Consider the following 72,089-nt stretch of genomic DNA (forward strand, 5'->3'; position numbering starts at 1 on the left):
CTGAAGGATGGCGGTGCTCGGTGTTCGCAAGTGGCAGTCTCCAGGTATGGAAAGCCGACAAGCACAGACGGAAAGCAATTACACGCTTTATGCAGTCGTGCGACTGCGAGGTCAACATCGTAACACTCCACGGACTGTTAGCAGGTTTTATCTCCACACAAGAATATTTGCTAGATGGACAGGAACAAAATTGGCTCCATGAAAAAATTGCGTGTAGATCACAAAACTGATACCATGTAAGTGCAATAATCATATAAATTTATAGAACCCTAGACCGAGTGCGGCAAAACATACGTGATTTAAAGAGCTGCCTTGATTGCGTGAAAGAGGTCCTTCTGGAGGACATCTCAAAGTAGCATTTGCACTTCAATGAGTTCAGGTTCGTGCTTCGATTTACACATGATATGGCATAAGCGAGGTAGATAATGGTGACAACGCCTCCTCTGGAAACACAAATTAGCCTATTAGAGCGTTTTGAAATGGCGGAAATAAAAAAAGTCGAGTTATGTTAACCTACATATATCAACAGTTTTATAATCAGGTCAGTAATTAGTCATGAGGCATGGCGTCTTGTCAGGTCACCCAATCACACTCCTATGTCCCTATAGCTCTTTGAGATAAGTAAAAAAGCGAATAAAATATTAGAACCAAATATCGTAAGCTCTCAGTGTTCTTCTTCGACCATATCATTGTAAAGCCTGTTCGCTAACGCTTCATTGCAACATGTATAGGGACCCCGTAGAAATACACTCCTGGAAATTGAAATAAGAACACCGTGAATTTATTGTCCCAGGAAGGGGAAACTTTATTGACACCTTCCTGGGGTCAGATACATCACATGATCACACTGACAGAACCACAGGCACATAGACACAGGCAACAGAGCATGCACAATGTCGGCACTAGTACAGTGTATATCCACCTTTCGCATCAATGCAGGCTGCTATTCTCCCATGGAGACGATCGTAGAGATGCTGGATGTAGTCCTGTGGAACGGCTTGCCATGCCATTTCCACCTGGCGCCTCAGTTGGACCAGCGTTCGTGCTGGACGTGCAGACCGCGTGAGACGACGCTTCATCCAGTCCCAAACATGCTCAATGGGGGACAGATCCGGAGATCTTGCTGGCCAGGGTAGTTGACTTACACCTTCTAGAGCTCGTTGGGTGGCACGGGATACATGCGGACGTGCATTGTCCTGTTGGAACAGCAAGTTCCCTTGCCGGTCTAGGAATGGTAGAACGATGGGTTCGATGACGGTTTGGATGTACCGTGCACTATTCAGTGTCCCCTCGACGATTACCAGTGGTGTACGGCCAGTGTAGGAGATCGCTCCCCACACCATGACGCCGGGTGTTGGCCCTGTGTGCCTCGGTCGTATGCAGTCCCGATTGTGGCGCTCACCTGCACGGCGCCAAACACGCATACGACCATCATTGGCACCAAGGCAGAAGCGACTCTCATCGCTGAAGACGACACGTCTCCATTCGTCCCTCCATTCACGCCTGTCGCGACACCACTGGAGGCGGGCTGCACGATGTTGGGGCGTGAGCGGAAGACGGCCTAACGGTGTTCGGGACCGTAGCCCAGCTTCATGGAGACGGTTGCGAATGGTCCTCGCCGATACCCCAGGAGCAACAGTGTCCCTAATTTGCTGGGAAGTGGCGGTGCGGTCCCCTACGGCACTGCGTAGGATCCTACGGTCTTGGCGTGCATCCATGCGTCGCTGCGGTCCGGTCCCAGGTCGACGGGCACGTGCACCTTCCGCCGACCACTAGCGACAACATCGATGTACTGTGGAGACCTCACGCCCCACGTGTTGAGCAATTCGTCGGTACGTCCACCCGGCCTCCCGCATGCCCACTATATGCCCTCGCTTAAAGTCCGTCAACTGCACATACGGTTCACGTCCACGCTGTCGCGGCATGCTACCAGTGTTAAAGACTGCGATGGAGCTCCGTATGCCACGGCAAACTGGCTGACACTGACGGCGGCGGTGCACAAATGCTGCGCAGCTAGCTCCATTCGACGGCCAACACCGCGGTTCCTGGTGTGTCCGCTGTGCCGTGCGTGTGATCATTGCTTGTACAGCCCTCTCGCAGTGTCCGGAACAAGTATGGTGGGTCTGACACACCGGTGTCAATGTGTTCTTTTTTCCATTTCCAGGAGTGTATTTGAGGATAACGTGACATCCTACTTTCGGAATAATATCATCCATACCATGTCGAAGATAGATAGGATGGATAACATAACGTCTCCAAATTTGGACATTAAAGACTGTGTGATTTTTGTAACTTATTACTAAAATGTCTGAAGTGTACAGTAATTATTTTTCATCAGAGACACAATCGAACAATATAGCTACTATTCCTGACAATTGCAATTATAGACAATAATAACTTTTCTTGTTCTATAAAGGAAGCGGACGTAACAGCCGCTACGTCTTCCCTCTGTCTTACTTTTGTTTTCGCTGTTCTTGGATTAGTGTTTTAGGGCGCAACTGTTGTTGCAGAAAGAGTAATTTACGTTGAGGATGTGTATGTGTTATAATTGTTAATATATGTATCAAATGTTAGCCTTGTTATTATTGCAAGTTATCTTCCGATCCTTCATGTTCATTGTTGAACATTTAAACAATTTATAGCTGCTCCGCCGCCAAGAAACAGAACATCGCTGGTGCAATGCAAGCAGCTGCCATTACGCGGCAGTTCCAAATATTACAAAATAATTAATTTCTTTTTCCACAGGAGCGGCCTCAAATAAGTTTAAAACATTTCATTTAATAATAGCTTGCACAGCAGATAGATTATTTTATTATAGTGTCAGTATTTATAATATTTTGGATCCAAGTTAGATACAGCAACTTTGGCCTTGACTACGAACGAAAGAATCTTAAAATATAAACACTATTAGGCACCTTGTATGATAAACGTGAAGCCACCAACAAGAAGTAAATGCAAAACCAGCATTTTATTCTCTTTACATATTCTTATACCATTGGCTCGCCTTCGAAAGTCGAGGCCAGTATGGCGATGATGAATACACGCTTCAAAATGGCTCTGAGCACTATGGGACTCAACTGCTGAGGTTATTAGTCCCCTAGAACTTAGAACTAGTTAAACCTAACTAACCTAAGGACATCACAAACATCCATGCCCGAGGCAGGATTCGAACCTGCGACCGTAGCGGTCTTGCGGTTCCAGACTGCAGCGCCTTTAACCGCACGGCCACTTCGGCCGGCAATACACGCTTCCAATGTGCGTTCACCGCGATGTTGCTAAACACGGATGCGGCCACCATGATGCTGTAAACTGAACCTGGAATCGTCCGAAAAAATGACTGTTTGCCATTCGTGCACCCAGGTTCGTCGTTGAGTACACCATCGCAGGCGCTCCTGTCTGCGATGCAGCGTCATGCAGCCATGGTCTCCGAGCTGATAGTCCATGCTGCTGCAAACGTCGTCGAACTGTTCGTGCAGATGGTTGCTGTCTTGCAAAAGTCCCCATCTGTTGACTCAGGGATCGAGACGTGGCTGCACGATCCGTTACAGCCATGCGGATAAGATGCACTGCTAGTTATACGAGGCCGTTGGGATCCAGCACGTCGTTCCGTATTACCCTCATGAACCCACCGATTCCATATTCTGCTAACAGTCATTGGATCTCGACCATCACGAGCAGCAATGTCGCGATACGATAAACCGCAATCGCGATAGGCTACAATCCGACCTTTATCAAAGCCGAAAACGTGATGGTACGCATTTCTCCTCCTTACACGAGGCATCACAACAACGTTTCACCAGACAACGCCGGTCAACTGCTGTTTGTGTATGAGAAATCGGTTGGAAACTTTCCTCATGTCAGCACGCTGTAGGTGTCGCCACCGGCGCCTATCATGTGTGAATGCTCTGAAAAGCTAATCATTTGCATATCACAACATCTTCTTCCTGTCGGTTAAATTTCACGTCTGTAGCACATCATCTTCGTGGTGTAGCAATTTTAATGGCCAGTAGTGTATTAGAACAAAAATTATCAGAGAGTGTAAAAGAAAGAGCCGAAAGAGGCAAGGAGCGGGAGGAAGAGAGAGAACGGACCAAGCTTCAGTCGTTTGTGATCCAAAGGAAAAGTTTATTTAATTGTGGCTTGGCGCTAAGAAAACACCGTGATGGTCGAAGAAACCGGACTCTGAGACAAGAAACTATGCGGAAGTAAACAAACGCGCGCTCGCTCGCAAGCAGCACAACAAGCGAGACGCAAACGAGGCTTGGACCCCACATCACTGCCGAAGGCAGACTGTTGCCCAGCGTCGGTCCAAACCTCCACATGACACCCATTCACAATCCAAATGCAAGCATATTCGTTGGTTGGTTGATTCGGAGGAAGGGACCAAACAGCGAGGTCATCGGTCCTATCTGATTAGGGAACTATGGGACGTAACATCTGAGGTCATCAGTCCCCTAGAACTTAGAACTACTTAACCTAAGGACATCACACACATCCATGCCCGAGGCAGGATTCGAACCTGCGACCGTAACGTTCGCGCGGTTCCAGACTGAAGCGCCTAGAACCGCTCGGCCACACCGGCCAGCTATCTGATTAGGGAAGGAAGGCGGCTGTGCCCTTTCAAAGGAACCATCCCGGCATTTGCCCAAATCGATTTAGGGAAATCATGGAAAACTTAAATCAGGATGGCTGGACGCGGGTTTGAACCACCGTCCTCCCGAATGCGAGTCCAGTGTGCTAACCACTTCGCCACCTCGATCGGTCGCATGTGCGCGAAACTAAGCATAGGAAAGGCAAATGTTATTACTTTGTATCGTCTGTTTAACACCACCAGGGGTAATTTTATCATTCATGCTGACAGTGTGTGTATGTTGATGCAGTTATTTAAATAACTTACGGGAACGTAGCTAGGTGATGTCGTCAATGACCGCCGATATTTCGACAGGTGGACACCTCGTCATTTCCAAGGCAAAACTGTAGCAAGTAAGCGCTATGAAAAAGCCATGTGCAAGAGCATTTAAAATCTCGGTTTTCAGAGAAACTCTGCAAAGAGAACACACACACACACACACACACACACACACACAAATCCTGTCACACACACAAATCCTGTAAACTCTAGTGACATCACAAACCAAAGATAAGCACCTCAACTTGTAAGGTTACTTGCTAATTTAATTTCAACAGCTTCCTTAGTAGCACTATCCCACTATCCCAATAGTTGAAAATGCATGCTAGAATCTCCTTGTTGTTATATTCCATAGGATTACCGGTGCCAAGACAATGTTCCGCAATGGCGGATTTGCTCGGATGTTGTAGGCTCGTGTGTCGCTTATGCTCAGTACATTGGTTCTCGATAGTCCTGACACTCAGACCAAAATATGACACGCCACAACTGCAAGGAATACGTACAGTAGACTCCTGCCTTACGCAAACCATGACCGTCCTTTACGGGACCTAAAAGGACGCTGACTGTGGTCGGAAAACACACTTCACGTCATATTTCCGCAAAATACGACCAATCTTGTTCGAAATGTTCTCTGCGTAAGGCAAACAGGCCGTAGACTTAGGAGCACCTAGGTATTATCATCGCTCACCCGGTGCACAGTTGGTCGATAGCGCAGCGCACGACTGAACTTAGAACTACTTAAACCTAACTAACCTAAGGACATCACACACATTCATGCCCGAAGCAGGATTCGAACCTGCGACCGTAGCGGTCACGCGGTTCCAGACTGAAGCGCCTCTAACCGCACGGCCACACCGGCCGGCATCATCTGACGAAAGGTGTTGGGCTAACTCATCTGAGTAATTCTCAGGGTCCGAACGACATGTACGAAGTATGCTTCACGTTGATGCGGATGGTGACGTCTGTCGACCTGCATTCAGTGTGAGTCGGCTACACTGGCATGCTCCAACGTACCATCCACACATCAAGGAAAGGAAGACGGCCATCCTTCTCCACCTTCATCGTGAAACGAATATTTGGGTGAATTGAATTCAGATGTTCTAAAAACACACTGCTCTACTAATTGGCGTCCTTCTAATGGGCGTTATCTCACGTGTCCTGGCACGCCAGACAGTTGAGGACAAAATAGTTTGACGGTGAATGAAACGCGTTAGCAGTGCGACAGGTTCGCGTTTGGTGAGAATACACATCGCTTCAGTAGAAACTGTTTGCTGCTACTCCGTGCCAGCGTGGTGACTAGGTGATTCGAGATGAAGGACAAGGTCGGACTGGGGAGGGATGAGGAGGTAACTCGTCCCTCTTCTTTTGAAAAGAACCGTCTCTACTTTTGCCTTGAGCGATTTAGGGCAACCCCGGTAGCCACGCATTAGGATGACTGGACTGACATTTGAACCACAGTCTGTCCGAGCAAATTCCGTGTCTTAACCACAGCGCCACCTCCCTCGATGTGGTAATTCGTAATGCACGGAGCATTCAGTACAACAAAGATGGTTAGGGACCCTTGCTGATGGCCTTGTAGGAACCTTCCGACATTCGGAAAATCCTGGGAAGCCAGATGGATATTCGGTTCCTGTTTTTGCAGAATAAGATTCTAGTCTAGAAAGCATTGCACGCCTTCCCTTTGTGTTGCCGTCAAATGTGACGTCAGCATATAGCGCAGCTGTCTAAATAGTGACACGCGTTTCTTTCAGCTGCCATAACAAATCTCTCGCACGCTTCCTACCATTACTAACGGTTTCTTCCGCCTGTTGCACACTTCTGATTCCAAGAAGTCGGACGATGTATCCAATCCGGATTGCAAAACGAAGCACAAAATTATACTCGCTCATTTAACGTCATGACTAAAAACGTACCACTCAGATGTTCGCGCTATCTTTCGTCAGACTGCCAGTTAATACTGGGGGGAGCAGCCAACAATTTTCATTCCCCCTAAATTGCACCCATTTTATGGAATACTGGCACAGAAATTAGTCTAAACTGAAAATTATTGATGGAAACAGCACACAAGAATCAAGAATGATTTGTGACTGACCAGATAAAGTATAGTATCTAGAAGGAAAACAGTGAAGTAGACCCATAGCGCCTTTGTTTTTTCTTGCTTTCCGTTCCAAGTCCAGAGACGTATAATACTCGTGTATTCCTTCATCCACTTACTCTAAGAGTCTAAGTACAAGTACAAATTTCTGCCTAGTCCAAGTTACTGCCTCTGTTCGCTTGACACACACTTCGCCTTATTAACTATAACTACGTATCCATACATATTATAAAATGGATCTACCAGTATGTATGTGTTTATGTATGTATGTATTATATACGTATGTATGCTCCACATCTCCTCCTAAACAACTAGACCTATTTCAACCAAACTTAGTACACATATCACTTAATGTCTGGAAAGAATCGCTGCGGGGATAAAAAGCATCTATCTCTAGTAGAGGTTGGGCTGAGAAAGATGTGTAGTCTACGAAGCACGAATACCGAGACTTCATTTATCCAGTATTTATGAATAAGAGCACTTAGTGACTTGCACCAAACTTTACACATAATTTACAACCTTTACGAAACATTTTCTCGCTGCCAATCCCCGCAAAATGATGAAAGGAAAAAAATTTACCGCTTTGGCAAAGCACCTCCGCTAGGACCTTGCCTAGTACGGCGGTGCGGGTCTCCAGCATTGTCCCTACGCTCCTAGGAGTATGGGACCTCATCAACATCACATTTTCATTAATCATGACAGTGTCTGTGTTGATGAGAAACTGCATTGTGAGACCTTAGCTTCTCCCGACGTATACGATATTCAAATAACTTATGGGGATGCACACAGATCACGTCGTCGACAACCGACGATATTTCGACAGGAGCACACCCTCCCATTTTTGAGGTAGAACTGCAGTAAGTAAGCGCTGTGCAAGGGAATTTGAAAACCTCGGTTTTGAGATAAACTCCGTACAGATAAACACACACACACACACACACACACACACACACACCGCTATTATGTGTAAACACTAGCGCCATCACAAACCAAAGATGACCGACGTCAGAAGTAATCTATAGTGAAATTAATAATCAACGGGTACGGTAGCATAAACTCTGTCCCCCTGTTTTTTGACAAGTGAGGGAGCAGAATTCCACGCAGGATGCATGTATGTTCAAAGGAACTTTGCATCGTAATCAGAATAACACAGGCAGTGGAATATCGTACACTCCTGGAAATGGAAAAAAGAACACATTGACACCGGTGTGTCAGAGCCACCATACTTGCTCCGGACACTGCGAGAGGGCTGTACAAGCATTGATCACACGCATGGCACTGCGGACACACCAGGAACCGCGGTGTTGGCCGTCGAATGGCGCTAGCTGCGCAGCATTTGTGCACCGCCGCCGTCAGTGTCAGCCAGTTTGCCGTGGCATACGGAGCTCCATCGCAGTCTTTAACACTGGTAGCATGCCGCGACAGCGTGGACGTGAATCGTATGTGCAGTTGACGGACTTTGAGCGAGGGCGTATAGTGGGCATGCGGGAGGCCGGGTGGACGAACCGCCGAATTGCTCAACACGTGGGGCGTGAGGTCTCCACAGTACATCGATGTTGTCGCCAGTGGTCGGCGGAAGGTGCAAGTGCCCGTCGACCTGGGACCGAACCGCAGCGACGCACGGATGCACGCCAAGACCGTAGGATCCTACGCAGTGCCATAGGGGAACGCACCGCCACTTCCCAGCAAATTAGGGACACTGTTGCTCCTGGGGTATCGGCGAGGACCATTCGCAACCGTCTCCATGAAGCTGGGCTACGGTCCCGCACACCGTTAGGCCGTCTTCCGCTCACGCCCCAACATCGTGCAGCCCGCCTCCAGTGGTGTCGCGACAGGCGTGAGTGGAGGGACGAATGGAGACGTGTCGTCTTCAGCGATGAGAGTCGCTTCTGCCTTGGTGCCAATGATGGTCGTATGCGTGTTTGGCGCCGTGCAGGTGAGCGCCACAATCGGGACTGCATACGACCGAGGCACACAGGGCCAACACCCGGCATCATGGTGTGGGGAGCGATCTCCTACACTGGCCGTACACCACTGGTGATCGTCGAGGGGACACTGAATAGTGCACGGTACATCCAAACCGTCATCGAACCCATCGTTCTACCATTCCTAGACCGGCAAGGGAACTTGCTGTTCCAACAGGACAATGCACGTCCGCATGTATCCCGTGCCACCCAACGAGCTCTAGAAGGTGTAAGTCAACTACCCTGGCCAGCAAGATCTCCGGATCTGTCCCCCATTGAGCATGTTTGGGACTGGATGAAGCGTCGTCTCACGCGGTCTGCACGTCCAGCACGAACGCTGGTCCAACTGAGGCGCCAGGTGGAAATGGCATGGCAAGCCGTTCCACAGGACTACATCCAGCATCTCTACGATCGTCTCCATGGGAGAATAGCAGCCTGCATTGCTGCGAAAGGTGGATATACACTGTACTAGTGCCGACATTGTGCATGCTCTGTTGCCTGTGTCTATGTGCCTGTGGATCATGTGATGTATCTGACCCCAGGAATGTGTCAATAAAGTTTCCCCTTCCTGGGACAATGAATTCACGGTGTTCTTATTTCAATTTCCAGGAGTGTATTTATCTGCTGATACCGGGCAAGCTACTTTCAAGTACGTCTGACCTGTACGGGAATATACATAACGGATGTACGAGTAGAAGTTGTAGACGCATGGTTGACGACATATGGAAGTTTGGGTACGGGTCGCCAAATGCGTCGTGCACGGGTAGCCAAGTGGTAAGGCGACCACCCACGATAAGTGGAAATCTGGGTTCGATTCCCGGTGTTGCACAGAGTTTTATTGTCGTCATTCCATTCTACTGCTGATGGTAGCCCTTATTTGTAATCGAGAATTTTAATGTATCCTGAAGGAAAGTTCCTTCTCGCCTGCGACTACCAAGAGTCAATTCTTATTGTGCTGTTCGCCCTAGATTAAACGGCATCCCTAAGGTCTACAAAGAAGGTGATCTTCTTCGTCCGATTGTGAATTACACTGGTGCTCTGACTTATCGTGTATCATCTCTGTTGAGCCCTATAGTAGGTCGGTGTGAACACCACATTAAGAACTCAGTAGATTTCTTACGTCGATTAGAGGTAATGCGTTTGAATGGCTTTGATGTTTTAGTAAGTTTTGATGTGGTCTCTCTTCACTCGGTTTCCTGTGTTTGATTCGTTACGGTTGATTGAGGTTAGGCGTGGTGCTGAATTAATGAACCTATGTCGCCGTGTGTTGACTTCCACATACCTTTTATTCAACGACCGTTACTACGAACCGACAGGTTGAGTTGCGATGGGAAGCCCGTTACCATCAATTATTGCCAATTTGTTTATGGAACATTTCGAGGAACGTGCCTTGCAGTCGGCGTCTTTGAATCCTGCATGTTTCTTTTCCCAGATTTGTAGACGATACTTTCGTGTTTGGCCTCATGGCAGGCTAAACAGAGAACAAATTCAGGTCTCAGTCTTTGATTCAGCTGGAAAGGAGCTAGATCCCTCCGAAAAATACTGAATACCCATCACTATTCCCGAAATCTTCTCTGAAAATGTCGCTGTATTTATCTGCAAAGTCTTCTGCAATTGCTTGATAGACGCAAGAGTCGTAGTTTTAGGCTTTTATCGGGTGAATTAAACCTAACAAGTTGTACAATGCAAGAATGAGGCTACGTACAGGGCAATAATATCTAGAAAGATGCTTCACGAGCCTCAGTACAGTGCATGGTGAAGGATGTCGTGTTCGGCTTCGTACACAACAGGGAGGAGAGATGTGCTAAACAGTGGTGCGGCAACTGTAGTCATAGGAAAATTGAATATCAATGATCAGCGAACAAGTTAACACAGTAAGCAGAGGATTTATCTAACTTGTATTTATCCAAGTGTACGAAGAATCATTACAAATACTGAAACAAGAAACACTGTATGTCCGTCTCTCAGCACCAACAAGGAAGTTTCTCTGCACTACTAAACGAGCGATGGTGTTGGAGGTGTGACTAGACAGCGAAGTGGCTCGCAGTGCGAGTGCCTGGGTGGCTGCCCCCAGTCGTCGTGTATCATGGCAGCAGAGGGTACGCGTTGTGAGGAGCCGGTGAAGGCGTGGCTCAGTAGGTGCGCGCCATTGGTTCTACCAGATTCCGCGAGACGCGCTATCGACGTCTGACGGAAAATCACAATTCCGTTGCCAACTTCACGACACCCTTGGGGTGGTACTGATACATGACACCACAGAGGAGTATCAGAACGAAGCATTATCACGGAGGAGTTATCCTTTAGTTCTTTTCTGAGGAGCCGGCCGGGGTGGCTGAGCGATTCTAGGCGCTTAAGTCTGGAACGACGCGACCGCTACGGTTGCAGGTTCGAATCCTGTCTTGGGCATGGATGTGTGTGATGTCCTTAGGTTAGTTAGGTTTAAGTAGTCCTAAATTCTAGGGGACTGATGAGCTCAGATGTTAAGTCCCATAGTGCTCAGAGCCATTTGAACCATTTCTGACGAAGTCAGAGCTGTAAATAGCTTGGCTTAATATACTACGCATTTCATCTCACAGAAGACGAAACTTATGTTGTGTTTTCGCTTTTAACAAAAATTTGGAAAATATTTACAATATTTTTTTTCTCAATGAACAGTTGAGCGTTCACGAGAGAACTGAGGCTTAAATGAAGTGACTGAGGGGCTCTCGGCCAGGGAGGATCACCGCCAGTGAGCTTCATGGCGGTAGAGAAGATAATCGTCGCCAGAATTGCACTCTCTTTTGATCTATTTATGCGCCAGTGTTTGCGGTCAAATTTCATCTCCCTCCTCAGTACTATATGGCTCGCATGCATTAGGAAATATCAATGTTCTTTCATCCGTTGGATGACTTCATGGTTTCAGCAAACTACATACCATCATTCGGTAGAAGCAGAATATGTGCTGGCGCCGCATTTCACCCATCAATATACATGAAATGCACAACAATAATACTAACACAATCCTACTGTTCGGAAGAATATGTCGTAGTTCACTAAAAGGTAAAAATACATTCTTGCCAAATGGATCACTGGTTAGATGAAGGTGGCAATAATCCACCAAGACCTTTGTAACACCCCACCCATCACTAATCTGGTTTTGGATTTTGTTCACCTCAGGTAATTGACTAACAGATCAACAGAGAGTGCAAAACTGCCGCAATGTCGGATAACGCAAAGAAATTAATTTAGCCCTGTGACTCCTGATTGAACTGCGGTGGCAGTGCTGACATTAATTGATTCAGAATTGATCTCTTTTAATTAAAAAGGGGTGCACATTGATGTTATATTCAGCTATTGAAAACCAGATGCAAATGTTGAACATAAAATTAATTAAGAAAGTGACTTGGGATTTCAACTACTTGATTGAAAACAGATGCAGTCGATTAGCACAGATTTATTTTAACTCACGACCTTCAATCATCACATTACATGACTGCCCTAACAGTCAGTGGTAATAAATTGCGTATGCGTGGAGTAAAGCGCGAAAAATCAAAAGTGATTCCTATCGACTGACCCAGGCGTAATGCGAAGTGCGAGAAGAATTCTACAATACACAGCCGATGAAACCCACGTGGAAACTTTGCTGATGTGATCCAACAGATTAATCAGTGGCCGGAGCGGGCGCAATATCATCGAATTCAGCGTGGCGGGGCGTCGTCGTTATGCAGACGTCGGCCAACCTCGTGGTGCTACAAGGCTGCACTCGTCTATTCACTTCTAGCTATCTTTCTCAGTACATAGCTGAACGAAAACTTTCTATCTCCAAGCTCAATAGTTCCGTTTGCTAAATCCTAAACTGCAGAGATGCTCGCTCTCTCTCAGGCAAGCTGAGTAAAGAATGTCACATCCGCACTCTAGGCAAGCTGGGAACGGAAGACCACTATGGAGACTTCTCCAAGTCCGCTCTTCGCCTCGGTTTCCCCTCCAGCAAAATCACTTACGCCAATTGTAGCGCAAGTCGCGTTAATTATGCATCAATCCCAGTGCCAACCACGTGAACAAATTCCCACAAAATTTCCCTTCCTCTCAACTTCTGCTATTTAGCTCCTCCCAGGCCACCCATCAAGGTTAGCGTCTGCACAAAACACCAATCTTTCCAGAATTCTGACTCCCAGGAGAGTACTTCAAATTCCTTGGTCCTACATTCCCATCGGAGGCCAGCGTATTTCATTCTGTCGCTCTTCACCTGGTTTACTTCAGACTCTGTGGACTGTGAATTCAGCATGAAGTTGCTATAGTCACGAACACGCATATTTTGGCCTCTGTTGACCGCTCCACCATAGCTTTGCATGGCTTTCTCACATGTTTCCCTGAGAACGGGACGATGGACATTTATCAACAGGTGTACAAGTTCTCCGTCTGCTTCCTGGTACAACAGCATGGGGTCAACCACCCACTCACTGTCACTCATGTTAAGGCAACTGGAGGCTGCGCCCCTTTGCTGCTTTCTCAGAGCTTGTGCTGCCCTGAGCTGCCTGTTGTCGCTTCCCTTCGCCACTCCCCAGGCGGCCACGTTCAACTCTGCATACTTTCCTGGGATAAACTAGCCTACAGTAAATCAACACATTTCCACAAAGTTTTCATGTCGTGAATTACTTTAGATCACCCGACAATAATTATTCCAATATGTCCATACTATACCCTCTACAACATGCATTGTGCCTTGTCAGTCATTTTTGTTCAGCCCTACTGTTCGCTCAACGTGAGTTAGGTGATCTATAATGACTTCATGTACGGGGCATAGTTCTTGCCATCTTACACCTTAACAAGAAAGTTAGTTGATTATTTAGTTATTTACATGATCCATACATCATTTGGTTGAAATATGAAGTTTACATCATTAGTCCTCAACATTTAGGAGCACATTACTTTTTATTCATATCTACTACAACTAAAAACTAGCACTTTTTATAGTCTAAAAGTTTTTAAATACAAAGTTGTCAATGAAATGGAAGGAGTTATCCAAGAGAAATGGTTCTAGGTTAGACTTAAGACTTTCTTTGCGACCTGCTAGACATTTTATTTCATTAGACAAATGATCAAAAATGTTTGTTGCTGCAACTTAATCCTTTCTGAGCCATTGACAGCTTTAGTAATGGATAATAAAGGTATTTTTTTCCTTCTAGTGTTGTAGACATGGAGGTCACCATTCTTCTCAAGTGACAAATTATTTATGACGAATTTAGTTAACGAATATATGTATTGTGATACTCCAGTTAAGATGGCTAACATTTTGAAAATGTATCTACATGACTACCATGGGTGAACAACACATTTTATTCTTATTGCTCGCTTTTCTGCAATCAATACTTTCTTTGAAGGGATACCTACATCGGAAAATTAATCCATATGACTTTGTTCAGTGGAAATATGCAAAATGTATCAGGAAGTTGATTCGTTTGTTTCCAAGGATAGCAGTTATACAAAGGACAAAAGTTGATAAGGTTAATTATTTGAAAAGCTCAGTAATATGCGTTTTCCCATTCTAGTTTTCATCATTATGTACATCCGAAAATTTGGAATGTTCGATTTTGGTTACTGACTCCCGTTCATGTGCTACTTCAGTTGTTGGTTAATGTGTTCTCTCAAAATTTAGGGATAGTTCATTTTCAGAGAACAAATTAATAACTTTAACATTATCATCTGCTGCTTTTTCTCCAATGGGATTTATTACAACACCAGCATTGCCTGCCATAAAGTACCAGTTCTGCTTGTTGGACATAAAGTGGCAGGTTATTCTCATGTGTAAGAAACAGGAGAGGGCCTAAAATTGCAACCTGTGGGACTCCGTTTGTGATATATTTCTTTCCAACATTGTCTGAATTATTCGGCGCAACTTTATCATTGCATTTGTTAAGTAATATTCAAACCAGTTGCGTGTAACGTCATTAATTCCACAAAATTTAGGTTTTCTAAGAGTGTAACATGACCTACACAATCAAACGCCTTGGAAAGATCTTTAAAAATACCAACTGGCGATATTTTATTATTTGAAATTTGTATTACTTGCGGGATGAAGGTACGAAATTGTCATTTAGTTTAATCGTTATGGTATCTTATGTACTGAGTGGTTACCCTGTCTCTTGATAGTATCCCACATGGTTTAAATCTTATAATCTGTATAGTTAATTTCTGTCAGGATGTGCACACTTCTGTACATTTTAATGACTTTCCTTAAAATATTACAATATTACCTATAGAATCCAAGCAATGTGAGCACACGAGTTGGAAAGGGGAACTCTCGCACTACACACAAAACTGTGGCGCTTTTCTTATTTCCATCCATTTATTCCTATCGTTTGTGAGGATATTGTTTAGTAGACCAAGGGGAGCTCTACTAGGAAAACTAATTCTCTCTGATAAAAGAAAGTACTTGGGAATTATGGTGTAATATATTTTTTACAACTTAATCACACTGAGAGACTTAAATGATACAATGCCATATTTGCGAAGCTAATCACTGCTACATAAGCTGACTTAAAATTTGATTGTTCAGGACCTAACGTTCTCCATTCACGTTGTGTTGTTACAACCGGTTTAAACTCTGGTTTTCTGCAAGACAAACTTTTTGTTGCATGCTCCGCATGCCTTGTAATGCAAATTCGGACTGTACCTATAATGACGAACGCCGCAGAGATATTGGATTATGCTGTAACAACGCCATCTGGTGTCAAGAGGACAAACTTGTTATCTTTAACTCAAGTTCTAGAAGTATTTCCGTTAGCTTAAAATTTCGCTATGCAATAAAGTTATGAAATATTTATAGATGATCCTTTACTCTCCTTGTGGAATAAGATTGCGAAATCTTTTTTCGATGAACTTTTACTGTGCTATAATAGTTCGTAGAATTTTAACCATACAAACTCAACATTTATTTTAAATTACTATAGAGTGAAACGCGCAATATGTTTGATGTGGATCCACCATCAAGAGTGGAAGTGAAACGAAGAGTAAGGAAAAGTAAATGGGTAGCTACACACATCAAAAAAAGTTTTGCTTCACCCTGGTTCACAGAACTCCTGACTATAGACGTTGATTGTGGATATTGTATCACAGACACAGTTCTTGACTGTTCAGAGATGTCACTAAACCCGCCCAAAGATGTAAACAATAATGCACGGGCAGCGCCTATTAGACGGAGGGGGTCCGACAGCCGATTAGTTCAAATCATTCCACCAGGAAGGAGATACACGGCTCGTGTTTTCAGTAGTTCAACAATGCCTAACCGGTCAATACCGCGGTTCGATCGCGTCTGCATTGTTACTTTGTGCCATGAAGGGCTCTCAACAAGGGAACGTTCCAGGCGTCTCGGAGTGAACCGAAGCGATGTTGTTCGGACATGCAGGAGATACAGAGAGACTGTAACTGTCGATGACATGCCTCGCTCAGGCCTCCCAAGGACTACTAATACAGTGCATGACCGTTACCTACGGGCTATGGCTCGGGAGAACCCCGACAGCAACGCCACCATGTTGAATAATGCTTTTCGTGCAGCCACAGGAGTCGTCTTACGACTCAAACTGTACGCTATAGGCTGCATGATGCGCAACTTTACTCCCGGTGTCCATGGCGAGGTCTTTCTTTGCAACCACAACACCATGCAGCGCGGTACAGATGGGCCCAACAACATGCCGAACGGACCGCTCAGGATGGCATCACGTTCCCTTCACAGATGCGTGTCGCTTTATGCCTTCAACCAGACAATTATCGGAGACTTGTTTGGATACATCCCGGTCAGGCTGAACGCCTTAGACATACTGTCCAGCGAGTACAGCAAGGTGGAGGTTCCCTGCTGTTTTGGGGTGTCATTGTCTGGGGCAAACGTACGCCGCTGGTCGTCATCGAAGGCGCCGTAACGGCTGTGCAATACGTGAATGCATCCTCAGACCGATAATGCAACCATATCGGCAGGACATCGGTGGGGCATTTGTCTTCATCGACGACAATTTGCGCCCCCATCGTGCACATCTTGTGAATAACTTCCTTCAGGATAACGCTCTACTAGAGTGGCCACTACGTTCTCCAGACATGAACCCTATTGGACATGCCTGGGATAGATTGAAAAGGGCTGTTTCTGGCCAATGTGACCCACCAACCACTCTGAGGGATCTACGCCGAATCGCAGTTGAGGAGTGCGACAATCTGGACCAACAGTGCCTAGATGAACTTGTGGTGTGTGCCACGACGTATACAGGCACGCATCAATGCAAGAGGACATGCTACTGGGTGTTAGAGGCACCGGTGTGTACAGAAATCTGGATCACCACGTCTGAAGCTCTCGCTGTATGTTGGTACAACATGCAATGTGTGGTTTTCATGAGCAATAAAAAGGGCGGAAATGATGTTTATATTGATCTCTATTCCAGTTTTCTGTACAGGTTCCGGAACTCTAAGAACCGAGGTGATGCAAAACTTTTTTGATGTGTGTATTAGTTTTGATCTGATTATTATGGCGGTAGTGACAGTGGAAAAATCAATATTATGAGAGATAATGTTACTAGCACCAGAGAAAAATATTCGTTCATTAATGACGTTGTAGAATACTCAAAGCACGTAGGTAATGACTGTAATAAAGACAGTAACAAAGATTTTTGTCATTTTTTTCTGTTTTCCCTCTTTCCTTAGTTGCTTTAAATTCTTGGAGGTTTGTGCCTTATACGCAACTAATTGAAGGCAGTTTGTTTGTTGCCATACGCGTTTCGCTTCATGTATTTGGGAAGAATGATCAGTGGCCTGTAATACATGTTTCCATTTTTAAATACAATAATCGTATTAAACTACTGGCCATTAAAATTGCTACACCACGAAGATGACGTACTACAGATGCGAAATTTAACCGACAGGAAGTAGATGCTGTGATATGCAAATAATTTTCAGAGCATTCACACAAGGTTGATGCCGGTGGTGACACCTACAACGTGCTGACATGAGGAAAGTTTCCAACCGATTTCACAAACAGCAGTAGACCAGCGTTGCCTGATGAAACGTTGTTGTGATGCCTCGTGTAAGGAGGACAAATGCGTACCATCACGTTTCCGACTTTGATAAAGGTCGGACTGTAGCCTATCGCGATTGCGGTTTATCGTATCGCGACATTGCTGCTCGTGATGGTCGAGATCCAATGACTGTTAGCAGAATATGGAATCGGTGGGTTCAGGAGGGTAATACGGAACGCCGTGCTGAATCCCAACGGCCTCGTATCACTAGCAGTCGAGATGACAGGTATCTTATCCGCATGGCTGTAACAGATCGTGCAGCCACGTCTCGCTCCCTGAGTCAAAGGATTGGGACGTTTGCAAGACAAAAACCATCTGAACGAACAGTTCGACTGCGTTTGCAGCAGCATGGACTATCAGCTCGGAGACCATGGCTGCGGTTACCCTTCACGCTGCATCACAGACAAGAGCGCCTGCGATGGTGTACTCAACGACGAACCTGGGTGCACGAATGGCAAAACGTTATTTTTTCGGATGAATCTAGGTTCTGTTTATAGCATCATAATGGTCGCATCCGTGTTTGGCGTCATCGCGGTGAACGCACATTGGAGACGCGTATTCGTCATCGCCATACTGACGTATCACCCAGCGGGATAGTATGGGGTGCCATTGGTTACACGTCTCGGTCACCTCTTGCTCGCATTGACGGCACTTTGAACAGTGGACGTTACATTTCAGATGTGTTACGACCCGTGGCTTTGAGTACTATGGGACTTAACATCTGAGGTCATCAGTCCCCTAGAACTTAGAACTACTTAAACATAGCTAACCGAAGGACGTCACACACATCCATGCCCGCGGCAGGATTCGAACCTGCGACCGTAGCAGTCGCGCAGTTCCGAACTGAAGCGCCTAAAACCGCTCGGTCACCGCGGCCGGCTACGACCCGTGGCTCTACCCTTCATTCGATCCCTGCGAAACCCTACATTTCAGCAGGATAATGCACGACCGCATGTTGTAGGTCCTGTACGGGCCTTTCTGGATACAGAAAATGTTCGACTGCTGCCCTGGCCAGCACATTCTCCAGATTTCTCACCAATTGAAAACGTTTGGTCAATGTTGGCCGAGCAACTGGCTCGTCACAATACGCCAGTCACTACTCTTGATGAACTGTGGTATCATGTTGAAGCTGCATGGGTAGCTGTACCTGTACACGCCATCCAAGCTCTGTTTGACTCAATGGCCAGGCGCATCAAGACCGTCATTACGGCCAGAGGTGATTGCTCTGGGTACTGATTGCTCAGGATCTATGCACCCAAATTGCGTGAAAATGTAATCACATGTCAGTTGTAGTATAATATATTTGTCCAATGAATACCCGTTTATCATCTGCATTTCTTCTTGGTGTAGCAATTTTAATTGCCAGTAGTGTAGATGACAGATATAACATGCTACTGTATTACACTGTCTCGTGTCTTTCTCTTGTTTTTTAGGTTAAAATAAACTTTTGTAGCACCAAATTCGTAATGTGAACTTATCGTTCGGTGTTACTTACGGTTTCCAGCGCTGTTAACCTATGTGTGTGTTCCTGGAGATGGCCGATTTCTGGCAGTAAAAAAAAAAAAAAACATGGTTCAAATGGCTCTGAGCACTATGGGACTTAACATCTGTGGTCGTCAGTCCCATAGAACTTAGAACTACTTAAACCTAACTAACCTAAGGACATCACACACATCCATGCCCGAGGCAGGATTCGAACCTGCGACCGTAGCGGTCACGCGGTTCCAGACTGAAGCGCCTAGAACCGCACGGCCACACCGGCCGGCTCTGGCAGTCTTTCACCCACACTTGTCACATCACATTTATCACTTGCACCTTCCATTTTGTGATCAATGTTTGTGTGTTTTCGGTGTGTAGTATTGCCTGTTGTTGTTGTGTGTTTGTCTTTCTTTTGTTTGTTTTGTGGTTTGATATCTTTTTTTCCATTACTTGTTGTGTGTGTGTGTGTGTGTGTGTGTGTGTGTGTGTGTGTGTGTGTGTGTGTGTATGAGTGGGTGTGTGTGATTGTGTGTGTGTGTGTATCTCCTGTGTGTAATTGTGTAATGTAAGGAACACACATTTACACACACACACACACACACAGACACACACACACAACAAGTAATGGAAAAAAAGATATCCAACCACAAAACAAACAAAAGAAAGACAAACACACAACAACAACTGGCAATACTACAGAGTTTAGCTGGTCATGTGGTCTGGATGATGCCGTTTCATGTATCAGACCCACTTTCGTCCATTGCACTAACTAGATGTGTGGCACCTGACGGCTGTATTGAGGAGCTCATGCATCTTCTAAAGCACTGCTGGACTAGAGACAGATGACCACAACTTCAGCAATGCGGACTAAGAGTTGCCCTACAGTGCCAGTGCTGCTGATTATGCTCACCATAATTAAGATGCGGTCATCTCATCTCCCAGTGGTCTTACAAATGTTGTAGCTGAACCGTACAGCCTGCTTATCCTTCCTAGTAAGCAGGATACATTAGCGACTCACAGAATATGAACACTCAGCTTGCCAATAGCGAGGTTCGCTTGAGCACAAAAATCCTACCAATAAAAACGTGCCATGATAAAATGTCAGTGACATTCTTCTTTTCCCAAAAGCTGCTGGCTCGCGTTTTTGTGCTCAGCAACTGGTCTCGTATCAAAGATCCCCTGCAAGTAAAAGCTGCACCCGAGGCTAGGCTCTTATTTTTCTGTAAGTCGCATTTCCTTAGGAAAGTTTAAGATTCGTATCTCCTCATGGTACTCTTCAGAATATGAGAAAGAACCGGCCTCCTGCTGACTAATTCCGCTCGACTGCAGGCCAGAGCACAACAGCTGACACCTCCCATGACTGGCCTGGGGTGGTGATTTTTATAGAGTAAATACCAGAGGCTCTTTCTCTTGAAAAAAACATCCAATTTTTCTGAAATTGTAATCATTTGTTTGTTCGCACGTGTACATCCTATCTCCCGATTTCCATACCATTCGAATAATTCCTTTGTGATGAGTCGTCTTTTTTTATCTTAGAGTGTGTTTTACAACAATGGACACGTGGCGTACATCATTTCAAACTTTAACATCTGCCAGATGACGACATATATTGCCAAAGGTAGTTGCAGCACATAAAGAATTTAGCAGATTTTCACTGGTATACACAAAAAATATAATTAGTACGTATATTTGAGGAATGTAAGTGTTACTAATCGAAGCACTTGTGCTATACTGCATGCGACAAGTGCTGGGAGACGGCCAGAAATAGCTAAGTGCTTACAGCGCAGCTGAGCATATTTGAAACCGGTCTATTGAAACAGCGACGACGAGCACAATAAAAGCGACATTCCAGGGCGCGGTAGTCGCCGCGTATTCTGGCGAGAGGCGCTACCCGCCTGTCACACGGCAACATAGCGCGGGGCCAGGTCGTTCCCCGCTCTCTTGTCTGCCGTAATAACGCCGCGCCGCAGTATGGCGCAAACGCCCGCCTAGCGAGCGACGGCCCACGCAGTCTAGGAAACTGCACCCGTCCTCCGTTGTTTCCCAGAACACTGCACTACGTCTGGTGCTGGGACAGCACAGGATGGAGAACAACAGGTGTGTCAGTGCCACGGTGTGCTTCGTGGCTTTTTCAGACGCTATACGGTAAGCAGTCAGTATGTGTGTCTGCATCTGTCTCCTGTACAGTATATCGTTCTCGTTGCAGAACTCATCAGTCTCCGACGTAGAATTTTTATCAGTTACAAACAGTCGCGTTGGTTAGTGAAAAAGTCGTGATTACTGAAAGGTGGCCGTATCGTATGCAACTTTTCACCATCAACTTAACAAAATGCCTTGCAACAGACGAATGTCACTGCAGATATATTTATTTATTTTTTATTGTTCATTTAGCATGAGCAGACTAGGGCCTTAAGACCCTCTCTTATGTCTGACCACGAAAAACACATACGAAACACATTACATAACAATATAGTCCGCAGCTCGTAGTCGTGCGGTAGCGTTCTCGCTTCCCGCACCCGGGTTCCCGGGTTCGATTCCCAGCGGGGTCAGGGATTTTCTCTGTCTCGTGATGACTGGGTGTTATGTGATGTCCTTAGGTTAGTTAGGTTTAAGTAGTTCTAAGTTCTAGGGGACTGATGACCATAGATGTTAAGTCCCATAGTGCTCAGAGCCATTTTTGAACATAACAATATAACAATAATGACATTAATTTGGATTATTAATAAAATAATAATTGGCAATAGTAATAATAATAGTAATACTAATAATGATGATAAAGTAATTGAGGAATTAAGAATTACGTAGATTATTTTGGCACTTTTGAAACCTTGTTTGATATTAGAAAAAGTGGAAGGGATGGTAAAAGCCATAGTGCTCAGACCCATTTGAACCATTTTTGTTGCTTGCATAATCAATGAACAAAGTAAAGTGACGTAAGTTTCAAAGCATCACTTTTCAACCTTAATTGGAGGATCTTTAGAATTCATTAGGTAATGAGGGACATTTCGTTTTAGGTAACACAGTTGGACTTCAGAACGAAGTAGATTGACAAGGGCAGAGAAAAGTGGCGGGGGAAGGACGGCTCACGAGAGTGAACTGAGTGAGTTAACGAGCATTTTGCTCTCATTTAAATATATGGCCGAAAGAGTCAGCCTTCAGCAATTGTGAAACGAACCCTGTCGTCCAGGACAGTGTGCCACCAAGAGCGCAGATTCGCCACGACATGGGAAAATCCACAGGTGAATGAGGCTAGGCTGAATGAGACCTAAGCGCTGTAGTGTGCGAGTGAGACAGACGAGAACCTACGTTACAGGGAAACCCCGACGAATTCGTTTGTGGCCAGGGAGACGTAGCAGTGTTAAATAAGGCGGACCTAAGATCGGCCATAAACGGAAACATTTACGAAAACTATTTAATTCTGTAGTAATTCAGGGAATTAAACCACAGTAATTTTAATTTACTATCCTTCATAAATTTTCATGGTGATCTCAATAAAACCTGAATATTGATCATATCTATAATACTTGAGGATTTACTGTTAAAGTGAAATTAACAAGTTTCGTAACAAAGATCTGAATGCTAAAATCTGAACGCTTTGGTCGATCTTAACGATAGACATTTCATGTAGAAGTGCATCATTAAAATGGCAAATGTTGTAAATATCAACTATGTAACTCTATTTACTTAAAAGAGATAGTAAATTTAAATTATCAGCATTTTCAGTTAAGCTTCAGATCATCATTCCCTCCACACAAAACACTCTGAACGATGGCAGCATGACACCTTTTTTAATTATTAGGTAATAGAATATTTGTCGTAAAGTGTAGTGTATAATATTTACTTTTGGTCTTTATTTATTTATGAGAAAGTACATTGGTGCAAGGCTACTCGATGTGGCATTCAAAGCTACGAAGGACATAGTACTGGTTTTATTTAAAACAATTTAACGTTGAAACTTCCTGGCAGGTTAAAACGGTGTGCCGGACCGAGACTCGAACTAGGGACCTTTGCCTTTCGCGGGCACGTGCTCTACCAAGTGAGCTACCCAAGCACGACTCACGCCCCGTCCTCACAGCTTTACTTCTGCCAGTACCTCGCCTCCTACCTTCCAAATTTTACAGAAGCTCTCCTGCGAACCTTGCAGAACTAGCACTCCTGAAAGAAAGAATATTGCGGAGACATGGCTTAGCCACAGCCTGGGGGGATGTTTCCAAAATGGAACATTCTGAAAACATCCCCTTGGCTGTGGCTAAGCCATGTCTCCGCAATATCCTCTCTCTCAGGAGTGCTAGTTCTGATAGGTTCGCAGGAGAGCTTCTGTAAAGTTTGGAAGGTAGGAGGAGAGGTATTGGCAGAAGTATATCTGTGAGGACGGGGCGTGAGTCGTGCTTTGGTAGCTCAGTTGGTACGTGTTCGGTCAGAGGGTTAGCAGCCATCTGTAATCAAAAAACTGAGTTAACCGATCAAAGACGAATTTAAACGGATGTCTTACGAACGAAAACGAACAAAATGAGAATAAAAAAAGAGGTTGGTAGAGCACTTGCCTGCGAAAGGCAAAGGTCCCGAGTTCGAGTGTCGGTCCGGCACACAGCTTTAATCTGCCAGGAAGTTTCATATCAGCGCACACTCCGCTGCAGAGTGAAAATCTCATTTTGGAATTTAACGTTTATTATGTAATGGATATTATTGTTACTTTATTTAGAACGTGAAAGTGGTGAAGCTCTGATTATTTAAATACGTTAAAATGTAAAATAATGTAGAATAAGCTGTAGCCAACCAGATGGACGGCTTCAGGGAAGGGAACTGAACTGGTCAGTTAAGCGACGATGTTCGGCACGCGGGAAACGCGGCCGCAGACGGGCAGAGGGACACCAAAGAGTACAGTTCTGGTGGAGACGCGAAAGCGGACAGTCACACTTTAGGCAGCTAGGAAGTGAAACGACTTAGAAAATTTCGCGTTGTGTGGTATCGCGGGACTTAGTCTCTGAGCGGTGAGCAGCCACGCGCCTGGTGTGAACTCTTAACTTTTCGCGTAGTTAACGAGGTGGAGTACTGGAATTGTTATTCGCGATAAGACTGTAAGTGATCGAACTGAGTCAAATCGATATGCGTTCGAGTGTAACAGTAAATCTAAATACGACCACTTTCGCTATTAGTATGCTTTCGGAATAAACATTATTCTAACCAAATCGCAGCGGTGTGGCCTACTTCATTTATGGGTCGTTAATTTAGTTCCCGTTATTATTTTTACTGTTATATACGTTATATTGACTTTGTGTTTCGCAAACTTGCCATCAGCCAGACAATTTAACCAAAGGGTCACCAGTGTTTAATTCCGGGCCTGTAATACGACATGTGCGGTTTAACCCCTTGATGAGTTTGAGCCAAGACATTTCGATGAAGAGGAACCGCATGTGAGTCCGAACATCTTTGGGATGTTAGCTCGCAACTGCAAGAAGAGATGGCTATTGCGATAGACGTTTGACAGGACTTTATTATCTGTAATGTCTTGAGGAAGATTGATCCAGAGTCGAGTTCCTGATACAGAAAATGATTTAGAGTACCGGTACATGACAGTGTAGTGGACGAAGAGGATTTGATTTTGTTGAGAACGAATATTTCTACTGTGTTGTCCAGATTCTAGTATAATGGTTGAAGATACATAGGAGTTGTAAGGTTTTCATATGTTTTCTGCTGTTGTAAATGATTCACCTTTACTGTACTGGGACAAAGGTGAATGAGCGCGTTCGACTAGAAGTGAATAAGATCCTTGAATCTGGGTTTAGTTTTATCTGTGGTTCACTTGATAGTCTATCTGTTGCACAGCGCCAGGGCATTCTTAATTGTGATATAGTAGCGAGCAGTTGAGTTTTTTAGAGAATGAGATCTGTTACTTGTGAACCTGGGAGAAACTATCTGGAATACTTTGTTATGGAAATGAAAATTGTTTATAAAGCTATTTCATTCTTTGTATTATTGGATAAGATTGTTGGAGGAATTTTTAAAGGTAACCCATGCATGTTCATGAATAAGAGGTTTGTTTGTCAGAACTATTAACGGAAGGAAATCTTTGTCCCTCAGATAACTGCCAATATTCATGATTAATGTTAGTATGATCTATTTGTTTTCATTATGTCACAAATTATTCAATTGGCTGAGATGTCTGTAATTCGTATAATGAGAGAATTTCGCAGTTGTTAGAGTCTTCTTGTGTTGTACAGTACTTTTTGTCAATAATCAGAGCTTTAATTTTTCAGAAACGATTTTCTTTAAAGTAAAGCACACCTCTATCATTCATAGTAAAGTTTTGAATATTTTGTCATGTGTGCATTGCACCTTACGCCACACGCAGCAACACATTGTTCCTGACATGATGATCTCTGCGCTTTATTGGCACGTAGCCATTGTAACTGTTCATAGGCAGGAGAGATATGATAGAAATAGCGTACATCACAAATGTACCACACACAAGTATTCATCGTCAGTTGAAGTCAAAGTGAGCTCTCATACGAAAGTCCTTGGAGAATATTATCACCATAATCAAGGACGGGCAGTATTGGTGACTCAACGGGTTTCTTTTTAAGCTTGAGAGGAAATAGTTTTCTTATATTTCTGTAGTGAACGAAGTGATTCTAGTTACAGACTCCAGTTATGTGTTCAGTCCAGTCTAAGTAATTGTCCAAAATTATCCCGAAATTCTATGCAGAAGAATAAAAGGTTATTTCTGTGCTGTTTAGAATTAAGTGTGGAAGAGATTCTCTGAAGTGAGGAGTCTTTTGAGAGCGACTAAGATGGCATGCGTTTTAGAATGGTTAAGTTTCACACCTCTTTGTAGGTATGTCTCTGCCTTGCTGCAACCGAGTGTCACTGCATATACAGGTGCATCTCAGTCTATAATTCTCTCACATTCTTATCTTTGGAAAGCTTAGCAGCATTGTTTGCCTGAACCATAGATTTTCTAAACATAAATAGACCACTCACTGGCGCTAGCCTAGTGTTTCCACACCCAACAGGAAAACGGCTGCCATTTGTAGGGCAACGCTGTATTTGAACTTAATGAATGATATCAAATATCTGATAAAATGTTGCATACACAACGACGTACGTGATGTAAGTGACGTTCAAAAGGACTCTGCATCCACGTTAGAAACTAATGTGAGAATGAGATGCTATTTCAAGGTGGATTGGACATTACAACGTCATGTAGCGCTCTGTATGAAAATCACTGACTGTGCTGTGTGCAGTCTGTGGCCGGTTTGCTGGAATTTGCTATTGTAGTGTTGGGCAGTTGGCTGTTAACAGCGCGTAGCGTTGCGCAGTTGGAGGTGAGCCGCCAGCAGTGGTGGATGTGGGGAGAGAGATGGCGGAGTTTCGAGAGCGGATGATCTGGACGTGTGACCATCAGAGACAGTAGATTTGTAAGACTGGATCTCATGAACTGATATATGTATTATGACTTTTGAACATTATTAAGGTAAATACATTGTTTGTTCTCTATCAAAATCTTTCATTTGCTAATAATGCCTATCAGTAGTTAGTGCCTTCAGTAGCTAGAATCTTTTATTTAGCTGGCAGTATTGGTGCTCGCTGTATTGCAGTAGTTCGAGTAACGAAGATTTTTGTGAGGTAAGTGATTCATGAAAGGTATAGGTTATTGTTAGTCAGGGCCATTCTTTTGTAGGGATTATTGAAAGTCAGATTGCGTTGCGCTAAAAATATTGTGTGTCAGTTTAGTGATGATCAGAATAAGTGAAGAGAGTAATGTCTGAGTACGTTCAGTTTTGCTCAGCTGTTTGAAAATCAAATAACGTAAGAGGTTTATCAGCACAGTAATTCACTAAATTTTCTAAGGGGACGTTTCACCAAGCACGCTGAAGGAAAAGTACGATAAAATTGTGGAAAGGAAAGCAGATAATAATGTGCCACTCAAAAATAAGTTAAACACCTAAAAATAACGATACATAACAGGCCCAGAAAATGTCTCAGTAGATACTAAACAAGGACTGAACGTGAAAACCTTGATAAAATAGTCTCACTATCTACTATTTCATGAGTTTCATGCAACTAAGCTGAATGGATGACTTTCACGTTTTCCCTCCTGCTTGTCAGGAAGGAATCCATCGTTCTTGAAATAAAAACTGAGTTTCCCATTTTTGATGTAGACGTAATTCTGAAAACTAGGACGTTATATTCATGCAAGAATAAGGTTAACACAGACCTGACTACTCAGTAACAGTTGTCAAGTAAACCTCCTTTTATTTCGTTCTTTAATTTCCTCTCGTCTTCCACGCCCTTACGTACCCTTCAAATCAATAGGCCAGTGTTTGTATCCATCCCCGCAAATGACGGCTTCAGTCCGGGAACAGTTGCCTCGCTTCTCCAATATGGCGCGACAGGGGCTTGGTCGGTATCATAGAGCAGGATTACGACTACCTGCGTAGTGAACGTTCAGATGCGCAGAACGGAATTAATTCGCCAACATAAGATTTGCTTGTAAGCGACTTACGGATTTAGATCTTCATTGCATCGCTAAGGACACACAGATACCGTTTAAAAAGTACCGTGAAATTTGTACCCAAGTCTCGTGTGCATCTTCAAAATTTGGTTTCGATACCTGGGATGAACTTGGCTTTAAGATTTGAAAAGACAAACCACAAGTGTCATACCTGAGCTACCGTAATTTTATTCTGCATTTAGTCATAGGAACATCTCGGATAGCCATCACTATTTTTTAGTCTTTCTGTTAAACTTAATCGTCCTGTCGAATTTCTGTTTCAATAGACATGCTGCGGTGGCATTGTGAAATGGCCTCCTGGTGCGATTATTTATGTTATTCTTTGGTTTGTTTCCCGTTACAAAGTAATTGATTCTTAAATCGGAATTTTACGAGGTGCCTTCAAGTTCTAAGGCCTCCGATTTTTTTTCTCCGGACTGGAAAGAGATAGAAACATGCGCATTGTTTTAAAATGAGGCCGCGTTCATTGTCAATACGTCCTAGAGATGGCAGCACCGTACGGCAGATGGAATTTTACCGCCAGCGGCGAGAATGAGAACTGTTTTAAATACTTAAAATGGCGACGTTTTCCTTACTTGAACAGCGTGCAATCATTCGTTTTCTGAATTTGCGTGGTGTGAAACCAACTGAAATTCATCGACAGTTGAAGGAGACATGTGGTGATGGAGTTATGGATGTGTCGAAAGTGCGTTCGTGGGTGCGACAGTTTAATGAAGGCAGAACATCATTTGACAACAATCCGAAACAACCTCAGGCTCGCACAAGCCGTTCTGACGACATGATCGAGAAAGTGGAGAGAATTGTTTTGGGGGATCGCCGAATGACTGTTGAACAGATCGCCTCCAGAGTTGGCATTTCTGTGGGTTCTGTGCACACAATCCTGCATGACGACCTGAAAATGCGAGAAGTGTCATCCAGGTGGGTGCCACAAATGCTGACGGACGACCACACGGCTGCCCGTGTGGCATGTTGCCAAGCAATGTTGACGCACAACGACAGCATGAATGGGACTTTCTTTTCGTCGGTTGTGACAATGGATGAGACGTGGATGCCATTTTTCAATCCAGAAACAAAGCGCCAGTCAGCTCAATGGAAGATACAGATTCACCGCCACCAAAAAAATTTCGGGTAACTGCCAGTGCTGAAAAAATGATGGTGTCCATGTTCTGGGACAGCGAGGGCGTAATCCTTACCCATTGCGTTCCAAAGGGCACTACGGTAACAGGTGCATCCTACGAAAATGTTTTGAAGAACAAATTCCTTCCTGCACTGCAACAAAAACGTCCGGGAAGGGCTGCGCGTGTGCTGTTTCACCAAGACAACGCACCCGCACATCGAGCTAACGTTACACAACAGTTTCTTCGTGAAGTGATTCCTCATGCTCCCTACTCACCTGACCTGGCTCCTAGTGACTTTTGGCTTTTTCCAACAATGAAAGACACTCTCCGTGGCCGCACATTCACCTGCCGTGCTGCTATTGCCTCAGCGATTTTCCAGTGGTCAAAACAGACTCCTAAAGAAGCCTTCGCCGCTGCCATGGAATCATGGAATCATGGCGTCAGCGTTGTGAAAAATGTGTACGTCTGCAGGGCAATTACGTCGAGACGTAACGCCAGTTTCATCGATTTCGGGTGAGTAGTTAATTAGAAAAAAAGTCGGAGGCCTTAGAACTTGAATGCACCTTGTACTTGCTCCTTCGACAGAGCGGTCCAAAATTAGTCTAGTGCGATATTCGTTTTACTAATACGCATTAACAGATATAGTAAAACACAAAGAATACGCAGTATTCCAGCAGTGACACCGTCCTCCTGCCCGTTGTAGTCGCTTAGTCGCTTCAATGCCTATTCTTCGGGCATGTAGGATCATGGCATCGTAATTCGAACTAACACAGCCACTGCAATATCGTATTTATCGCCGACACGGCACAAGCGACTTTCAAGTAAACTGTCTTCCCCGTACAGGAATACTCATAATGGATGTACGAGTACAGTTTGTGGATACATGACTGATGACATATGTATGTTTTGGTGTGGCCGTGAGTCGTGCACGGATAGCCAAATGGTAAGGCGAGCGCTCGCAATAAGCGGGAAATACGGCTTAGAGTCCTGGTCCGGCACAGCTTTTCAATGTCGTCATTCCATTACATAGCGATAGTTATCCACATTCGCAGTTGCGAATACATTTAATGTAAAACAAACATTCGTGACATACATTGAATAACTGTGGCATGAAATTTGTGAATATCTTCTCGTTTTTATGCTGTGACACCTGCATTGTATAGGAAAGTTTAATATATTTCTTCGCCGACTTCGATTACACACACATAAAAAAAATTTTGCATTACCTCGGTTCCTAGAGTTCCGGAAACTGTACAGAAAATTGGAATAGAGATCAACATAAACATCATTTCCGTCCTCTTTATTGCTCATGAAAACCACACGTTGCACCGTACAGCGAGATCTCCAGAGGTGGTGGTCCAGATTATAGCAAACAGTGGTACCTCAAATACCCAGTAGCACCTCCTCTTGCAATGATGCATGCCTGTATTCGTCGTGGCATACTATCCACAAGTTAATCAAGGCACTGTGATAGAAATTGTTGCACTCCTCAACAGCGATTCGGCGTAGAGCCCTCAGAGTGCTTCGTGGATCGCGTCGTCCATAAACAGCCCTTTTCAGTCTATCCCAGGCATGTTCGATAGTGTTCATGTCTGGAGAACATGCTCGCCACTGTAGTCGAGCGATATCGTTATCCTGAAGTAAGTCATTCACAAGATGTGCACGATGGGGGCGCGAATTGTCGTCCACGGAGACGAATGACTCACAAATATCCTGCCGTTATGGTTGCTCTATCGGCCGGAGGATGGCATTGACGTATCGTACAGCCGTTACGGCGCTTTCCACGACCACCAGCGACATACGTCGGCCCCACATAATGCCACCCGAAAACAGAAGGGAACCTTCACCTTGGTGCACTCGCTGGACAGTGTGTCTAAGGCGTTCAGCCTGACCCGGTTGCTTCCAAACACAACTCCGACGATTGTCCCGTTGAAGGCAGATGCGACGCTCATCGGTGAAGAGATCGTGATACCAATCCTGAGCGGTCGATTCGCCATGTAGTTGGACTTCTCTCCACCGCGACGCATGGTGTCGTGGTTGCAAAGATGGACCTCGCCATGGACGTCGGGAGTAAAGTTGCACATCATGCAGCCTATTGCGCACAGTTTTAGTCGCTATACGACGTCATGTGGCTGAACGAAAAGCATTATTCAACATGGTGGCTTTGCTGTCAGGGTTCGTCCGAGCCATAATCCATAGGTAGCGGTCATCCACTGCAGTAGTAGCCCTTGGGCGGCCTGAGCGAGGCATGTCATCGGCTGTTCCTGTCTCTCTATATCTCCTCCATGTCCGAACAACATCCCTTTGGTTCACTCCGAGACGCCTGGACACTTCTCTTGTTGAGAGCCGTTCCTGGCACAGAGTAATGCGGACGCGATCGAGCCGCGGTGTTGATCGTGTGGGCATGGTTGAACTACAGACAACAACAGCCGTGTATCTCCTTCCTGGTGGAATGTCTGGAACTGATCGGCTGTCGGACCACCTCCGTCTAATAGGCGCTGCTCATGAATGTTTGCTTACATCTTTAGGTGGGTTTAGCGACATCTCCCAACAGTCAAAGGACTGTCTGTGATATAATACCCACAGTCAACGTCTAGCTTCAGGAGTTCTGGGAACTGGGGTGATGCAAAACATTTTTGATTTGTGTAGACGTCTGATGATGCCCAGCATAGTGGTACTCGACTCATGCAGTGAAATTTCGGAATTTTAATTTAAAAAAAATAACCTTCATCATTTGTCAAGCTCCAAAACTCCCAGAAAAACTAATGAAATAACAGTTTTGGATTGCAGGAATAACACAAATTATAGTTAACTAGTTTGTTAACATCCGAAACACAGAACAGGTCCCAATTAATCCAAATCCACAGGCCCCTGCTATAATCAGAAGCAAAGATAGGAGTAGGCCTCTAATAACATATCAGAAACAGTCGTCACAGCAACTGAAGAAGCTTGACAGCCCAAACAAGGCTGTCCAGGATGAGTGTCAACAGGGACAGCTTATAGAACGCAGAAAATGTTCAGAAATGTTATCACCAAAATTTCATTTTCCCTGGTGACATCAGCTGACGCTTGAGACGGAGTGAGCACGAGCAAGATCCCCACTCCGTGCAGCCTTTGCCTGCCACCAGCCGGTGCCCTCTGAGTCCCACATGTTTTCGCAGAGCTGCGCGCAGCCAGCAAGTGCGATTCATCTCGCGACACGGCGCGCGGCCCTCAGCGGGCGCTGCCTTGCCCATCCGTTCTTTTCTTTTATTAAACCTCGTGAATTTCAAACCGCTTTTCATTATTGTTCTTTGTAAATAGTTCGATAGCTACGACCGCCTATGTCAGAAGTCTGTTGTCTGCAGCTCTACTTCTCTGAATCACGCTTCTGCAGCTCCGCTGCCACTTAATTGACTACGAACAAACGCAGCTGCCTACACTGAGATCCGGGTTTTGTTGTTGTTGAATACGATCGAATAACTATGACGAAGACAGCATAGTGACTATTTTAACATGGATCCACAGTTACCGAATTTGTGGATAATGTTGGAACGGAAACGAGATCATACGTGACGGCTACTGTTGCAGCGACAGTGATTACACAACCAACAAGCGCAGAATAAGTAGCAATATGGCTTGTGGCTATACCTACCGCCTGAACGAATCGTGTGACCGCATTTTCAGTTTATTTCTTTTTTGCGTGGTAGCCATAGCGACAGTTCTGGGCAAAACCGAAAGCTGAAAAGAATGAAACAGTTAATAACAAAATCAATCTTAGCGTTTTTACTGCGACGATGTATATCCGGGGTAATGGCTTCATCACCAGAGCTTCAGTTATTAAATAGGGACATTAACTGCGATGTCAACACGTCATAAACGCACATATGCGATTTTAGCTGATTTCTGTTAAGTATGACATCAGGCGCTTAATAAATATTGAAACCTCAGTAACGAAGCTGTGACTTCGAACTGTACATTGGCGACATTAGTCGCTACTGAAAAGACAGCAGATGAGTTGTTCTATTAAATGGTTCAAATCGCTCTATGGGACTTCACATCTGAGGTCATCAGTCCCCTAGACTTAGAGCTACTTAACTCTAACTAACCTAAGGACATCACACACATCCATGCTCGAGGCAGGATTCGTACCTGTGACCGCAGCAGCAGCACGGTTCCAGACTGAAGCGCCTAGACCCGCTTGGCCACAGTGGTCGGCTTCTTTTAAATCTTCCTTTTCAGTTCTGTTTAATGAAAGGTACAGATTGGTAAAAGGGGGTTGAAGTTAATTTTCGCTACACATGCGAGTTAAATTTTCACTGAAATTGTTCATTAAAATGAAGTTCAAACCTCAATGACGATCTGATTTTTCTGGACCTAAACAGCTAAGAACACAAGCTAGTCTCTTCAAAGTTCAATTAAAATCGGTGTTCCGATTGTAATCCACGAACCATTCTGTCACAGCGCCAAGCTGTTCATAGTTGAAGTCCGAAAACCAACTGTGGAAGTATGCTTAAGCTCGTCAGTTAAAGGAAAACCTTTCAAAGCGCAACTGCCAGGTGGCTCATTCATAAAATTGCACTCACAGCTTCGCGCAGTTTACAGTTCTGACCGTCGCTCCAGACTGATCACATTCAAGTTATCCGCCCGTCTTCGTGGCCCGTGCTCGACCACCATCTGTCGTCATGTTGAAGTCTGTTCTTTTTACAGCACAGCAGTCACTGTGTCTCTTTTAATGTTCATTTGATGTTAACTCAAACTGTATCCCCAGAAGTACGATCGAATGCCGATTCATTTGACATGTTATAAGTTAACTTGTCATAATAATCAGTGACGAAAAGTTAATATTGTAAATTTCGTCCGGCGCCTATGGGAACCTTTCTACGAATAAAAGCTATGGTAGAATCTACTGCTAACACAAGTTTCACAAACGAATCTTCACTGACTTCGCTACAGCTTTCACGTGGCCGTCTTCAGTTTTGACTGGGAATGTTAGTTATTAAGAAAAATTAGCGCAGTCTTATTTAATCTATTTACGTGTGTCTGCTGATACAAAACCTACACGCTACTACTTGCTGTTGTGAGAAATAACGTTATTTTAGTCAGATGCATTTTAATTACTTAGTTAGTGATCTGAAACGTTTTATGAGTCTTACATAAATTAAGGTACGCTTCTAGAAACTCATCGGATAGCTCATCCCCCGCTGTCTGTTGACAGTTGGTTCTAATTACTTATGACTTTTACAAGTCACTATAATTTGAACAATCAAAAAAAGTTCAAATGTGTGTGAAATCTTATGGGACATTACTGCTAAGGTCAGCAGTCCCTAAGCTTACACACTACTTAACCTAAATTCTCCTAAGGACAAACACACACACACCCATGCCTGACGAAGGACACGAACCTCCGCCGGGACCAGCCGCACAGTCCATGACTGCAGCGCCTAAGACCGCTCGGCTAATCCCGCGCGGCATTTGAAGAATCGTCATTAGTCCACATCTTCTGCTACCTCTAATTATGGGATTATTAGACCGAGCTGCGTAGCTTTTACATTTGTTTAGTCGTTTCTTTCAGCTCTTTATTTTTATTCTTCAAGTTTTTGTCATTGTATTACGCGTTAAAATTTTCACGAGTATTGCAGAAGTTTCTACTGTCTTTCTGGACTTGTCATTAGTTGGTTAAATCGACACTGATGCCTGGGAAAGCCATTTAGCAGTATCTCTTCTGCTTACCTGCTAAATTATGACCTCTGTTGTCGAGCGCAAAGTAGCAATATTTTCCTACATAAAAGAAATGTATTCGAAATCTGAATCTTTCGAACACTACCCTTAACTTATGAAAGACTTACCCAAACATGCAGCACATTGTGTAAGTGAAACCTGCAAATTGAACAAAAAAAAGTACTTGAATCGTGGTTGTAGAAAAACCACGAAGGTCACAAGAAAAGAAATCTGTGTCATAACTTGAGTAGCGGAAAACGGAAGTGGATGGTGCATGTGATAAGGCAAGATGTAGCAGTTAATTTCGCGTTACAAGAGCTTACAGAGGGGAATCGTTCTGAACGCATATATAGAGTGGTTCAGGAGGAACAGTAAATGTTGTAGGTGATGGTACATAGACTAATTCAAGTAAAACATTCCACATAACATGTGTCTAACTTTTATTGATTAAAGAGATACACAGCTGGTTGCAGAGAGAAATGATCATTTAGCTTCTTGGTACTCCAGTTGTTATGGGTTACTTATTAATTGCCATTTTTATTCTGAAATTCAAGTTTTGAAGCTGTGAATTTGTCATGTGTGATTTTCATTACGATTTGTTGAACGTTTCTACTGTATCGTTTTAGAATGACGCACATATTTTACAAGTGGATGCGTATGCCGGTGTTTGATGATGATGTTTGGTTTGTGGGGCGCTAAACTGCGCAGTCATCAGCGCCCACCCAAAGTCCCAAATTGTACAAAGTCCATTTTCTTTTCACAATCCAATCTAGTCACTCTCATAAATGATGATGACGATGATGAAATGATGAAGACAACACATACACACCCAGTCCCCGGGCTGAGAAAATCCCCAACCCGGCCGGGAATCGAACCCGGGACCCCGTGATCCAGAGGCAGCAAGCCCCTAGACCACGATCTGCGGACGTATGCCGGTATGATATTTGTGAGCGGGTTCTGTAATGGACACGCTCTGCTGCTTGTAGACAATACGGCAGACGATTTCCTAACCGCAGAGTACCAGATTCAGGAGTTTTTTCTCTAAACTGAAAAAAGAGAATAGCCCGGTGCTAGGGCGGTAATATTTCATCTGAACGTGCAGGTGAACAGACTATGGATGAAGTAGAAGATATTGTTTAGCTGGCAGAACGTTGTCCTTCACGTACAGTTTCTATAAGCATCGGTGCTCTGCTTACAGAAGTACAGCGAACATTACGTATGCATAATCCTCGTCATATACAGGGGGTTCTAGACCTTCGAGGAGAAGGCGAAGGTAGACGTCTGAAATTTTGACGTTGGTTAATTGCAAATCGCAGCATAACTGCATTAATACTATTTACTGAAGAATTCCCTTCTTCTCGTGATGGTATCAGTGACACGCGTAAAACACTTCGGTGGTCCAACGAAAACCCACATGCCGTTGTAGAGACACGTTTTCAAGAACGCTTTTTCGTAAATATTTGGCGCAATACAACAGATCATCAGTTGTTTGGGCCTGTTGTATTGTCTCTTCGCCTTACACGGTCCTGTTATCTGTTCTTGAATACGCGCTTCCAGCGTTTTTGAAAGAGGTTCCTTTGACTACAAGGACGGATGTGTTCTTCCAGCATGATGGGGCCTCTGCATATTCTGTACATGAAATGTATCCACGTATGCGAATACGAACAGCCGTCAGCTGTGTAAGGGAATGACGACAGTGAAAATTGGTGTCGGACAGGGACTCTAATCCGGATTTCCCGTTTTAGGCGAGCGGTTACCTTAACCGCTTTGGCTATCTGTACACGACTCACGGCCAGGCTCAAACTTCCACACGCCGTCGTCTTTGGTTCAAATGGCTCTGAGCACTGTGGGACTTAACTTCTTTGGTCATCAGTCCCCTAGAACGTAGAACTACTTAAACCTAACTAACCTAAGGACATCACACACATCCATGCCCGAGGCAGGATTCGAACCTGCGACCGTAACGGTCGCGCGGTTCCAGACTGTAGCGCAGGGGCGGGCAAACGTTGCACGCGGCTCATGAGCACACAGCGCTGCACGTGTGCTGCTCGCGTGCAATCGTCGAACGGGACAGTGCCGACAGCCTGCAGGTTGCGGCAGTGTAGTACCAGGTTAAGCTGCGGACGTTGAAGCGAAGCGACCACTACGTAGTGAACGTTGTATTTCAATAACCGGAAAATGCAAAGTGAATCTAGGAAACGGAGAATGGGAGATTTGCTATCTTTTAAAAAGGAATGGGAGAATCATTTGTTCTCTGTGGAAAAACGTGAAAATTGGAAATGTGTAATATGTGACAGTATTCTCGCTGGTGAGCGGAAGTTTAATATTGAACGCCATTATAATAAAAATTTCAGTATGTTGCCGTTCTTAGCGCAATAAAAGAGGTATTTCTCAAGCGATTTGGGGATATATCTTACTTATCCCAAGGTTTTGAATAGTTCTCGAGAGAATCTGGTTTCTGTAGATGATATTCATCTCAGTTTGCAAATGGAATTAATAGATCTACAGTGTAATTCTCGTCTGTGAGACAAGTTCCTTTTGGCAAGGCGTGTAATAGATCTTTATCACTACTTTCCACAGCAAGAGTTTCCTCGTCTCCATCGTGAAGCCATGAAGATAGTCAATGTTGGGCTCGACATATTTTTGTGAGAGATTTTTTTCTGTTATGAAAATTAATAAGTCTCGGTTAAGAGCAAACATCAGTAATGAAAATTTACGTAACTGTTTGCGTTTGTCTGTATGTAGAAATTTTGTTCCAGATATTAAACGTATTGTAAACTGCACCTGTGATAATTAAACAAAACGTATCGTAGGTAATAGGTACTCTTTCAAACCATGATTACTTTCAAACACTCCTACTAACCTTATTCCTTCATTTAATAAAGCAGGCCAGGAAACAAAACGCGTTACAGGGGAAGAAGCGGAGAGACGGTATGGTGGGGAGGGGTGAGAAGCGGGTGGCCAGCTTGCCCCTGTGTGCACGCAGAACACCTGTTAACTGCACACGTGCATGTGCACCGCACACGTGCAGAATTCCTGCCCGCCCCTGCTGTATCGCCTAGAGCCGCTCGGCCACTCCGGCCGGCACCGTCGTCTTTCATGCGTCACAACCTGCACCCGTACAAGTTGTGTAAATCCAGTAGTGGGCGAGGACGTTTTAATTGAAAGTCACTGCCTAGTACCGGCGGATAAATGCGATATTGCAGTGCCTGTCCTAAGGAACAGATATTGCGGTGACTACAGCTGTTACGAAATACACGAAATGTTGCTAATACAGACAACCATGGGTTGTATATTGGAATAATGACAATGAAAATTTGTGCCGGTGCTAGTCTTCAGGTGATACATCATCTAATTCTAATGCTCTCAGGAAGATTGATCTGCAGAAATGGTAACGTTTCTTGACCACCAAGGTGCTCGGACCTTACAGTCTATAGATTGTTGACTGTGGGGATAGCTTAACAAGAGAAGTCAACGTTGGAATTTACGAAAATCGGCTCTGAATTTCATCATTTGCCTTTACTTAACACTTTCTGTGAGTGTTTGTTTAGGTTACATCCTAACAACTAACACATTTTATGGCTAAAATGGCTCTGAGCACTATGGGACTTAACTTCTATGGTCATCAGTCCCCTAGAACTTAGAACTACTTAAACCTAACTAACCTAAGGACAGCACACAACACCCAGCCATCACGAGGCAGAGAAAATCCCTGACCCCGCCGGGAATCGAACACGGGAACCCGGGCGTGGGAAGCGAGAACGCTACCGCACGACCACGAGATGCGGGCAACACATTTTATGTTAAAGGTTTTTGTCGAATTGTAAGTAGGCTGTTTAGGTTTTCTTATTGGCAACATTACGTAGCGCTCTGTATGAAAATCACTGGCTGTGCTGTGTGCAGTCTGTGCCTAGTTTGCATTGTTGTCTGCCATTGTAGTGTTGGGCAGCTGGATGTGGGGAGAGAAATTGTGGAGTTTTGAAATTCGTAAGACTGGATGTCATGAACTGCTATGTATATTATGATTTTTCAACACTATTAAGGTAAATACATTGTTTGTTCTCTATCAAAATATTTCATTTGCTAACTATGCCTATCAGTAGTTAGTGCCTTCAGTAGTTTGAATCTTTTATTTAGCTGGCAGTAGTGGCGCTCGCTGAATTGCAGTAGTTCGAGTAACCAAGATTTTTGTGAGGTAAGTGATTTGTGAAACGTATAGGTTATTGTTAGTCAGGGCCATTCTTTTGTAGGGATTTTTGAAAGTCAGATTGCGTTGCTCCAAAAATATTGTGTGTCAGTTTAAGCACAGTCATATATAATTTTTCTAAGGGGACGTTTCATAGAATTAGCCTCTACTACCTCTTCCTAAAACATTTAGGATTCCTTCTGAAACATCTAGGATATCTAGGCACGAAGAAACTGGTGCCGGTAGTTGAAATTTGTTTGTGGCCACACCTCTAGTCGGAATACTGGTTAGAATATCATGATTTTTCGTAGCTACCGAAGAGAATGTATGAAACTGGTTCGTAAGTTAGAAGGGTGGAGCGATAGACTTGGTGACTAATTAAGCGGAAGCGCTAGCAAAGCATTGGTAATACGGAAAGCATGTGAAGACCCTTGAGTATGCTACAGGATTATAATGAGTCTGTAACAAGCTTTTCCTTTTTACTTAACACGAATATATTTTTCATCGTGAGTAACGTCATCCAGATACCAAGGGTACGTATGCAAATTCGTAATGCACGGCAGCCTTCGAGGAACAGCTAGCTCTCCCGAGTGCGCGTTAGGTGGTCTCTGTTTCTAGCAACAGCAGTGACGGCCTCAAGGGCGCAGCGGTAAAGTAATCCCTCTCTACATTCTGACTTCCCTGGCGACGTTAATTGTTCACGCGGCGCTATGAAAGGGAAAAGTGCCTGCTGCACTGTAGCTAAACTAGAAGATTACGTACAGCGCAAATTCATCTGCGTTTGCAGGAAGCCTGCACACATGTCAGGCAGGCCGTATGACGCACGTGAGTTGTCGGGTGATGCAGGGCCCTGGGGAAGTGGGCGGTGGCGGCGACTGCGGCTTGCGTGCGCCACGAATGCGCATATCGCTCTTTTCCACCAGCCTGCCAGCTCAAATATCGTCTGCACTTCGCTATCTTTCCAGGAACAATTGCACAAGAAGTAACCAACTGTGAACTGGATAAAAAACAAATGCGTCCCTTAGAGCGCACATGTACTTCCACAACGTTTGCTCTGCTAGACGTCTAACGGGCATCTGAGTCGAAATTATTAGCGACGAGCAATAAGAAAAATACGTAAGTGTACTAACAGGACGTATATTAAAAATGACTGAGGTGACAAAAGCACTGTTTGGGGACGCCTGCCCCCATCTAGTAAGACTTTCCACTAACTTGTAACACAAGTATACAAGCATCTAATTTTTTTTAGTGATGCGTCATGTTACGCGTCGTCACTTCCAGCATACGTGGTATGCATGCCGAAACAGACTGTTGGTTTGGATCACATGTCTAAATCTTTCATTATACATCTCTGGAATCATACAATCACGACCATTGCTTAGTGATTGGAACCACTGTTATAACTCAGACGAACACCTAGTAAATAATTTCTAAACTATCGATAGAAGAGAAACATACATTATTGTTTGAGACGCGGAGAGCAAAAGAAATAAACCTGTGATGCCTGCATTTCTGTATGGGGAATACAAGAGTTTAGTATCATCCTCTACATAAATGTACATCCATGCTCTATTCGCATAATGTGAATCGTCATTCTACACGATATTGGTGAAAATATACACTCCTGGAAATGGAAAAGGAACACATTGACACCGGTGTGTCAGACCCACCATACTTGCTCCGGACACTGCGAGAGGGCTGTACAAGCAATGATCACACGCACGGCACAGCGGACACACCAGGAACCGCGGTGTTGGCCGTCGAATGGCGCTAGCTGCGCAGCATTTGTGCACCACCGCCGTCAGTGTCAGCCAGTTTGCCGAGGCATACGGAGCTCCATCGCAGTCTTTAACACTGGTAGCATGCCGCGACAGCGTGGACGTGAACCGTATGTGCAGTTGACGGACTTTGAGCGAGGGCGTATAGTGGGCATGCGGGAGGCTGGGTGGACGTACCGCCGAATTGCTCAACACGTGGGGCGTGAGGTCTCCACAGTACATCGATGTTGTCGCCAGTGGTCAGCGGAAGGTGCACGTGCCCGTCGACCTGGGACCGGACCGCAGCGAAACACGGATGCACGCCAAGACCGTAGGATCCTACGCAGTGCCGTAGGGGACCGCACCGCAACTTCCCAGCAAATTAGGGACACTGTTGCTCCTGGGGTATCGGCGAGGACCATTCGCAACCGTCTCCATGAAGCTGGGCTACGGTCCCGCACACCGTTAGGCCGTCTTCCTCTCACGCCCCAACATCGTGCAGCCCGCCTCCAGTGGTGTCGCGACAGGCGTGAATGGAGGGACGAATGGAGACGTGTCGTCTTCAGCGATGAGAGTCGCTTCTGCCTTGGTGCCAATGATGGTCGTATGCGTGTTTGGCGCCGTGCAGGTGAGCGCCACAATCAGGACTGCATACGATCGAGGCACACAGGGCCAACACCCGGCATCATGGTGTGGGGAGCGATCTCCTACACTGGCCGTACACCACTGGTGATCGTCGAGGGGACACTGAATAGTGCACGGTACATCCAAACCGTCATCGAACCCATCGTTCTACCATTCCTAGACCGGCAAGGGAACTTGCTGTTCCAACAGGACAATGCACGTCCGCATGTATCCCGTGCCACCCAACGTGCTCTAGAAGGTGTAAGTCAACTACCCTAGCCAGCAAGATCTCCGGATCTGTCCCCCATTGAGCATGTTTGGGACTGGATGAAGCGTCGTCTCACGCGGTCTGCACGTCCAGCACGAACGCTGGTCCAACTGAGGCGCCAGGTGGAAATGGCATGGCAAGCCGTTCCACAGGACTACATCCAGCATCTCTACGATCGTCTCCATGGGAGAATAGCAGCCTGCATTGCTGCGAAAGGTGGATATACACTGTACTAGTGCCGACATTGTGCATGCTCTGTTGCCTGTGTCTATGTGCCTGTGGTTCTGTCAGTGTGATCATGTGATGTATCTGACCCCAGGAATGTGTCAATAAAGTTTCCCCTTCCTGGGACAATGAATTCACGGTGTTCTTATTTCAATTTCCAGGAGTGTATTTTATATCTCACTGGCACTAATACTTGCACCACTGCGGTCGGTTATAGTAGACAGTTTCGATTTTCTTGGTTTAGCACGACAACTCCGTTAGTTTGAGAACGACCATGTTCCAACTCATTGCCACGTTTTTATGAAAATCTCACAGTATCGGCATCAATTTTAGTGTAGGACTGGAATACAGTTTTTTCAGCAAAATGCTTTTTCATACTCTGACATGAAATACGCTTCTTTGGAACCTCGAAACTGCCAAAAGAAATAAATTAGTTGACACCAGCTGTGGAAGCTGTAGTAGCTCTTCTAACAAAAATTTTTGTGTAACATTTTGTTTGAAAACTTGTCACCAATATCTGCGTTATCTGTGTAATAATTGAAGGCACGGTTTAAAATATTTAAGAGAGCACCTTGGAGAAGTCTCGCATTTGGAATGTCTTCTCCCAGCTATCATAATGTAAGTATCGTGGACCATAGTTGTAAATGATTTCTAATATACTAACTTATTTTGAGTTACAAATGTTGATTATTTATTAATCCACGAGATCGTATGTTTATCTCAGTATTTATCTTCAAATGCAATTAGCAGTAACTTTAGAAGTTTTGGACACAGACGAGCCATTAGAATGTTTAGTGTGTTAATATCCACACACACTGTAAGAAAGCATTTTTTAAATATTTGTCCGTAAATACTTTTGATGACTGATCACATAGTCTTTGTTGCTGTAACACTAAATAAATTAAGTCATTATATCTTTGTTCATTAGAAAAACTTTAGACGTCCAAATGGCTTGAACTTAGCATCTGTAGGTTGTATACACAGAAGCCAAACTAGAATGACGAGAAAATTAGAATTGCGAATATCCGAAAATGCGTCACTGGTGGAGAGCAACTGAGGGCCTCTCTCTCTCTCTCTCTCTCTCTCTCTCTCTTTCTCTCTCTCTCTCTCTCCCCCACGGATTCCTTCTGCGGGCCGGATTGAAACCAACCGTGGGCCGGATGCTGCCCGCCGGCAGCCGGTAACGCACCCGTGCTCTACGCTGTCTACAGTGCTGCTAAGTGACCAGTACGTTCTTTTAAGGTGGTGACTAATGTTTTCTTCGCTGACCTTAGGTCACTACCAGAAGGCATCAAATGTGTCCATTACTGAGATCTGCTCGTTGTTTAGTCGAGATCATCCAAGTAATGCTACAATTTGGTGCATCGAAGTTTCCCTACATCAAGGTCGATTTTGCTTCCGTGAAAAACGCTTTGAGGAATTCATGTCGTAATTTATGGATTCTCTTCCTATCCCTGCTAACTTCTTTGGTTAAACATGAGGACCCCAAACAAATTATCTTTGAGCTGATCTGTCCAGCCACGCAGAAAATAAGATGCATGTTGGAGGCTAATCAAAGAGGTCGCCCGCGTCATTTATAATCACGTCCAAGGTGCTTTAGTGACTGTCCATAAGATCATGTATGTGAGGCCCGTAAAGAAACTAGAACCTCTTTAACATTACTTCTACCATATTAATATTAAAAATTAATACTAAAATAATTTATCATTCAATCAGAAACAAAAAAAAAATTGAAAATGGAGGATATCTGATACATTTTTAATGAAATGAGAGGGCGACCTTTACTGTATAATCTTGTAGTCATTAAACACATCAAATTTTCACTGTTCCCAAAATTCACTGAATATTACTTTCACTCCGACTGAAACAGTTACCAACATTCATCCAAACAATAAGAGAGGCCACAGAATGACTCTGTAATACCACAGTATGACGAATTATGAGCGGGGACCAACCTCTAATCAACACGCATCTCTCTCGTATAAAGTTTTCATGCGGTCATAATTCTTCACGAATGAAAATTCACCTGCCCTCTTCTTCCTGGTCGTAGCCAACTGGCTTAATGGTGGACTCTACCCGATGTCAATATTTTGTAGCACTTTCCATAAAATAATGTGGAATTTGGCATTCAGAATGGGTTGAAAAGCAAAAGAAAGGAATAACAGTGCTGAACACTTCAGATACACATTTATATGTAATAAAGGACGAAGAAAATACAAAATGGAAAATTTGATATCACTACTGATGAATGTACAAGGGACGTCGGCGGCCACGTCTCAAATGGTTCAAATGGCTCTGAGCACTATGCGACTTAACTTCTGAGGTCATCAGTCGCCTAGAACTTAGAACTAATTAAATCTAACCTAACCTAAGGACATCACACACATCCATGCCCGAGGCAGGATTCGAACCTGCGACCGTAGCGATCGCGCGGTTCCAGACTGAAGCGCTTAGAACCGCTCGGCCACCCCGGCCGGCCAGCCACGTCTCTATGCATCAGTAAGTACCCCACCATCCACGCACTGCTTCCAAGTTGACTCCTTCAGAGTCCTAGAAGATCGTCTCCATGACTTTTCCGCCTGAGGGTGCGGCTTTTCTTCGGAGGAGAGGTGGTGTGGCACCACTCTATGGTTTGCCGTTTTGTTTCTGGTTCGAAATGATGAACCATTGTTTCATCGCCTGTGACGATTTTCGACAAAAAATTGTCACGACCAGCCACGTAACGCGCAAACAATTCTGCGCAGACGGTCCTTTGTTGCTTTTTATGGCCTTTTGTTAGGAATCCAGTGGGACGCACCTTTGAGTACCCCAACAGATGGACAAGTGTGGCGGCAGTGCCAACATAGATATCCAGTTGGGCAACTAGGTATTTGTTTGTGATCCGTCGATCACCTCGAATGAGTGTCCACACTTTCTAACACTGCAGGAACCACAGCTGTTTGCGGCCAGCTGGCAAGTGGGATATGCGACAGGTTTGTGCGACGTTGTTGTAATGATGACACACGCCTCACCCAACGACTCACCGTGGTTTTGTTCACTGCCTTGTCTCCATACGTAGTGGGATAAGGCGGGAACGGCCCCACCGTGCATTGTTGCCAGATTTATTCAATATGGCATATGCCAGATGGCGGCCATGGATTTGGCTATGTTGCAGTGGCGTCATGGCGGAAAGTAGGTCAACAGGGCTACCTCCACTAACCTAAGTCCTCTCCTCTCACCACTCATCACCTCCCCTACGCCCCCTCCCCTCCCCCATCTGCAAACTGGCAGGAAGATGACTGTCTGTGATGGACTTTCAATAGGATTTGGAGTGCTGATTACTTTTTTACATCACCATTATGCTAACTTGCAAAAGTTTAATCTTCAAGAATGGTTTATGAAACACATCTATAAAACTTTTGAATATCGGAGAATGACACCTAGGCCTCTTTGCATCCGAGATTGGAATCATCACCACCTAGATTTTCGACGATTGAGCCATGAGTTCACAACGAGACCAGTGTGCGAAACACGAAAAGATTAGTGCCTAGTTTATCCATTATTTCATGAAATGACTTTATTAACTATGCTCTGATGACACCTGCCACATAATATAACTTTGTTGTTGCCCGAAAATGCAATATTTAGCAGCATGGGCAACACTACAAATCATAATTAATTTTTGATCTTTGTTGTGTTAGGGTTGTTTATTTAAAGAATTTGAGTTGACATAGACCATAGTTCCATTCAGTGTGTTCTCCATGAGATCTGGATTGCAGCTGGCCTACTTCACAACACCGCCACCAGACGGCCCTATTAACCCTCCATTCCCATGACATAATCCAGAACAGCGGTTTGGGGAAAAATTACGGGGTAGCGACTCAGTCTGCATCTTGCTTCTGGACCGGGAGGATGGACTTAATCGTTTACTGTGTTCAATGGATGAGATGTCTGTGCTGGATAAGGAAGAGTTTAATGAGTATATTAGCTGTAACCATGCATCTGAGGACAGTGTCGATAGCAATGATATTTGGTGAAGATGAATATGCTTCATCAAATAATAAAGATGCAGCAGGATAGCGCTAAGTTACGCTTAGCAATTCATACTGATAAATGCGTGTTCTATAACTGTAGATCATTCGATAAAAGTCTAGTTAGTCTTCAGAAGTGCAGGAGGCAAGACATTCACTACGGTGCACGCAGTCAACTGGAAGAGAGGCCACATACTGGGCTCATGGCACGGCCACATGGTAACCACAGGAGTCGTCACATACTACCTGTTACGTTGGAAATACCCACAGCCTTTCTCTTTCCCATCCCCAGCGCAGGGATACCCTTTGTCGATGAACATGAACTGCTTCAGGAGCTATTACATCTGGTGTCCAAGCAATGTGTCAAATATTGTCACATACATAACTTGAATATATCACAGGAACTAAATGTTCTTGTGTACAAACAGAGAAAGAGAGAGAGAGGGAGAGAGAGAGAGAGAGAGAGAGAGAGAGCTTTGTAGGTGACGCGTGAGTATTTAAATAATTACACGTTGTATTGCGAGGAATGCCACCACCACCACCACACTTGAAAAAGGACTCTAAAAACAACTATCGCGACACACTTGTGAAACCACTCCTGGGACACTTCGCGCGCTTTTGTGGGAAGTACGTTTGTCCTTCAAAACAAACTGCTTCAGGAGTTACTAAATCCAACTGAATATGTCTCTAAAGACACTTTCAGAAAAGATTGCTGCACGGTATATGTCGTCAATTTTGCGATGCATACCCCCACACTCGAACATGGAGGTCGCTGCACACTTGTGAAACCTCCGTGACACAATTCACTCGCTTTTGTGGGAAACAGATCCGGAAACCGACATCAGCTGCACTACACCAAAATGATTTTACACGCCAAAACGAAGATATTTTGAAGTCGAAATAAATATCGCTGTTACTGTAAACAGAACGCTCACAACTTCTCGAGTTTAGCTGCCTTTTAGGGCACTGCCAAAGAGGCGAAAATTTCTGAGTCCTACAGCTGCTGTGGTGTTCATCACTTTTCTGAAACGGTGAGTGGGCTTAATTTATATTTGCTGCTGCTGGAGTCAGGGACGTTATTTTTCTCACTTTTCGAAGCATACACTAGCGTCTAAGCACAGACAGGAAAATTAGAACTATCACACAAACAGAATTCGAAGTACTGTCCTGCAGACGAGAAAAATAGGTGGAGTTTTCGTACTGAAGATGATCTAATGCCACAATGGCGGGTGAGGGGGCAGAATCCCGCCTGACCGAACTAGAGGATGGTCTGCTTGGGAATGTCTCTGAACAATCGATTGAAGAAGACTTCACGTGACTCACAGACGTCACAGAATTTTACGTAGATACCTTGCCTCCGTCTTGTTCGAACCAATCTGTGGAGGCTCCTATGCCCAGCACAAAGGACGTCTTGTGACTCTGATGTCATGGAACTTCTTGTGAATGGAGCATTCTGATTGGTTCTTACAGAATGTACCTGCCAAACTGCTGCTGATGCCGTTGGCGGGAGCACCGTCCGTCATTTTCTGCAGATAGACAAATTGTGAGACTTTCAGTGGAAAAACTACTTTGTACAGACAGAAAAAAACGTACAGTAGTCATATCGCATGATCAGTTAAGCCCTGAAAAATTAGTCTACAGATGATAAAATAGGAAACTATAGCCAAAGATGCTTCCTCAATTACACTGCTATACTACTGTCGAGGAAAGCTTGAATTTTGTGTTGTAAAACCAATCTCCAACCGGACTATATCACCACATACCATATCGATGTAGTAAAGACAATTCGTATCCTGCGCCATACAAAATCAGTACTTCTGCATCCTGCATATAGGTATAGACCACCAGACGCTCGTACATGTACTGCAAAGGCAGACAGATCCCAAAAAAAAACATAAGCACATGACCCATACAAAGAGTCCACACAGCACTAGATATTTTCGTGCAGGTCGGTTGGTCATCCAGTGTGGCCAGCTGTCACAAGTCAACTGGCCCTGCACACACACACACACACACACACACACACACACACACACACTGGCCTGACACATGATCAGTGCAACCTCCATGGACAGTGGTCACTCTCTGAACTGGTGTACAAAGGCTGGGCTGGTTCCCCCTTGAGCATGAAGACTTTACTATTTCTGGCCCTGACCTCCTTGCTTTCTGCTTGCATCAGTTCTATAACATGTTCTTTAGAAACAGAGAATGCCTCTTACGAGGAAAGAGGCAAATGCATAGCAGTGGTGTTTGAGATGTTACCCTGTGCAGGACTGATTATATGTTTTAAATCCTAACAAACAGTATTTACAAAGTGCTACTCAGTACTCTCCATCAATCACAACCTTACGGTGTCAGCTAACAAACAGTTGGTGTATGGCAACATTCTACTGTGTGTCTATTGAGGTAATAATGGTACATGCGAGTTGACTGCTGTCTGATGATTTCCTTGAAAGTAGAGAACCATTTATCTCTAAATTGACTTGCATCTGCGTTAAGGGATGATGGAATGTGGATGGAGTTATCAGTTGAGATGGAGTTGTAGCGAAGTGTGACTTAATGGCAGATTGATGATGCGTTCTAGAGAGAGAGGGGGATGTTGCTGCAGGTCATTTAATCATTTTTTGTCAGGGTGCATCAGTTGTGTGACATAACCTGCATTCGACTCGTATGTAACTGCTTTGTTCTGTGTGTGACTTAGGGCAATATCTACTTGTCATCATTAACAGTAAACCTCATTCGTCAAATATCGTGTGATGATGATGGAACATGTCCATCCTGTTTTGGCACTTTCCTCTAGACGAGAGAAGATTTATGCGACGTACTCCATTCTCCTATCGCATCTTTGGCATAAAATAGTCTTATGATTCATAACTACAGTGATTCTAAGTTAGTGACAGGTGTTTTTGAGGCACTGCAATCTCCGTGTATACATCTGCTTGACAGATGTCCTGTTTATGGAGTTGGTGGCAGCATGGTGTGTGATTTCACATGTCAAACACTACTGCTATGCGTTGGTCTCATCCCTTGTAAGAGGCATTCTCCATTACTAACGATCATTTTATAGAACTGTGACTGGAAGTGAAGAGTGGGCGCTATACACCTCTGGAAAGCTATACTATGCATGTATCACAAAGAATCGATGTTTTAAGCAAGTAGTTTTTTCATTTTACAGTTTGTCACAATAGTTTATCATAGAGAAACTTGCAAGGAGGATGTGCTGGAAATATATTTCTTAGATTGGAATAATAACAGCGTTGCGTTCCATATGACTAATAGTTCAGAAATAGCACCACTCGGTCATTAGTGTGTGTTTTAACACCAGAACCGTGTAGCCTTAGGAGAGCATGTGTTTATGTTCTCTCTTACCTTTTAGGTACATATCCCAACACTACAACAACACTTGAGAATTGATGGTGCAGTTGGTTTACGTAAAATGGTTCAAACTCCATCTATCTGTAGCTCCATCATGAATGAAAACCGCACATATCTTCTTCTTAACCATCTGTTACATCATCACAACACTTCCATGTCTACTACTATACACCGATAAGGGGTGCTAACCTCGTCGTCATGCGCGCATCTGGAGAGATTTTCTGCACTTGGATGGGTGGCTTGAGTAATATTGGTGCGGGACAGGAGTTACAGACACGGCTCACTCTAGTCCATCACGAGAGGTGGAATTTGGAGGATTCCTTATGGTCAACTGTACATTAAATTGCTGACAGTGCTGCAGGAAGGCCTGGTTAGACACAGTCCGAGGAGATCTTTCAATTTCTAACTCTATCCTAAGAATGCAAGAATACTCTGTGACTCCCATTCGCATAAGGAAAAATGGTCAATCATAATCGTAAATTATGCACTATGATCGAAGTGCCAAAAATATGTAGCTCATTGTCTGGTATGCTTTGGTGTATAAGTTCTAGAATTAACAATGACTGGACACTGCACTGTCATCTATCTACATTCGCAATATAGTGTAAGGTACTTGCAAAGTGGAGGAGGTGAGGTTTTAGCGATAATACAGAAATTGGGAAGCAAGCTGCTGTGTCATTGGTTGGCATTGAAATTATGAAAAAACTGGTAAAATTGCTAAAATTGATCACACTATAAGCTTCGATGCTTGTTACATTACATTGACAGTGTCTTTTCCGTCCTGTCCATCCACTGGTACACTGTTGATTACCACGCAATGGTTGACTGACATCACTTGTTTGACATGGAGAAAAAATCTTGGTGGAGGGGCAACTCCTTCCGGGGATGGCTAGCACAGAAATAGTGATCACGCACATGACTGCAATATGAGGAATCAATCGAAATGGAATACAGAGCCATCTACTAACCCATCATCATGTAAGATAAGTTTAAATTTAGAGATCGTCAGTCACCTTGGACAGCTGTTTGGATTGCTCCACAACGCTGGAAAACTCTTCCAGTTCCCTTGTGCTGTGGTGTCTTTTGATTCAGTCATCCAATGTGTGCATTGTGGGAGCAGCAGCAACTTGATTTAGAATGTGCAACGTCCAGTTTTCTGTGAGAGCCAATGGATCGAAACATGTTAATGTCAGTTTAGAACCTGACACAGATCTCAAAGTCTCTGGTGAAAAACCAAAATGTATGGTTTACAAAGCTGTAGTCATACACTGCCTTGACATGTTACAGCAGAAAAAAAAATGTATCAAACAAGAACACAGGTATCCTCTCTTATGACTGTTATTCTGTGTGTTATTGTTCTCCTACAGTGCAGGTGATGAAAGCTTATGCTACTGGAACACACACAATATTTGTTTTCAATATATACATCGAGTTCTCTGTCAGATGAAGTTAGCTGAGTTTTTATAGTTTGTAGTTATTTTCTCTGTTGAATGGTATAAAATAACTATGATGGAGAGAGAGTGTTTGGGTGACAGACGTGAATGCACCCTGAGAGACGCAGATCTCCTTCAGACTGCAGTACCTGTATGTAGTTTGTAAATACATCACAATCAGTAGCAAAATCCTCATCCTTCTCCCAGTTCCTGTAAATGCATGTGTACCCTCTTTTATTCTATCTCATGTTGCAGGAGAAAACCTCATTTGGAGCTGGCCTTATACACTGTTCACAGCTGACAGAGTTACGACAACATGTTCCCATTGCCATCATGTGGTCGAAACACTGTCCTGTCGTATTAACACAGCTCATCCTGTTTCTCCACAGGTTGGAGAAGGTGGTAGATATAGCACTCTCTGACTTCTGCCCAGTTCTGACTTAAATTGGGACGATCAAGCTTCAGGGATGGCGGGAGCAGAGCCATGTTGGAGTTTTACTGTAGCTGATAGGTTCGAGAAATTAGTGTGCCATGAATATGATTAACCACTGGCTGCAATCGTTAAAAGACATCTCCATAGGATCCAATGCAAGTATGTTGTTGAATGGAAAGACTTGATTCCAAATCGCAGATTGTATTTATACCAGAAAGCGTAACACTATAGATCTGAAAAGCCAGTACAGTTTATACATTGCTTACAATCTCCATACTGTGTTGCATTTTTAAAGTGATTCGTCACATAGCACACCATATACTATAAGTGATCATTCTCAATTAACCATCATCCTCCCTCACCTATAACCCGTGAATACGAGTATATCGCAGAACCTCTGTCATCGCATCGAGTTAGAATGCATTACAAATAGTGAAAAAATATCTAGCGGCGGGAGAGAGTTGCAAATACCGGCTTCATACCATGTTCCTTAGATGAATCAAGTTCTAAATTCGATGTGACTGTAAGATAGCCATTGCGACCGTGTTTTTATAATAGCTGCTCGCTTACGAGACGATTACATCTCTCTTCCTAAGGCACACTATTACTACTAGCAAGAAAAGCAAATGAGACATGTCCATCTATTACAGATTTTCACTTGGCATTGTTTGGAATCGCCAGCATTCAGTTATTGGCGAGTAGTGTACTTGGTAGTAGGGTAGTAGGGAAAAATGTACTGTGATCAGCAGGCTTATAAAGTATGTGGCGTGTGGTCAGTGTTCTGACAAGTGCAAAGAAAATGGTAGGTATAGATCTGATATGGAAAACTGCGACAGCCTTAAGGAGAATGAAAGATTTTTTTACGTGGAAAATTATGTCCAGTCATAAGAATGCTACAGATTTTGATATTTCCAGAGACACTGTTATTAGTAGAGGGTATTCCGGATACTTTACTCACTGCAGATTGAGGCTGCAATTGTAATATTTAATTGTGAGTACAGTGATAAAATGTATGTGACTGGTTTCGTAGGACCATTCTGCCTAGGGTGCGGGGGCGTGGCGGTAGTGGCGGAACAATTGACATTTCCTGCTTATGGCGGGAGCCATCAGACCTAGACGGACTGAAGTACAAGAATGCAGATGACCTAACCATGTCGTCCACTAGGCGGCTGAATAACGGACTAATACTCAATATGTGTTGGGCAGCCTTCATGATCGAGTGTGTTCTCCGTGGACATTTGAGAAGATTCAGTGTGGGACGTGTGTTTGCGCTGGATAATTATTCAAATGGTTCAAATGGCTCTGAGCACTATGGGACTTAACATCTGAGGCCATCAGTCCCCTAGACTTAGAACTACTTAAACCTAACTAACGTAAGGACATCACACGCATCCACGCCCGAGGCAGGATTCGAACCTGCGACCGCAGCAGCCGCGTGGTTCCGGACTGAAGCGCCTAGAACCGCTCGGCCACCTCGGCCCGCGACAATTATTCCCTCCCTCGTAAATTATTCCCTCCCTTGTAAATTGTCCTGTTGACTGCTTGTACATATTTCCCGTCTTTATTTGGTTGAGAGAACATCGATTGTGGTGTGTGTTGTGTGCGTTTACGATTAGATGGTGAAAGACAGGTGGAAGAGACGTTTGCTGGTTCTCTAGACATGAGAAACGCCTTAGTTGACTTTGTAACGTACAAGGATGATTCAGAATCTGTTATATCATTGACATCGGTATTCGTTAAAATTGCTAGTGGAACTACCAGTTTCCTCTATTTTTTCGCGTAAAGATTTTCGCAGACGAGATAAGTTTCTACTTACGCAGTCGTTTGCAGCACGTTCCTCCTCGCTGCACCTCGCTAAAGCTTCGGGTTTCTAGAGATATAATTTCCGCACTTTATCTTCGGCATTACATTTTGCAAGCAATCGGTAGAATACTGATAAGTGCTTGAGATCGAGAAATGTCGCGTAAATGGTACAATATTCTGGGAAACCATGTAAAAATACACATGTTCTTGTTATCCTAGAGTCTGTAGATGGCTGTAGAAAGCATGGCAGCAAACAAACAAGCAAGCAGGTCAGGGCCAGAAACATTAACGTCTTCGTGTCGTGGGAGAGAGGGGAGGGGGAACCAGCCCAGTGTCTGTACACCAGTACAACCTGCTGTCACGTCTTCATATGAATCAATTGTATAACGTTTGGAATTCACGATATACAGTGATTTATGGCTCTATACGACAAGTTCGTTTATTTGGATAGAACCGCATGGGGCCTGAAGATAGAATAATGAAATACCGAAACTGGTTGCTTTCAGCATAAAATAAAATAATATCTTAAAGGATAAGGCTATTGGTGAATTTCATTGACATTGACAACTGCACGGGGTGACTGTACAAAATCCCATTAAATCAGGAGAAGGAATCGCTCGTGAGCCCCAAAGTGCTATCAGCAGTCCAACTGACACTATGACGGTGCATAGGGAGTTAAAAAGAGTGCAGCACGATGGTCGCGGAGCTCCTCACAAGCCAGGTATTGCTGTAGCCAATGCTAAGCGAAGATCCTGAACAGTGGGTGGCTGGAAGCGAGTGACTGGGGTTGATGAATCAATCTATATCCTGTGGCAACCTTATAGAAGGGTTTGGATTTGACGAAACTCTGGAGAACTTTACCTGCTGTCACGAGCGGTGTCAAGAGCGAAATACGGAGAAGGTTGTATCTCGGTATGGAGCTGTTTTTCGTGGTTAGGTTATGGTCCGCCTACTGTGTTTAAGAAAACGCTAAATGCATAAGGATATAAATATATTCAAATAACTTACGGGTTCGCTGCCGGGTGACGTCGTCAACCACCGCCGATATCTCGACAGGAGCACACCCTGCCATTCTCAAGGCACTACTGCAAGGAGGAAGCAATGTGCAAAGGAATTTGATAACGCGGTTCACAGAGGAGAAACAAGGAAGATACCACACAGAACAAGTACCGTAGAGTCAACACACAACCAAAGGTAACCAACATCAGATATATCGATAGTGGCCATTAATCAACAGGTGAGGTAGCACTAATTCTGTCCCTCTGTTTTTTGATGAGAGACAGAGCCGGATTCCGAGCAGCATTTACACAAATCCACCATTTCTGTTTATAAAGTTGCTTGATAGTTTGATTTCAACAGCTTCCTTAATAACACTATCCCAATAGCTGGACGTGAAAGCCAGAATCTCCGTGTTGTTGTATTCCAGAGGACGACCGGTGTCAAGGCAATGTTCTGCAATAGCGGATTTGCTCGGCTGTTGTAAGCGTGTGTAACGCTTATGTTCAATACACCGGTCTTCCACAGTCCTGATTGTCTGACCAATATATGACATGCCACAACTGCAAGGAATACGATAGACACCAGCCTTACGCAAACCAAGATCCCCTATTGTAGACAACATGTTGTCATCTTTAATGAAAAAAAAAATATTTATTACGTATAAATTATTTATTTTGTAAAAAAAAAGGATGAAAATGGGGAAGAAATGGCTTTAAATATTTTTGTTATTTACTCTTTCAGTACGAACTTTGTTGTAGAACCCCTTATTTACGTGTGGTAATAAAAATTCATTTGGACAGAATTAAGCACATTTAAAATTACGTGAACCTTAGCAACCCACTCATACTGATAAATTCTCACTAACTGATTAATAACATTTATGACTTTGAAATTTGTATAAATTAAATTTTTTTACGTATTTCGGCCTTGGCACACATTTTCTAAATGCAGTGGTTTTTTAAATATTTACTGAATTCTTTCCCGGCGTTAGCTATGGAACACAAGACTGTCTCTGTTAGCATAAAATGGTTAAATATTGCCAAGCCGACCTGAACGTTTAATTGTCATTGACAAAACACACTTCACTATACGTTTAAGTTATTTACTTTAGAAATTGAAAGAACCAACAGATTAACAACTTCAACGTTAATTATCCGCCTATGAATGCACAAATGTGAAACCAGTAATAAATTCCGCCAGCCTCAGGATCACTGTAAAAGAAAAATATTTCGTAATTCACTGCTAATTTTACCTGCTCCCGATTTACGGGTTTGGTTAATTTTATAGCGGAACAATTTTTTAAATGTTCCGCCGCTGCAAATCGTTCGGTCGCGGCACAGCCCAGCAACACCAACGATAATCGCTAAAAATGTTGAAAATTCTTTAAAGAAATATTATAGATGACATGGGGAAGCTAATTTACATTATTAATACATAATTTTGATAAATTATAATGTGTTTAGACCATAACAATAATTAAAATTACACACCTTTATAATTTCTCCTCTAATGGCGGCTAAAGATAGATACAGACAAAAGAAGTATACTCATTCATGTAATGCTACGTCACAGGTTCCTCTCTCTCTCAGCTCTCGAGGAAGACGACAAAGAAAGCACATTATGTGGTGCTTTTTATACTACTGCTGATTTTGAATATCTCTTTGTAATCTTACAACATTATTTTCCTCTGTGGCTATATTTTACATTTTTTCATCGCAGATATTAACATATTTCGTAATTAAATTATGAGTATAGAAATATTACAATCATAAATACATCGAGAATATTATTACAGAAAATATTAGAACGTCCTTTATACAAAATTAAATAATATTTTTGTTAAATAATTACAGTACATACGAATTGCTTCATAGCGGCGTACATAGTACAATTAAATGTCATTTCATTTTATTAATAGTGTGTGTGCTGCCAGGGAACGTTACACATCTCACGAAAAACTTGATTGCAACATGTCATTGAAAATGCATTTCTTACATAGTCATCTTGACTTCTTCCCCAAAGATTGTGCTGCAGTAAGTGATGAACATGGGCAGCGACTTCATCAAAATATTGCCACACTTGTGAAGAGGTATGCCAAAAGTGGAGCTCTACTAGTTAGCAAATTACTGCTGGACTGTCATATAGGATGTTCCCGAGTATGTGTATAAACGTCAAGCCAAGCAAAGAAAGAGGAGGAGATTAGTGTTTAACGTCCCGTCGACAACGAGGTCATTAGAGACGGAAAACAAGCTCGAATTAGGAAAGGGTTGGGAAGGAGATCGGCCGTGACCTTTGAAAAGAACCATCCCGGTATTTGCCTGGAGTGATCTAGGGAAATCACGGAAAACTTAAATCAGGATGGCCGCAAGAGGGATTGAACCGTCGTCCTCCCGAATGCGAGTCCAGTGTGCTAACCACTGCGCCACCTCGCTCGGTCAAGCCAAGCGAAAACGTTCATCTTCTGAATTTATCTCTGAACAAAATATGTAATTGTATATACTGTACATATGGACATTTAACATTTGTAATTATTTATACACATTTCTGACCAGTTAATTTATATATTTTCTTTTGTGCTTTACATAGCTCTGGTACAAAGTAAACTTACAAAGTATTTTCATTCATGTAATATTATCTTCATTTTTTTCCTTAATATTTTAGTTTTGTACTTCCAGAATGGCACTCAAATTTATCAATGCATAACACATAATATAATTCAAGTAATTATTCACTTAAAATTTATTACGCTGAATCTTGGAACATGAATGCATGTTTAGTTAGTGAGTTATTTATACAAAAATGTAGATTACTTTAAAAAAAAACTAAAGCTAAGTATTTATGAAGATGGTGATTTTGTATCATTTTATACTGAAATAAACATAACTAACTGAAAATCATGGAATTTACACACTTTCACTTCAAATTTGTTGTTCAGTGTAATGTTTCATTTATGATATTTACCTACACAAAAACGTTAGTGAGACACACAAGAAATGTAATATATCTTTTTTCTCTAAAAATATCAGAAAACGAGGAAGTGTAATTTGTTCTTAATTTGAAACATGACGAGTACCTGGCATGAAAATGTTAGGTGGTGCATATGATCGTAGCGTTTTTGTTTTCTGTATTGGTACTCCTTTTGCTTCAGGTTTATTTATCGATTTTTATTTTTTATTTGTAGTTCACTTTTGCTGTTTGAGTGTACATATTGCCATTTTGTCATTTGGAGATAATGAGCGGAGCTGTGGATGCCAGAAAATTCATATTCTTCGGTTTGAGTTCAATAGAGGGGTGACAGCACCAGAAGAAGCCAGAAACGCTTGCGCCGTGTGTGAGGATGGTGCCACTGGACAGAGCATGGCAAGAAAATGGTTTTTCCGTTTTGAGGAGGATTGTTTTGACATTAGTGACTCCCCACTTTCCGGAAAACTTCGGGATTTGATGAAGATAGTTTAGGCGCATTGATCCACAATGATCAACATCAGTGTAGTCGAGAACTATCAGATGTGATAAACTGTGACCATTCCACCACTGTGCAACATTTGCATGCAGCGTAGAAGCTTCAAAAATCGGGTGTATGAGTACCGCATGCTCTAAGTCAAAATCACAATAATCAGCGGATTGCCATATGCATCTCTGCTTGGTCGTCATCTATTGGCTCGTCAGCGCACATACCATTTCTAACCTGTATCGTTACTGGTGACTAGAAATGTTGTGTTTATGATAACATAAGAAAAACCAAAGAAAGTAGCAACACACCCTACAAAGTTCTGCACGCATCCACCCAGGTGGAACCACCATTGCAGGCATTTGTTGTCAACAACTGAGAGGTCTCACAGACGCAATCTAAAAACAACGAGCAGGAAGACTACTAGACTGACGAAAACAATACACAGGAGTTGGAGTGGGAAGTTATTCTGCACCCGCCTTATTCTTTTGGTCTTGCGCCCTCAGATTTTACCTTTTCCGCTCTCTATCGAACGATTTTCAAGGAACTTCCTTTCGGATGAAAATGTGCTCCGTACCTGACTCGACGAATTATTCGCTTCAAAACTACGTGATTTCTACAGTCGTGAAATCTAAAAGTTTCCCCAGCGTTGGCAATCTGCTGTAAACAGTGAAGGAGAATACATTACTAATGACTAAAATGTCTCTTATGTGTATCTGTTGTGTTTATTAAACTTATGGAAAAATGCTACGAACTTAAGCACAACCGAATACACTTACAGCTGCAGTGACAAAGAAACCATGGTAGTACCACAGCAATGCTCTACGCGAGGAGTGGACTGATTGACAGAAGGTGTACTTTGAACAAAATAGGGACGAGTATCACAGTATAGTATGCTGTCTAAACAAACGCTTGTTTGTTCCCGAATATCAACAGGAAGATTGTGCTACAGAAAACCGTCGACTGCGAGGTCTTGATGGACGAAGCACAGGCTCTGTGGGTGGAAATCGGCCCACTCCTTTTTAAATTCCCGTCCGGAATTTCACCTTCATTGACACTGGAAAACCACGAGAATTTGAAATTGGATGGTTAAGTACTAATTTGATCCCTGCTGCACCCCCCGCCCCCCTCTCTAAGAGTTCAGTGTGCTGTTCACTAAGTCAGATTGCTCGTTGTCTTATAGCTTCCCCATATGTATTTGTGACGAATATTTTTATATTTGTTACGAGTTAATGAACTGAGTGACTTAAATAAAAGAAATCCTGTATAATCTAATAACAAGTGAAAAAGAAAATCAATGGACATAGAAATTTAAAGGTGTTCATTCTACGAAATGTTGCTTTGGAGAAAACCAGTGACAATAGAGAGTTCATATAATGTGCTACGAACGAACATATTTATAACTGTGACTCTTAAAATTTAGTTTATATACAGAAGCGCCATTGTTATAGCGTCTCTCTACTTGACATTCTCTTTCTTTCGCTCTTTCTTTGACTGTAGTTGCTATAAGATCACTCTACGTCTGTGCTACAGTATAACGTGTTATAAATTGTGAAATAAGTTTTTAACTTAAACTGTTATTTAATGATTTCATTTCATGGTTGTAATCACTCTGTGACAAACATAGAAGGATTTACAGCAATTCTAGCACCCTGGGCTGTCGAGACAATGCAGCGGGGAGCTGCAAGATAGCCACCAGTACACGTCAGATTTGAGTTTTAATACTTCCCTTTACAGTTGCGCAAATGCTCGCGCAGATAGCGTAATATTTCTGTCCCACTGGCACTTAAGGACCTGAAGGAGATTTTATTTACATCGAAACAAATAGGTGTACAACAAATGATTGATTTTTCAGCTGGCCTGACTGCGAACCAACAAAGGCGTAATTTCAAGCCACGTTATGAAGGAAAAGTGTGAGACCATTCACTGTTAAACCATTATAGTGAGAAGTATTTACAATTATAGTCATTTAGAGTGGCACAGCTGATTTTGTTGTGCGAAAATAGGTACTTTAAGTAGATACTTGTCGTCACGGGACTGTTTTTTTCCCTTAGTCATCGCTTATAACAGCATTTACGTCACACAATCGCAATAATTAGAAACAATTCTCGATTCATATTTATTAAAATAAATGTGACTAAGAGCAGTTCCATGGTTTCCGTCGGAAACTAAAGTGCTAATCTCAGAACCCACGCAATACTTTACGAGCTAATTTGCAAACAATACTCGGATATACTCAAAGGAAACCATAAAAGCATTTAATTACAAAAAACAAAAATAATGTTCAAATTCGAGACACCACAGTCTCCGAGTAAAGCCGTCGGCACATGGACCGTGAATTTGAACATCAACGATGAGCGTGCCGAGTTTCTGACGTCATAGCGTGGAAAAATCACTTCGGGGAGCCTTTCCGAAAGTACAGAGAAGTATCAAGCATGACAGATATCCTGAACGTGCATCTGAACGTAGACCAGCGACGCGGAAGAACGCCACCTACGTCACATGAACACCATCTCTCTTCAATACAGAGTCAGAGGACGCTCCATTGGTTTTCAGTCGAGGCCCTTATCTATATACGCCGTTTATAAACACCAGCAAATTGAGGACCTCTCGAAAACCTGTCGTTAATTGTTCAATTTTTTGTAACTCACGTATTATGAAAGTATGCCGTTTCAAGGAACGTTACATTGAGGACCCATCAACAACGCATTGTCCTTGGTACAATTCGTTATAATTAAATGTCAGTTAAACACATACCTACGATATCATACGAAGGTTGGTCGTTTTCCATTTATGATCAGTCCAGCTTGATGAGTCAGAGTGATATGTTGCTGGAACACGCTTCAGTGTATGCGAGTATTGCTTTTGCTAACCTTCGCGTTTTCTAATTGGTTCCGACAATTCCTTATTGGTTAAATGGAGGTATATTCAATGATATTCGATATTGTGTACATACAAGTGGTCTCTTTCTGAGGAATGAGTAAGTTCGACTTGGTCTATCTACAAGACAGCTTGCACTACTTACGATAAGATATTTTTCACCTTTTTGTTTCAAGTCTTGTATTTTACATGTTGTAAACATTCTTCTACTGAATGAGAACCGTGATCAAGTAAGAACAACCTTAGGGTTTTACTAAAAAGTGAGAACGGTGAAATAATTTTTATCATCATGTTGACAACTATTGTAAATTTCTATCGCACTATTTGTAATGGAACTTTTATAAGCCGATGTCCTTATTGACTGGACGTGGTACTTTCTTTTTCGCTTAATTACGTGTTCATGGATACTGAAACGTTCATTTATGTGTAATACAGAGAGAGCAACATGATTAGTACGCGGAAAAGGGATTGGTGCGTTTTAATACAGCTAACGTAGGAACCTTAAGCCCGTCAGTTTCGCAAACAGTGTGATTTACGAGCCAGTTACAGCCAACAACTGCCACTGGAGCGCGCTGTGATCTCGTATACTCCGGTGAGGCACACATCCCGTATACACAAGTCGCATCGTTTCTGTGTGTTCAGCAGCACGTTGAACTCTGCACGCTGAACGTTGACGTTCGACAGCACGGTCAGTGTGCCGACAGCTTAACCTATATACGGCGCACACCCCTACTCGCAGTCTACCACGTCTGCATATTGTCATTAATGTCCGCAATAAACAATTATCGGAACCGAAACAAAGCTACGGGAGCGTGATTTTGATAAATTGCCTGAAAATTAAAAAGCGAGGAGAAATAACAAGTTTATTGTCAGCTGTTTCCAACTTTAGCTTAACACGTAAGCGGACTGGTAATTAATAATTACGTTAAACGTGGCAGGGTAATACGGCTACGGAATCAAAGCCTCTGACAAGAGCTTTTTTTTTTTTTTTTTTTAGCGAACATCGGTATCGGAAATTCATTGGCAAATGTGACGTAGATGTAGCCACCTCACCTATTTTAAGCTCAACTGAAAAACAGAACGTCACTGTCTCTGAGAATGAGCCATTGCAGATTTAAATCCAATGTTATTTCCTGTGTTAATACTAAATCACATGTAGCAAATAAACGTGTTAATTTGGCACATAACGCTTAACGCTCATTTACTTTATTCACTACATGTGTTCATTTGTTTCCTTATTCCTGTTTGCTTATTCCTGTCAGCTGGAGACCTTCACCCGATACTGTCAAAGACAAAGTGTCATAGTGTCTCACTATATCTCTTGATGTGCTTGCTACGTGACACATTTCATTCGACTTTAAGAGAGTTTAGAATCGTAAACATGATTGTAACAAATGTGATGCTTCAGTAATCGTTGTAGACGTTGCTTTCTGTTATGTGGTATGTACTCTTACAACTGTTATGAAGTCATTAATTTTTCCTATTCTTTGGGTTATGAACATTGGCCTGTGGCCTTCTGTATACTTTAAAATCAAAGATGGCTGTGTAACTGATGGAAACTAAGAATCGATGTATCCTTCCTTGACCTCTTGGCAAATAAATAGTTTTCACAAAGAAAGCTACAACACTACATTTCATAAAATAGCGCTTTAGGATGTAAATTAAAGTAAGTATGATGAACCTCTACAAATCAGCAGAATGTGTCATTAAGGTAGGGATTAAAAGTTCAAGAAAGGTCCTCTGAATAAGTAAAGGACTGAAGCAAGGATGCTGTCTGTCTCCCACAATCTTTAAGGTGTATGTGAAGAGGGCACTGAATCTGTGCTGTAGAAAGTGCATGGTCATGGGGACTGAAGTAGGGAGCCAGTGTATGAACACATTTTTCTATGCTGATGATCAGTCGTTGTAGCAAACGATGAAGACGATATATACTACATGCTCAGGAAGTTGTTCGAAGGGATAAAAAATGGGATTTGAAAATTGACTTTGAGAAGACGGAATATCTGTGTTGCGGAGAAGAGGAAAGTAACCTGAATATTGACCGATATCTTATTAAACTTTGTAAAGAGTTCAAGTATCTTGGTAGTATCTTACCACGTGATGGAACTTGTGAGAGGGACATCCAACAACGAATGAGGCAAGGAAGAGTGACTATATACAAATTAAATCCTGTATTTTGGTCCTCAAAAATGAGTTTAAAGGTTAGCATTCATTTATACAAATCCATCATGGAACCAATAACCATCTATGGAAGTAAGCGCTGGCAACTCATAGAAAGAAATAAAAAGGGATTAAGAGTGTTAGAAATGGACCACTTGAGAAGACCCTGTAGAATATTCCGACTTGTCCGAGTAAGAAATGAGGAAATAAGAGAAAGGACACAGACTCATGGTAATATTGTGGATAAAAGAGAAGGACAGCTTGGATGGTTTGGGCCTGCAAAACAAAAATGGATGAAGACGGATGGCCCAAGAGATTACTTTCACGACAAACTCCTGGAAGGAGAAAAAGAGGAAGACCAGGGAAAATGTGTCTAAGCGGTGTCCAAGAATTGATGGAGAGAAGAGGAATGGAACAGGATGAGGAAGAATGGTGAGATAGGGGCATTTGGTGGCAGAGATGTTTGATGCGGCAGCAGCTGTAGGAGCCCCGCAACAACGGAACAAAATCGACATAAGTAAAAGTAATTCCCGGAGTACCGTAAGGAAGTATGACAGGATCGTTACTGTTTACAGTATACATAAACGATCTAGTAGAAAGCGCTGGATCCTCTTTACGACATTTCGCAGTTGATGCGGTTATCTGTTACAAAGCAGCAACGCCAGAAGACAGTAAGGATTTGCAGATCGACATTCAGAGAACTGATGAAAGATGGAGGCTCAAGCAGCTGAACCTGACGGGAAATAAACGTAACATATATCGCATACATAGGAAAAGAAATCCACTACTGTACAGCTACACTGTTGATGAGAAACCGCTGGAAACAGTATCTACGGTAAAATATGTAGGAGTAACTATTCACAGCGACCTTAATGGAATGACGACATAAAGCAAATAATGGGAAAAGCAGGTGCCGGATTCAGGAAGAATCTTAAACAAATGTAACTCATACACGAAGGAAGTGGCTTATAAGGCGCTTTGTTCGACGTGTTCTTGAATGTTGTTCATCTGTCTGGGATCGCTACCAGGTAGGACTGATAGAAACGATAGAGAAGATCCAATGAAGAGCGGGGCGTTTCATCATGGGATCGATTAACCGGAGCGAGAGCGTTATGGAGATGCTCAACGAACTCCACTGGCAGACGTTACAAGAGAGACGTTGTGCATCACGGGGAGGTTTACTATCGAAATGTGGAGAGAGCACTTTTCGAGAAGAATCAGACAACATATTACTTCACCCCACATACGCCTCGCGTAATGACCACCTGGAGAAAATTCGAGAAATTGAGCCAATACGGGGGCTTACTGTCAATCATTCTTCGTACGCGCTGTTCGCGAGTGGAATAGCGTTGGAGGGCTCAGTTAGTGGTACAAACGTATTCTCCGCCACACTCTATGAGGTGGCTTGCGGAATATGATGTAGAAGGAAGGATGATGAACCTTCATAAACGACCGATTTCAACACCTGTCCCTTGCTTTAGTAATCCACAGGATCGACTCAGGCTTGTCATAGTTAGCAAGAATTGCATACATGATTAGCCCTCAGTTGTCTCATAATAGAAGTAATTATCCAGAGTGCGTCCAGGAGCTTCGTAGCAATATTAGCTTCCGAAGTTCACGGCGAGGTCCATATTTGCAACCACGACACTATGCAGCGCGATACAGATGGGCCCAACAACATGCCGAATGGACCGCTCAGGACTGGCATCACTTTTTCTTCAACGAGGAGTGTCGAATATGCCTTCAACCAGACAATCGTCTGTGTTTGGAGGCAACCCGGTCAGGTGGACGCCTCAGACACACTGCCCGACGATTGCAACAAGGTGGAGGTTCCCTGCTGTTTTGGGGTGGCATTATGTGGGACCGACGTACGCTGCTAGTAGTCATGGAAGGCGCTGTAACAGCTGTACGATACGTGACTGCCATCCTCCTACCGATAGTGCAACCATATCAGCAGCGTATTGGCGAGGCATTCGTCTTCATGGACGACAATTCACGCCCCCATCGTGCACATTTGTGAGTGGCTTCCTTCAGGATAACGACAAAGCTCGACTAGAGCGGCCAGCATGTTTTCCAGACATGAACCCTATCGAATATAATGGGAAAGGGCTGTTTATGGACGACTTGACCATCCAATTTGAGGGATTTGCGCCGAATGGCTGTTGAAGAGTGGGAGAATCTGGACCAACAGTGCCTTGATGAACTCGTGAATAGTACGCCACGACGAATAAAGGCATGGATCAATGCAAGAGGACGTGCTAGTACGTTTTAGAGGCACCGGTGTGTACAGCAATCTGGACCACCTCCTCTGAACGTCTCGCTGTATGGTGGTACAACATGCAATGTGTGGTTTTCATGAGCAATAAAAAGGGCGTAAACGATGTTTATGTTGATCTCTATTCCAGTTTTCTCTACAGGTTCAGGTCCTCTCGGAAACGAGGTCATGAAAACTTCTTTTTGTGTGTGTAGTTTGTACTGGATTGGTGCGTAAGTTCCCATAATAACAGAGATTTCATTCATCAATGATATATTCTCCTTCACTGTCTACAACAGTACATTTCCGTTTCCGCAACTGTAGAAATCAAGTGGTTTTGAGGTGAAGAACTCGTCGAGCTATGTTTGGTGCGCATTTTCGTCCGGAAAGAAAGTTGCTTGAAGGCTGCTCTGCAAAGAACATAAAACTTGAAAATCAGAGAGTACTATATTAGGTTAATAACATAGGTGCAGAATGACTTCCCGACCCATCTCCTCTATGGTGTTTTTTACCAGTGTAGCAGAATGTGGGTGGGCGTTATCGTGGAGTAGCACCAGTTCGCGCAGTCTTCATGCTCGTTGTTCCTGGACTGCGTCTGTCAAACGTATCAGTTGTTGACAGTAAATGTCAGCAGTGATGGTTACGTGTCGGGGAAGATATTCGTAGTACACCACACAGTCACTGTTCCACCAGATGAATAATATTGACTTTTTATGGGTGCACACGGGTGCGGGGTGCTGCTACTTTGTTAGGGCTCGACCTTTCGTTTATTTTGCTTGTGTTAGCATAAAAACACCATTTCTCGTCACTAGTAACTTTACAGAAGCGGTCGGTATTGTTCACGAGCCAACTAAAAACCAGCAAACAGTGATGCACATATGGCTTCCAGCTGATTTTTGTCAAGTTGGCTTAGAGCATGCGGTACACCTACACTCTAGTTTTGAATCTTCCCCATTGCATGCAAATGTCGCCACATTTGCCAGTTCTCGAGTACACTGATGTGGACCATTGTGGAGTAATGCGTTTAAACGATCTTCATCAAACACTGGAAGTTTTGCTGAACGTGGAGAGTCACTATTGTCATAACGATACTCCTTAGAACGAAATACCCATTTTCTTGCCGTGCTCTGTCCAGTGACATCATCGTCGTAAACGATGCAGATGTTTCTGGCTGCCTCCGCTGCTACCACCTTCTACTCAAACAGAAGAATGCATCGAAATGTTTCGATTCTCTATTTCGCACTGCATTTTCTAGCTTCCACAGCTCAGCTCACTGTCTCCAAATGACAAAATGACAATACATCAACTCAAATAGCAACAGTCAACCCCAAATGAAAATAACAATCGATAAATAAACCGATAGCAACCGGAATACCAACATGCAAAACAAAAACGCTACGAACGCGCGCACCAACCTAATACAAGTCGTCTAAAGTTACTGAATCGAAGTAGGGAGTTAAGAAATGTATGGTTCAAATGGTTCAAATGGCTCTGAGCACTATGGGACTCAACTGCTGTGGTCATAAGTCCCCTAGAACTTAGAACTACTTAAACCTAACTAACCTAAGAACATCACACACACCCATGCCCGAGGCAGGATTCGAACCTGCGACCGTAGCAGCAGCGCGGCTCCGGACTGGAGCGCCTAGAACCGCACAGCCACCGCGGCCGGCTAAGAAATGTATGGAGCAATCGACTAAAAGAAGGTATCAGTTGGTAGAAGACAATCTGAGGCATCAAGTATTCGTCAATTTCGTGATGGAGGCAGTCGGACACGGGGTAGGGGCGGACTGTTGATAGAGACAGAAGGCAAATTAAAGCGAATGTAGGTTCAAGTAGTACAATGCTACTTATAATCCGTCTCGATTGCAAAAATATTTATTCACATGACCAGTTTCGGTTCTTCTAGAACCATCTTCAGATCTGAAACGACAATGATACTAATTTACTATTTCACAAATGCAAACCTATTTCGTCCTATCCGATCAACATCAAATGCACCAGAACGTACCTGCAATTTCGGTTACAGGAGTACCCGGCCACACTCAGCAACCTTCACATGCTGCGTCACGTTAAATTGGTTGGCAGAATGCAACTCATTTATATTAATTATAAAACTCTTACCGACAGGTGGCGTCTGGTACATTTGTTACATTACATAGGCACATACTGTATTAAGAAGATTTTTCTAATTTGCTTTTATCTCTAAAAGTAATTGAAGCACCGGCACAAAATATGTAATTGTAGGAATAAATTTCAGGATTCAGGTGTATTTAAGATAAAAATGTGATGACTGCTGTAAACAATACATAGGGCGGACTGGCAGGAACTTTGAAACTATATTCAGGGAGCATACCTACTCTCAAAATAAAACAGCGTTTGGGGCGCATGTGGCTGCCTTAAAGCACTGAGTCACGAAAATTGAACAAATCTTAGAAATCCTACATAGAGCTCATAAGGGACCGTTTCCTAACATTTTAGAAGAACTTGAAATATACATCCAGAAAAAGAAAGACCCGGATTTAATCCTCAACGAGCAAAGCGAGTTTAATCATAATGCCTATTTTAGTATTTACGACGACTTCCTGAAATGATCACTGTTGCGTATAGAAGTCCAAGCCGAAGGATGAGAGATGGCGCACGGGGAAACAGCTGGAAGATGCGTGCAGCACCTAGCGTCGGTGACGGGGCGCTCCTGCACGGCCCTCTTACCCACGGCGATGGACATCAGACGACTGAACGGCTCGTGGCCCAACACCGAAATAGCGGGAACCATGGAAGCAGACCATGGAGGAAAACAAGTCTACACCAGCGTCATGGATATAGAAATCGCTCTTTGTTTTCGATCGTACAAAAACGATAACTTTATTGTGTATTTTAATTTTGACAAGTACAGATTTTAACCTTGACAACTACAGATCTTAACTAATTATTTTTAGAGATAAAAGGAAATCAGAAAAATCTTCCTAATACAGTATGTGCATATGTAATGTAACAAATGGACCAGACGCCACCTGTCGGTAAGAATTTTATAATTAATATAAATGACGCGCATTCTGCCAACCAATTTAATGTGATGTAGCATGTGAAGAAGAGAAAAGACTTTGAGAGAAACATTATGATCCCCATTCCTAAGAAGGCAAATGCTACAAGATGCGTAAATTATAGGACGCTCAGCCTAGCTACTCACGCCTCTAAAATAGTAACCTCAATTATCCTAAAACGCATAGAGCAAAAAGTCGAAGCTACATTCTCCGAAGACCAGATTGGATTCCGGAAAGATAGAGGAACCAGAGAAGCAATATTTGCTTTAAAACTAATAATAGAAAAACGACTAGATAAGAACCTGACAACATACATAGCTTTCGTAGATGTAGAGAAAGCCTTTGATAATGTTAAATGGGATAAGATGTTGGAGGTACTCAAAAAAGTGCGAATAGATTACAAAGATATAAAAATGTATGGAACCTGTACAAAAACGAGACAGCAGTTATCCGTGGACGGACAAAACAAGAAGAGGTGCAGATGCGGAAAGGTGTCCGACAAGGTTGCGCACTATCCCCTGTTATCTTTAACCTATACATTGAAGAGGCTCAAAAATGGCTCTGAGCACTATGGGACTTAAGTTCTGAGGTCATCAGTCCCCTAGAACTTAGAACTACTTAAACCTAACTAACCTAAGGACAGCACACAACACCCAGTCACCACGAGGCAGAGAAAATCCCTGACCCCGCCGGGAATCGAACCCGGGAACCCGGGCGCGAAAAGCGAGTACGCTACCGCACGACCAAGAGCTGCGGACCATTGAAGAGGCGCTGATAAAAGTAAGGGAAAATTCACAGGCAGGTGTAGTAATTTATGGCCAACGAATAGATATGATACGATATGCCGATGATATAGCTGTCCTGACTGAAAGTGAAGAAAATCTTGTAGTCCTACTGAATAGAATGGATAAAATTATGGGGGAAGAATATAATATGAGAAATAATAAAGCAAAAACAAAAGTAATGGCATACGACAAAAAAGATCAAGTGAAAACCAAAGTTCATGTAGGCAATGAACTGCTTGAACAAGTTGATAAATTTACTTATCTGGGCAGTAATATTACCAGGGATGGAAGGAGCAAGGCAGAAGTGAGAAGTAGAATTGCTCAAACAAAGCCTACTTTTATCAAGAAGAAAAACATCTAGGAGCATCAGCCTTGGAATCAGGAAAAGATTTTTGAAATCATGTGTGTGGAGTGTGGCATGCTATGGGTGTGAAACATGGACTCTCGGGACAGAGGAAGACGAGAAGCTAAATTCTTTTGAAATGTGGTGCTATAGACGCATGCTCAAAATAAAATGTATCGACAAGGTCACAAACGAAGTGGTTCTGGAAAGAGCAGGTGAGAAGAGAAGCTTCTGGAGTTTCAATGTTAAAAGAAGAGTGCAATTTACAGGCCATCTATTAAGACATAAAGGACTCCTGAACACAATCATAGAGGGAGATGTCGAGGGAAAAAGACCAAGAGGAAGACCACGACTGAGGTACATAGATCAAATCGTGAAAGATGTCGGATGTAACACCTATGAAGAAATGAAGAGAAAAACTGAAAGACGCGCAGAATGGAGACAAGCTGTCATTGTAGCTGTTGCAAACCAATCCTTGGATTGACCACTACAGAAGAAGAAGAAAGCATGTGAAGGTTGCTGAGTGTGGACAGGTTACTCCTGTAACCGAAATTGCAGGTACGTTCTGGTACATTTGATGTTGACCGGATAGGACGAAATAGGTTTGCATTTGTGAAATAGTAAATTAGTATCATTGTCATTTCAGATCTGAAGATGGTTCTAGAGGAACCGAAACCGGTCATGTGAATAAACATTTTTGCAATCAAAACGGTTTACAAGTAACATTCTATAACCAGTGATTGCGGTTTCCCTGCAGACATTATGTCTGTTTTTGCAAAGGTCCAAGTAGTCATTCAAAGGTAGCATAGCCCAGTGTGCGATTTGCAGGGGGGGGGGGGTTGGGGGGGATTCCCCCCCCCCCCTCTGCATCAGACCATCCCCTCCTCTGGTTTTAGTTTATGCATCCCTACCTGGGATGTTTATTTCCCATGCACTGGAGTAAAACTTTACATATAATTTAAATTTGTGGAGCTGAACACTGAAAGTTTTTAATACAGTCTTAATACTATTATTATGCTCGCTTATTAATTTTGAAAAAGTGTTATGTAGTAGGTAAGCATTTCAAAACATTTAGAACTAAATGACAAGACGACGCACGCCACATTCCCGTAGCGTGCCACAATGTTGCAAGACGTCGCCCCAGCGTAAACGAGGCTTTCTAAGCCAGGTGGATGTGATGTGTTGCGTACGAAACTAAAACCTGCAATCAGATCCAAACGAGGTGGAAAACTGTGAAGAGGTGTCATCCTGCAGCAAGGTACGCTCGCCCACATTCTGCCAAATTTTCACATGTTTGGACCCTTAACGGAAGCACTACACGGAAGAATATTTGAAAGTGATGAAGACGTCATTGCTGCGGTGCAAAATTGGTTACAGATGCAACCGATGAACGTATTTTCTGATGAAATAAAAAAAACTCGTAAAACGTCGGGAAAACTGCATTGAAGTCCAGGGAGGTTACTTAGAAAAATAACGCATGTTTCAGTTTTCTATCATCAGAATAAGTACAGCTTTTCACAAATGTGCCTTTACTTTTTGAATTCCCCTCGTATACCTGTGTGTAGATGATTCTGTAAATAAGATTCACCTATAATGTGCTTTTAAAGATATAACAAGGGATGGCTTTTCTGATAATGCATTCTCGTGAATAAATAACTGTTTAACCGTGGGTAACGCCACGGTCAAAGCTAGTAACATATATAATTTTACTAACGCCCTAAGACATCCCCCCTCCTTCCCCCCCCCCCCCCCCCCCGCCACTGGTAAAAGCACAAATCGCCTACTGGCATAGCCAGAGTAACGTGGAGAGCTGCATCAAAGCAGTCTTTGAACTGAGGACAGCAACGATAGATAACGGAAAGGCCACAGCCTTTTTGATGGGGGCGTATTGGTAACAGCCTGAAATGCAGGGAAAAGGATTTCCCAGACGGTTGTAACAACGCGTCTCCAGACACGGAGGCGGAACCCTGAGCTCCGCTCACGGCAGCGCCGTGGTGACAGGCGCCGTACCCCACCCGCGTCTGTCCCGGAGGCTGGTCTGGGCAGCGTGAATGGCCGGCGGTGAGTCACGCGGCAGCGGGCCGCCAAGGAGGTCAAAGCCAGCGGCCACGTGCCGCGCCTCTGGCACCAGCCAGCCACAGCCGGCCAGTGTTGACAGCGCCGGCTTCCGCCTGACGCCCGCGGCACAAAGTCGGCGCGCCGCGCCTTCCCTTTGTCCCCGCCTCACTGTACTCTTAGTATTACGGCCGTGTCTCTGAATGTGCTTCCCGTACTTGTCCGATCTGTGGCACAGGCCGCAAACGCGGCAGACTGCAAGTGTCCCTGCCTCACTGTACTCTTAGTATTACGGCCGTGTCTCTGAATGTGCTTCCCGTACTTGTCCGATCTGTGGCACAGGCCGCAAACGCGGCAGACTGCAAGCGTACACAGAGCCCGTGTGGAGAACAGAAACCGATGCTCAGACTAATCTGACAGTTGACCATCGCGTGTTTCACATTCTACATCTACGTCCAAATCTACACCTACATGGCTACTCCGCAAATCACACTTAAGTGCCTGCCAGAGGGTTCATCGAACCATCTTCACAACTCTATTCTTCTACTCTCGAACAGTGCACAGACAGACCTATACCTATATCTTTCCGTCCGATCTCTGATTTCCTATGTTTAATTACGATGATTATTTCTCCTTGTTTTGATGATCGTCTTCTCTATGTAGGTGCTCGTCAGTAAAACACATTCGCAATCGGGGGATAAAGTTGATGATTGAAATTTCGTGAAAAGATGCCGCCACAACGAGAAACGCCTTTGTCTACGCCAAGGCCTGTATCATGTTCGTATTTATCGATAGTACAAAACGTGCTGCCCTTCTTTGAACTGTAATTATCTACACTCAAGAGCCAAAGAAACTGGCACACCTGCCTAATATCGTCTAGGCCCCCGCGAGCACGCAGAAGTGCCGGAACACGACTTGGCATGGACTCGACTAATGTCCGAAATAGTGCCGAAGGAAAATGACACCATGGAACTTGCAGGGCTGTTCATAAATGGTTCAAATGGCTCTGAGTACTATGGGTCTTAAAATCTGAGGTCATCAGTCCCCTAGACTTAGAACAACTTAAACCTAACTAACCTAAGCACATCACACACATCCATGCCCGAGGCAGGATTCGAACCTGCGACCGTAGCAGCTCGTGGTTCCGGACTGAAGCGCCTAGAACCGCTCGGTCACAGCCGCCGGCTTCTCA

Source organism: Schistocerca cancellata, chromosome 1 (genome assembly GCF_023864275.1).
Source record: "Schistocerca cancellata isolate TAMUIC-IGC-003103 chromosome 1, iqSchCanc2.1, whole genome shotgun sequence".
NCBI lineage: Eukaryota > Metazoa > Arthropoda > Insecta > Orthoptera > Acrididae > Schistocerca > Schistocerca cancellata.